Genomic DNA, 72,089 nt, shown 5'->3' with positions numbered 1-72,089 from the left:
TACAGAAAGCAGATATAGATAGGTCTTTTTGGAAGTAATGAAGAACGAAGGGAGATCTCCGAGACGTAAAGAAAGTTTTGTTTGCAAAATACTGCAGTAAAACAAATCCTGTACTTTCCTTGTGTTATCCCACTATGTGTTTGTGTACCCTTATGTATTTATGTTCTTCCTGTCTTTATAGTTTATCTGATAAGACTTACATTGTAGAATTTTTCTAATACTCAGCTACATGAACTATGATGAGGAATACTGTTATCCTCAAATATAATTTGCATTAATAATATGTTATTTACTTTGTAAAGTGTTAGACATTATTAATTCTGTTTTGGTTTAATGCTCATGTGTGAAGTTGATGTTTCGAAAGTTATTCTGATCTTTTATGTATGTACTTATGTCATAATTACTGTAACACGGATGTATAGGTTTATTTCTATTCTTTTGTAAAGCCTGTATGACTACAAATGTTATGAGTACTGTTATGTTCTTTAATGATGTATTTTGTACCTTTGTAATTGTATTCTTATATTGTAAATTTATAATTGTATAGACACCAGTGCTTCAAATTAAGTATCATTTCGCTGCACACGTTTCTGTTGGTCATAGTATATGGACAATATGTGAGAAGTAGGGACTGATAGTGTTTGCACATGCGTTAATAATTCAGCAAGGGACTGGATGACAGCATTGCTGGTACTAAGGACATTTCAAAAAAAAAGTTTTTGTGAGTGCACAAGTGGTGATTTATGGACTTGCTATATTGTCCACAAGACTCTTCTATGGTGATTGTGCACCTGCACAGTTGCTACGGATGCCTGCTAGCCATATCTACAAGGACTACAGTGGGTCTACACCTTTGATGAATCACCAGTACCATCATTTCTACAAGGGCTGCAGTGGGTCTGCTCTGTGATGACCTACCTACCAATATTCTTCAAAACTTCGACTGACGCTGCTGTGGGTTTGCTCTGTTGTGGCCCATTACCTGTCTACATGTCAAGAGTCAGCACTGTCTCTCTGTTGGAAGGACAACACTACTTCTTCAAGACTGCATGGAAGTCCACTACTTCCGTGCGCATTCTCTTTTACTGCTCAGACTTTGAGAAAAACACTGCAATTTTACTGTGATGAACGATCAGGACTGTCTTTATTGACTGTGAGAAAATTTTAGCTTTTGACCAACATTGTATCGATAAGTGTGCGAATTTGATTTCTTTGTTATTGTAATTATAAAACATTTTTTTTTTAAATCTGTATTGGCCACTGACCAAAACAATTTATAAATTTTTTTGTGGGGAGCATGGGGGCGATGTAAGTAGGCTGTTTAGGTTTTTATATTGGTAGCGCCACGTAGCGCTCTGTATGAAAATCACTGGCTGTGCTGTGTGCAGTCTGTGGCTGGGTGGCATTGTTGTAATATTCGCTATTGTAGTGTTGGGCTGTCGGCTGTTAACAGCGCGTAGCGTTGCGCAGTTGGAGGCGAGCCGCCAGCAGTGGTGGATGTGAGGAGAGAAATGGCGGAGTTTTGAAATTTGTAAGACTGGATGTCATGAACTGCTATATATATTATGACTTTTGAACACTATTAAAGTAAATACATTGTTTGTTCTCTATCAAAATCGTTCATTTTCTAACTATGCCTGTCAGTAGTTAGTGCCTTCAGTAGTTTGAATCTGTTATTTAGCTGGCAGTAGTGGCGCTCGCTGTATTGCAGTAGTTCGAGTAACGAAGATTTTTGCTGAGGTAAGTGATTTGCGAAAGGTATAGGTTAATGTTAATCAGGGCCATTCTTTTGTAGGTATTTTTGAAAGTCAGATTGCGTTACGCTAAAAATATTGTGTGTCAGTTTAAGCACAGTCATTTATTTTTTTTTCTAAGAGGACGTTTCAAGTTGACCGGCGATGCCTGGTGAAACGTTGTTGTGATGCCTCGTCTAAGAAGGAGAAATGCGTACCATTACGTTTCCGACTTTGATAAAGGTCGGATTATAGCCTATCGCGATTGCGGTTTATCGTATCGCGATATTGCTGCTCGCATTGATCAACATTCAATGACTGTTAGTAGAGTATGGAATCGGTGGGATCAGGAGGGTAATACGGAACGCCGTGCTGGATCTCAACGGCCTCGTAACACTAGCAGTCGAGATGATAGGCATCTTATCCACATGGCTGTAGGGGATCGAGGAACCATGTCTCGATCCCTGAGTCAACAGATGGGGACGGTTGTAAAACAACAACCATCTGCGCGAACAGTTCGACGACATTTGCAGCAGCATGGGAATTATATTAGGAAATGCTACACTTAAATTAGTAAAGGAGTTTTGCTATTTGGGGAGCAAAATAACTGATGATGGTCGAAGTAGAGAGGATATAAAATGTAGATTGCCAAGGAAAGCCTTTCTGAAGAAGAGAAATCTGTTAACATCGAGTATAGATTTAAGTGTCAGGAAGTCGTTTCTGAAATTATTTGTAGAGAGTGTAGCCATATATGGAAGTAAAATATGGATGATAAATATTTTAGACAAGAAGAGAATAGAAGCTTTCGAAATGTGGTGCTACAGAAGAATGCTGAAGATTAGATGGGTAGATCACATAACTAATGAGGACGTATTGAATAGGATTGGGGAGAAGTTCGTGGTACAACTTGACTAGAAGAAGCGATCGGTTGGTAGGACATGTTCTGAGGCATCAAGGGGTCACCAATTTAGTATTGGAGGGCAGCGTGGAGGATAAAAATCGTAGAGGGAGATCAAGAGATGAATACACTGAGCAGACTCAGAAGGGTGTAGGTTGCAGTAGTTACTTCGAGATGAAGAAGCTTGCGCAGGATAGAGTAGCATGGAGAACTGCATCAAACCAGTCTCTGGACTGAAGACCACAACAACAACAACTCGCTTCTGCAAAATGAACCAGGTTATAGTCAAAGACTTATTGATACGATCGAATAGTTGTATCGATTGCGAGCGGCTATTACTGTCGAAATATTGTCTGCGTAGCCTTGTCCGCTTAATGATTACACAGTGCTTCACTTAAAAAAAGAACAAGTCAAGGATTTTCTGTAACAAGACAGTTACAATCAGACATTGTCGTTATAAATACAGATCTTATCTTTTATGACTTGGACAACTTCTGTTGGTACAAGGAGCCATTACGAAGTACTACATATAAAAAACGAAGAACACAGCAGGGACACATTATCCGAACGCACTTTAAGCACCATTACCCAAAACGAGGACTTGTGCAGCTCGGTTAATTATAAGCAGTATATCACTTGATAGAACCTCACCTACTTCATTACAAATCGAAATTAAAAAATATCCTGACCTTATCAATTGCTGAAATCCGGATTAAGGCAACAATTAAATTGCGTGTACTTTTGTACACAATTTGCGCTTTACTCCACCCTTCTGTTCTCCGAAAAGAATGGTCACATGTGTCATGGTGAACGGACATTCGGTTTCCTAAATTACTTCTTGTACTGTCAGATTAGCACTTAACCTAATGAGGAGATAAAGGTGATTAATACTCTATAATGTTCATGTAATCGAAGACAAATTAATACGGTTGGCTGGAAGACGAATTAAAAAAAAACATTATGGCCCCGAATATCCTTATAAGATAAACTCTCTGCAGAACAAGTTCGTTGAAAATGTGACGGTAGCTCTCATTTTCAAAAATACTTAATTGTGAACTGAAAAACACCTCGTGTCATTATTCATTTTGAGCAGAACGTTACTTTCTGCGAGTATCTAGACAATGTAATTCATGTTGCTATAAATTTCTGTGTTCTACAAGTTTCCATGCAGCCGTCGCCGTGCGTCTGACGGGATAATATTTCTTGAATTTCGTTGTCTTTTTGTCTCTTCCTTCTTATAAGAAAAAAAGCACACTGAAAAAATGTGACTGTAAATTCAGAATGCCAGCTGTGGATGACGAACACAACTGTGATTGAAATTAACGGTTTACCTACATATGTCCGTACTACGCAACAACTGGCTTTTGAATTCGATACGAATTTATTGAATCGTTAACTAGTTTTTGAGACACTGCAGGTTTATCATCAGGAGGAGGTGTATACGCCCGCACCTGGCAAAAAGTGCAGTTCCCGAATGAATTTTTCGTGGATACCATGAGGCAGTGCAATGTGACTATCATGTAACATAATCATATGTTTTTCTGCCGCAACACGCCCCGCCGTTTAAGTACATTTGGTCCAGATACAATGTTCCTGTAATTGCAGTGGCTCGTAAACTGTTAACTGTATAATAAATACGTACCATATTCAAAAAGGAACTAGCAACATATTATATTCGTACCTGAATAAACCATCAAATGTGACTTTGGTACAAGCATTAAAAATATGATTTAAACAGCAACCAGCCACAAGCAAGCCTTAAAACTTTTATTGAGAGTCACCACAACCACTTTCACGTACGTAAAAGGTTGTTATACGAGTTTTTAAAATTTTTATTTTAAGAAGCAAACACTTTCATATTTTCACAGCTGTGCATTTTCAGTCAAGTAACATGCTAGGAATTCAAAGGTCTGCACAAATCAAGCGGTCTCATAATTGCCAAAACCCGCTGTTAGGTCAGAATTATGGTAACGACCAATGATTGTCCAAATTTGACGTAGTTTAAAAGCGAAAGAGTCAAGCAGTGGAACGGCTGAAATTTTATGACAATCACTGGTATCTTCTTCTTCCACTCTTCTTTATCTTTTAATGTTGTCATGCCCAAAGATGGGTACAATATTTTGAGTTTTATACTGAAGAAATAAAGGCCAAATGTAGTCTAAGACGAGAAATCTCACTGGACATGACCTTTCAGTTGCTTACCAAACAATCTTCACGAGTTACTCTCGTCGTCTATGGTCCCTGGGGCCCAAATCATTGTATATGTCAAAGGTGGGTTTTCGTGTACTAGTTTGGAAAGATGTAACGGTGAAATACAATTAAAAATGGCTCGTCACCATTCATTTTTCTCGGACACAGCAAGAATAATATATTGGCTCACACACGTCCTTCAATACATGTCAAACGAAAACAACGATCTAAAAATGCTGATAAATCAAAGACCTTGGACTACAGGAGTTGTCTTAGGAATGTAGGGATAATTTCACCGTTACTAAGATGATGAACCAGAGTGCACATATATTAGTCATATTTTATGTAAACATACGTAGTCATTCAGCCAGTTAATTTCTCAAGAAACAGTTTCTGGTGTCATAGGAAATATTAAAGTCAATACTATTAAGCAAATAATACAGTAATTTGTTAAGAAATTAATAATATAGTGCATAGTTATTGTAAGATTCACGTACAACGACTGAATTTAGCATAAAACACTGGCCTATATTCATGTCATAACGATTTAAGTGATTATAAAACATCACGTTCCGGTCCATGTGAATCAATGTTTCTTTGTAAAACTCCACCGTGTTACCCACCTCTGTACAATGCATTGTCTGGAAGTAATTTTAATGTTAGTATCCACTGATAAACCAGAACATTATGAAAAGTGATAAGTTTGCTTTAATTTACATCTATGGTCACAAACTTTTTGTTAATAGATTACCGGTTTCGGTCTTTAATGACCATGATCAGATCTGCAGCAAAAATGGGAAAACATAAATACACTCGCAAACTGTCTACAGCTTAAGAACAATACATAGACCATAATGAAAAGTAGTACCGACAAAATTAACATTTGTGTGCTTTAAATATGAAGAGGCATACCTGTTTCATAAAAACAAAGTCCTAATGTATTGCAGCCATAGTGGCATCGTCAAATGTTAAATATGGAATCAGCACCAGCATCGTCAAATACATATCAATAACATCACATGTACGAGTCACGTTGTCAGTAGTTCTACTGTTTAAAACAAGCTGCCGTACAGTAGCCACAAGATGTTTGTGTTGTAAGTTCACCAGATGTCGCTAATGTCGGTATACACTAGTTTTCAACAGTTCATAGAAACAACGAAAATAAAGGGGGATATAAGAGTTGAAGTCTGTAACAGGGTGTCCCAGCTATCTTGTCCACCCAAAATATCTCTGGAACAATAACAGCTATTGGAAAACGACTTTCACCGGTATCAATGTATGGCTGGGCCTCATGAATGTACATATTTGGAAACATTCTAAAACGAAAGCGTATGTGTTTTTTAACAAAAACTTACGTTTTTTTTAAATGGACCTCCTATATTTTTTCTTCAGCAATCCATAGCATGACAAAGCACATACACAATGGCGTTGATTGCATCGCAATATTCCCATTACATCCCGAGATATTGAGACGCGAAGTTGACGCTTGAAACACCCGACATGCGCTGCTAGCGCACGTCCTGAGGCTCAGGCGTGAACCCCATGCTGCTCGTAATCGCGATGTGATTGACATGCGTAATCACACTTCCATACTTATCAAGAGGTCCGAAACGAATAATACGGTCTGCTGCCATTCTGCTGCGATTACGGGCAGCATGGGGTTCACGCCTGAGCCTCAGGACGTTCGCTAGCAGCGCATGTCGGGTGTTTCAAGCGTCAACTTCGCGTCTCAATATCTCGGGATGTAATGGGAATATGCAACGCCTTTGTGTATGTGCTTTGTCATGCTATGGATTGCTGAAGAAAAAATATAGGAGGTCCATTTAAAAAAACGTAAGTTTGTGTTAAAAAACACATATGCTTTCGCTTTAGAATGTTTCCAAATATGTACATTCATGGGCCCCAGCCGTACATTGATACCGGTGAAAGTCGTTTTCCAATAGCTGTTATTGTTCCAGAGATATTTTGGGTGGACAAGATAGCTGGGACACCCTGTGTTGTAAGTTCACCAGGTGTCGCTAATGTCGGTATACACTAGTTTTCAACAGTTCATAGAAACAACGAAAATAAACGGGGATATAAGAGTTGAAGTCTGTAATAAGCTTATAACGTAGAAAAGGCATTGCAGTAATAAAAAACAATAAGAAGAAGAACACGACAAAAGTAAGATTGTTAAAAAGAGGAAGAGCTAAGAAACAGTGGTCGACATGTGCTCTAGTGGCAATATTCTAGATAATGACATAAATATTAAACACCTTTGATAGTGCACCGGGTAATATTCCTCCAGCCACTTCCCGCCTGTGGTGTTTGCGCTAACAGAGGGTGCTGATTATGTGCAGCACTATGTTCTCTTTCATTTGTGGCTCCTTTAGCGATTTGTTTTATGGTTGTTTAGTAACACTACCCACCGCGACACAGGACGCCGCCTCGTGGCGCTGCAGGCGCGTGACACGGTGACGAAAGCGGAGCAGACACGAACGGGGGATCACTCTGGCGAACATATGGGGTGCAAATGGGGAAATCCACTCAGATAAGCGACTTTTACAAAGGACAGATAATTATTACGTAGAGCCAGTAAACAAGTCTCTAGAAAATGACGAAGCTGGTCGAATTGTCACGTGCTGCTGTCGTGAACATCTAAGGAAAATGGTATAAGGACAGTAAAACTAACACTAGCAGCTAAACGTGAAAGTTTAATATGAAACCTTCCAAACTCGCGTTTTTATTTGTCTGGTTGGTACCTGTGAAATTAGTAAAACTTGTCTTGAAATTGAAATACACTTGCAGGGCAACAGAACTGTGTTAAAAATTAAATTTTGAATGGAAATATCATGGAAGTCACGCTACACGATGCGAAATCCATGCTAGTCACCACATAGAACAATTCGCCTGCGAGAGGGCAATCTATTAAATTTATATATTCTACTTGATTTCGAAATAAATGACCCACATTAAAATGTAGGATATTATTAATCTTTATCTTTAGTTCAGGAAACAAAAACTGCCAGTATAATTACAGGGCAAAAGAAGATAAAATGAAACACATCTCACTTTTTGATAAACTGTTTGAAAACTTACAAGATAGCACACTACTGAAATCTTTTGCTGATATGAAACCTCTGAACTGGTATGGTGCTTTCATAAATACATTCGAACAGTCACTATACCTTACAGTGGACGTGAATTATGCTGATAATGAAATTTGTTGGCCTACTTATGTGAACGGAATGATGTTCTGCAATCTGTTAGTATTAAGATTATGGTGAAACTGTCAAAGACCAAATTTCATTTACCGTACTTGCGATGTGGAATGCTAGACAGTATCGTATCACTTTTCATAAAAATGCTTCTTCAACTCACTATGGGCGGTGTGCATTCATAAAAGTAGCAAATAAAAATGGAGAGATAAACTTAACAACTGATAAATGACAACAAAGACTCCAAGTTAAACCTTGCTTCATTAACAAGAATACACCCTTTCATATAAAGTTTTCGAAGCTAGACAAGTTAGCAAAAATCTTTCTTAATAATTTTCCTTGTACAGTTACTTTCCTTGACATTTTATTCAATTATGAGACAAATCCACGTATTGCATTATAAGATTTCTATACCTAACATCAATCGTACGCAGTGTTCTAACAATAAGAAACTACACAATTGAGAATATACAAAAAAAACTAGATTACTTTATAAAACTTCCCTTCTGATAGTCTTGCATTCATATCATCTAAGTTCCACAGAATGTTTCCTCAGAATAAATCAATTCAAAATCCTTTTCAAGTAATAATGCCTCCACTACACGACAGACCAGGATATACACTTCGCCGGCCGCGGTGGTCTTGCGGTTCTAGGCGCTCAGTCCGGAACCGCGAGACTGCTACGGTCGCAGGTTCGAATCCTGCCTCGGGCATGGATATGTGTCATGTCCTTAGGTTAGTTAGATTTAAGTAGTTCTAAGTTCTAGGGGAGTGATGACCACAGATGTTAAGTCCCATAGTTCTCAGAGCCATTTTTTTTTTTTTTTATCTACACTTCTCCAACCGAGTATTTCGCCAGACTGTCAAACACACATTGACTGCTACTCTGACAAAGTAAAACTAACCTCTCTGAATATTTACCTATAGTTTCAGGAACAGACTCAACAAACAACATGGTTATATCCAAACTACAGATATTGAGCACATTTATCAGATTCGCAACTTCAAATTTATGGCCAAAAATACCTGAAAATTGTCATGGCAAAACAGGACAGTCCCCTTTCAAATGACTTGACGTCCACGATTCTACACAGAACATGGAGTTCGGAGGATACTCTGTTCTGCAAAGCAGCATAGATGGTGATCTGTGGCACCGCTACCGGAAGAGCACAATGCCGGTGCACGCACGAGTGTTTCGGATCACACCTGTCGTTGGACATGGAGCTCCGAAGAAGACCACCCCTACACATGTTAACCCAAAGACATCGTCAGTAACGACTGCAGTGGGCACGGGAACATCGGGAATCAACCTTCGATCAGGAAAAATTGTCGGCTCTTCGGGTGAATTACTTTTTTCTTACATTAGGCCGATGGTCGTCTCCATAAACGCCGTCATCGGAGTAAACGGCGACTTGAAACCTGCAGCGTGCCACGGACACAGGTTGGCGGGAGCAGTATTATGCTACGGGAGACATTCTTGGAACCCTTTTGTAGTAATCGAAGACACGCTGACAGCTGCGAACCACATACTCTCTTTCATACTTGAAGTCATCCCCGAAAGCGATGTCATTCCTTCAGCAATATAACTGTCAATGTCTCGGAGCCAGATTATTCTGTAGTTGTTTGAGGACCATTATAGTGAACTAATTTTGATGTCTCGGCGACCAGATTCGCTTGATATGAATCTTATGGCACCCATCTGGGTCTCTATCGGCCGTCATCACCAGCTACGCAAATAATCTGCCCGTTATTTAGGCGAATTACATGACCTGTGCGTAGACATCTAGTTCCACGTACCACCACAAAACTGTCGGGTCCATGACACTCAAAATCGGCGATGAACTGCGTTCCAAAGGCGGACAAACAAGCTAGTGAGCAGGTGGTCATAAAACACACACCAAAAAGAGTTTTGCATCACCTCGGTTCCGAGGGTTCCGGAATCTTTACAAAAACTTGGAGTAGAGAGTTCAACACAAACATCGTTTCCGCCCTTTTCATTGCTCATGGAAACCACACTTTGCATGTTGTACCACCTCATAGTTAGACCTTCAGCGCTGGTGGTCTAGTTTGCTGTACACACCAGTACCTCTAATACCCAGAAGCACGTCCTCGTGCATTGATGCATGCCTGTATTCGTCGTGGCATACTATCCATACGTTCATCAAAGAACTGTTGGTCCACATTGTCCCACCCCTCAACGGCTATTCGGAGTAAATCACTCAGAGTGGTTAGTGCGTCACGTCGTCCATAAACAGGCCTTTTTAGTCAATCCCAGGCATGTGCGATAGGGTGCATGTCTGGAGAACATGCTAGCCACTCTAGTCGAGCGATGTCGTTATCCTGAAGGAAGTCATTCACAAGATATGCACGATGGGGACGCGAATTTTCATCCATGAAGAGAAATGCCTAGCCAATATGCTGCCGATATGGTTGCACTGTCGACAGGAGCATAGCAGTCACGTATCGTACAGCCGTTATGGCGCCTTTCATGACCACCAGTGGGGTACGTCGGCTCTACATAATGCCATCCCAAAACACCAGAGAACCTCCACCTTGCTGCACTCTAAAGCGTTCAGCCCCACAGGGTTGCCTCCAAACGCGTCTCCGACGATTGTCTGGTTGAAGGCATATGCGACACTCATCGGTGAAGAGAACGTGATGCCAATCCTGAGCGGTCCATTCGGCATGTTGTTGGGCTTATCTGTATCGCGCTGCAAGGTGTCGTGGTTGCAAAGATGGACCTCGCCACGGACGTCGGGAATGAAGTTGCGCAGTCTACTGCCCACAGTTTTAGTCGTAACACTACGTGTTGTGGCTGCACGAAAAGCATTCATTATTCAACGTGGTGGCGTTTCTGTGGTCATCCACTGCAGTAGTAGCGTTTAGACGGCCTGAGAGAGGCATGTCTCCGATAGTTCCAGTCTCTCTGCATCACCTCCACGTTTCCACGTTATAAAAGTGTATAACATCCTTGTTTTCCTTTCACATTGTTTTAAAACTTCTACCTATTTAACCAATTTTGATTTTAGGACTGCAATCATACATAAATTTATAAATTCGCGGTCTTTCGTGGGAGTCACTGACATAATAAAGAGTACATATACGCTGGTGTTGAATGTTGGTACTGGTGAAGAAACTGAATGTAATATTCTTACCTTTGCAGAGATTTGTCATCTAATATGAAAGATGACGTATAGAAAGTGTGTTGTATCTTCAGTTCGATGGTTGGTTTCTTGCAGGAGTATTCAAAATGATCTTGGACACTTTCAAGTGACTGGAAAAAGTATTTGTAATGAAGTAAGGTTTTATATGAATCTATGCATCGATAAGCCTACAGTAACTCAAGACCTTTTCTTAGTTTCAGTGATTTCCAGCAATATGAGTGCCAGACCAATTGAGAAAGCGTCTTTCGTGATAGAGTTCTGTGAGAGCAAGCCCACAACTCTAGTATGTCGAAAATACAGGACCACATTTAGCAAGGTTCCATCTACCCGGCAGTCCATTTGCGAATGGGAAGAAAAGTTTTTGTTAAGGTGTACGTTTTTTTTTATTTTTATTTTTTTTTGGTCATCAGTCTACTGACTGGTTTGATGCGGACCGCCACGAATTCCTTTCCTGTGCTAACCTCTTCCTCTCAGAGTAGCACTTGCAACCTACGTCCTCAATTATTTGCTTGACGTATTCCAATCTCTGTCTTCCTCTACCGTTTTTGCCCTCTACAGCTCCCTCTAGTACCATGGAAGTCATTCCCCCATGTCTTAGCAGATGTCCTATCATCCTGTCCCTTCTCCTTATCAGTGTTTTCCACATATTCCTTTCCTCTCCGATTCTGCGTAGAACCTCCTCATTCCTTACCTTATCAGTCCAATTAATTTTCAACATTCGTCTATAGCACCACATCTCAAATGCTTCGATTCTCTTCTTTTCCGGTATTCCCACAGTCCATGTTTCACTACCATACAATGCTGTACTCCAGACGCACATCCTCAGAAATTTCTTCCTCAAATTAAGGCCGGTATTTGATATTAGTAGACTTCTCTTGGCCAGAAATTCCTTTTTTGCCATAGCGAGTCTGCTTTTGATGTCCTCCTTGCTCCGTCCGTCATTGGTTATTTTACTGCCTAGGTAGCAGAATTCCTTAACTTCATTGACTTCGTGACCATCAATCCTGATGTTAAGTTTCTCGCTGTTCTCATTACTACTACTTCTCATTACCTTCGTCTTTCTCCGATTTACTCTCAAACCAGACTGTGTACTCAGTAAACTGTTCATTCCGTTCAGAAGATCATTTAATTCTTCTTCACTTTCACTCAGGATAGCAATGTCATCAGCGAATCGCATCATTGATATCCTTTCACCTTGTATTTTAATTCCACTCCTGAACCATTCTTTTATTTCCATCATTGCTTCCTCGATGTACAGATTGAAGAGTAGGGGCGAAAGGCTACAGCCTTGTCTTACACCCTTCTTAATACGAGCACTTCGTTCTTCATCGTCCACTCTTATTATTCCCTCTTGGTTGTTGTACATATTGTATATGACCCGTCTCTCCCTATAGCTTACCCCTACCTTTTTCAGTATCTCGAACAGCTTGCACCATTTTATATTGTCGACCGCTTTTTCCAGGTCGACAAATCCTATGAACGTGTCTTGATTTTTCTTTTCCTTGCTTCCATTATTAGCCGTAACGTCAGAATTACCTCTCTCGTGCCTTTACTTTTCCTAAAGCCAAACTGATCGTCACCTAGCGCATTCTCAATTTTCTTTTCCATTCTTTTGTATATTATTCTTGTAAGCAGCTTCGATGCATGAGCTGTCAAGCTGATTGTGCGATAATTCTCGCACTTGTCAGCTCTTGCCGTCTTCGGAATTGTGTGGATGATGCTTTTCCGCAAGTCAGATGGTATGTCGCCAGACTCATATATTCTACACACCAACGTGAATAGTCGTTTTGTTGCCACTTCCCGTAATGATTTTAGAAATTCTGATGAATGTTATCTATCCCTTCTGCCTTATTTGACAGTAAGTCCTCAAAAGCTCTTTTAAATTCCGATTCTAATACTGAATCCCCTATCTCTTCTAAATCGACTCCTGTTTCTTCTTCTATCACATCAGACAAATCTTCACCCTCATAGAGGCTTTCAATGTATTCTTTCCACCTGTCTGCTCTCTCCTCTGCATTTAACAGTGGAATCCCCGTTGCACTCTTAATGTGACCACCGTTGCTTTTAATGTCACCAAAGGTTGTTTTGACTTTCCTGTATGCTGAGTCTGTCCTTCCGACAATCATATCTTTTTCGATGTCTTCACATTTGTCTTGCAGCCATTTCGTCTTAGCTTCCCTGCACTTCCTATTTATTTCATTCCTCAGCGACTTGTATTTCTGCATTCCTGATTTTCCCGGAACATGTTTGTACTTCCTCCTTTCATCAATCAACTCAAGTATTTCTTCTGTTACCCATGGTTTCTTCGCAGCTACCTTCTTTGTACCTATGTTTTCCTTCCCAATTTTTGTGATGGCCCTTTTTAGAGACGTCCATTCCTCTTCAACTGTGTTGCCTACTGCGCTATTCCTTATTGCTGTATCTATAGATGTAGAGAACTTCAAACGTATCTCGTAATTCCTTAGAACTTCCGTATCCCACTTCTTTGCGTATTGATTCTTCCTGACTAATGTCTTGAACTTCAGCCTACTCTTCATCACTACTATATTGTGATCTGAGTCTATATGTGCTCCTGGGTACGCCTTACAATCCAGTATCTGATTTCGGAATCTCTGTCTGACCATGATGTAATCTAATTGAAATCTTCCCGTATCTCCCGGCCTTTTCCAAGTATACCTCCTGCTCTTGTGATTCTTGAACAGGGTATTCGCTATTACTAGCTGAAACTTGTTACAGAACTCGATTAGTCTTTCTCCTCTTTCATTCCTTGTCCCAATCCCATATTCCCCTGTAACCTTTTCTTCTAGTTCTTCCCCTACAACTGCATTCCAGCCACCCATGACTATTAGATTTTCGTCCCCCTTTACATATTGCATTACCTTTACAATATCCTCATATACTTTCTCTATCTGTTCATCTTCAGCTTGCGACGTTCGCATGTATACCTGAACTATCGTTGTCGGTGTTGGTCTGCTGTCGATTCTGATAGAACAACCCGGTCACTGAACTGTTCACGGTAACACACCCTCTGCCCTACTTTCCTATTCATAACGAATCCTACACCTGTTATACCATTTTCTGCTGCTGTTGATATTACCCGATACTCATCTGACCAGAAATCCTTGTCTTCCTTCCACTTCACTTCACTGACCCCTACTATATCTAGATTGAGCCTTTGCATTTCCCTTTTCAGATTTTCTAGTTTCCCTACCACGTTCAAGCTTCTGACATTCCACGCCTCGACTCGTAGAACATTATCCTTTCGTTGATTATTCAATATTTTCCTCATGGTAACCTCCCCCTTGGCAGTCGCCTCCCGGAGATGCGAATGGGGGACTATTCCGGAATGTTTTGCCAATGAAGAGAACATCATGACACTTCTTCACTACAGGCCACATGTCCTGTGGATACACGTTACGTGTCTTTAATGGAGTGGTTTCCATTGCCTTCTGCATCATCATGTCGTTGATCATTGCTGATTCTTCCGCCTTTAGGGGCAATTTCCCACCCCTAGGACAAGAGAGTGCCCTGAACCTCTATCAGCTCCTCCGTCGTCTTTGACAAGGCTGTTGGCAGAATGAGGCTGACTTCTTATGCCGGAAGTCTTCGGCCGCCAATGCTGATTATTTATCAAAAATTTAGGCAGTGGCGGGGATCGAACCCGGCACCGAAGACGTTTTGATTATGAATCAAAGACGCTACCCCTAGACCACAGGTATGAAACAAGAAAGAAAAATACTTATTGAGTTGCTCTTTCTATTTGTATTTTCATGTAATACCTTCCGTCAATATAAACATTTTTACAATCACTTGAAGTGCCTAATCGTTTTGAATACCCCTGTATCCTGAGGAGGTCTCTTCATCTCAGAATATGTACTGCGACCTACATCCGTTTCAACTTGCTTGCTGTATCCAGTCCTATATCAATCTCTTGGTCTCATTCTAAAATTTTTACTGCTCACACTTTGCTCCTGTACCTAAATGACATTTCCATGATGCCTATCAACCGACCCCATATTTTAGCCAAATTATGCCATAAATTTCTGTCCTCCTCATTTAGATTCATTATCTCCTCACTAGTTACGTGTACTATATTATAGAAAGTGACCTAGCGTTGTCAACACTAAGCAGGTTCATATGGAAATTGTTAGCAATGGTTAAGTACAGATGAAGGGGCTTGCACAGTTTAGGTTAGCGTGGAGAAACGTCTGACACCAATTTTCGGACCGAACAGCACGATAACGACAATAACGCGAGGTAGACACGAAAAGTGTATGAGACAATAAGTTGAATGTATGTGGCTACTTTTTTAATTTATTTATTTATTATGGGATGTGGAACCATGCAGCAAAAATGTACGAGGACATACTGAAAAGTAATGCCTCCGAACTTTTTATGTGAAAACTCTTAAAGCTTTTTAAATACCACAAACATTAACAACATTTTAAACTTCTGTTTTTCATATCTACCTATTTTCAGCCCTCTCCCACTATTCGGCTCCGAATTGAAGCCTGTAACATGGGCGGTGTGCATCGTAACTGAATCGGTGCTTGGGACAAAGCGTACTATAATCGAGTTTCGAGCTTCCTCTACTTCAATATAACGATGCCGCGCGGGATTAGCCGAGCGGTCCCGGGCGCTGCAGTCATAGACTGTGCGGCTGGTCCCGGCGGAGGTTCGAGTCCTCCCTCGGGCATGGGTGTGTGTGTTTGTCCTCAGGATAATTTAGTTTAAGTAGTATGTAAGCTTAGGGATTGCTGACCTCAGCAGTTAAGTCCCATAAGATTTCACACACATGTGAATATAACAATGCCAGACCGCTGACGAGTACTACCACGTCTGCAACAATCCGACGCTATTGATTCACTGTCTTCGATCATCCTCCTCAACAAACTTTAATCTGTATCTTAAAAACACTTTCCAGAACTTCACTTTGCTGGTAATGAATCGGTGCAAGCAGTGGTGAGGTTGTGGCTCCGTCAACACAGTCAAGCGTTCTACAGTGGTGGTATCAACAAACTGGTCTCTCCATGGCAGAAAAAAGGTCGTCGCCAAGATGACTATGTTAGGATGTAAATATGTAAATATGAAGAATAAAGAATCAGAGTGTTACTAAAATCTGTTTCATTTCAAAAACCTTAAGAGTTTCCACATAATAATTTTGGAGGCAATAGTTTTCAGCACATTTTCGTAATTGGCAATGGACCGAGTCAGTATGTAGTATTCAAAATATTAATTAGAAAATTTATAAATAAAAATTAAAGAATTAATGAAACACGAAAAAATTGTGAGAGACTATAAGAATTAATGACAGTTTACAGGGAAAAGTTCTCAACTACTCTGAGTAATTCCTACATAGAACGGAAGAATCTTTCAGCATGAGTGTGAATAGTTGGTGTTTATAACAGTTTCTTTTCAGTTCTTCTGGAAGCCTACTGAAAACCAAGCCTGCTGAATAGTACATACCTATATGTGCAACAGTTAAGGGAGTTTTTTGCAAAGTGTGTATTGTTTGACGTCTGGCGTTCATTGAACGCATGTTGCAGTTTCTTCTGAATGAGTCACTACTGTCAACATCAAATCCCATAATAAAATGTATATACAGGGCTGGCAGGTGATTCTGAGATACCTGAACAACGGTATACATGAAGTTTACTAACTGGCACTGCTGACCAGTCTGCGCGTCCCTCTCTGAGCTATAAATTTTCTTGACGAGTGCACACGGATGACACGAAATATAACCCCTACGAGACAAAGGACATTTAAGTGTTAGAGAGATGATAAAGGAATCTGCAGATCCTAACTGAAGGGTGAGTTCTACATGTTATACTGATTGATTGTTGTTAGTTTCGGTAAAGCGTCTGGCTTTTGTTAGTACTTAAGGCTCCCAGCCACTGCTCCACCAGATCAATTCCCGTAAGTCGAGAAAGTTATACGGAACGTTGTCATGATTTTCTACCTACAGTCTATAACACAAATGCAAGTCGTGTATAATTCCGCGTTAAGTATAACACTTCATTGCAACTAGCGTTAACCTCTGGGAGGAATTTTGCATAGTTTGACAGTTTTGACCTAGTGCACAGAGAGTATCGAAGTATGATTTTGTACAAACTGCAATTAGTAGAAAAACTGTAAACCTTTTTTTTCGGAAGTTGAGAAAGTAATTAAATTAACGTACAAGAATGAATTTACTGTCTCCAGTATAATTAGACATAATAATTTAGAATATTAAGTTCAAAGATTTTAACTATAATTTTTCGAAAGGAAATTTTCGTTACTTCTTTCTTTGTAAAGTGCAATGAACACACACAAGTACCAGACGAACTGAATAGTAGATAGCAGTAGTTATCATTCGCCTTATTGGCAAACACAGAAAGACAAACGGCTCTATTAATAATAATTATCATCTCAAACATTAACCGATTCAGTATCAAATGTTATCAAAAGCATCACAAGACCAACTTTGAACATGAACAGAGTTCTGATTCAACTAACATCCAAACATCACAAATACAATTAAATGATACTGTACATACACTTTTTATATTAAGTCTACTGTGAAAATGATTCATATTTCATTAGCAAAACTACTATTTAGATTAACTTTCTCATACTAGAAAAGATTAAAGTGGGGACCCATAAACAGTCACTTCCTTTATAAGCAAACTATGCACACATTTAATAAACAATTTGCATCACATTAATGCTTATTTCAAACACCACTTGAGACTATTAATCTTATAATGCTTTATGCCAATTTACACTAACAATATTCTTAATTAACTTCAGAAATAAATTCAAGGCAAAGTTAAGTTTCAAGTAGGTTCAAAGTTGTGTGCCTCTTTGACTACTTGTGAAGCAAGTGATTTTAAGTAACAACATTTATGCCCTTTAGCACTAAAACGGTAGCACATTCAAAGTAGAAACAAATCAAAGCAAAATAAATATTATTTTTTGTAAGTTTCAGATTACGTGCCTCTCTCTTTAGCTGTGAAATAAGTAATTTATCTAGCAACATTTATGTGCTTTAACACTGAAGCTTAGGCACATTCAAATAGAAACAAGTTAGTGGTTCTTCATAAAGAGGATACTCGATCTTCAGCACGTTTAGGATAGCACCCTGCTTGGTTTCATGAACAGGACTGTTTCAAAGTTCAGACACGAAATTTTGTCATTGAAATTATTATTGAAAGCCACTCACACACAAGCAGACTGTTTCATACTGGTATACATATCTGATTTCCAAAGTTGGTGAAGCAGTGGCGCAATAGTGGTGGCAAGCACGTGGCAGCTATCTGGTCTCACCTTTGGCGGTTTAATGCTCTATTCAAATCTTCTTGGCGACGTATTAATCATTTTAGAGCCATTCCAAAATGTGAGAGCACCATTTTACGGCCGAAATCACATCCGAGGCCATTCCACCATAAATCGGTTTCTGAATGCCTCACTTGGCACCCGCGGTGTTGACTGTGAAACTGCTGACCACTGACTGCGTAATGTGATCTCTCTCTTGCCGTCCAGATTGACCGCCAATTCCACCTTTTCCCTCGCGCCACACCTACACCTTTTCTTTCCTTATAATACAGCTTCCCTAAGCGTGAACCAGTTTTCTACATACAATTTCTCTTTTAAAAACAGGCATATTTTATAGTTTCATTATTTAAACACACTTAAAGTTTTTTTTTTCAAAATATCCCTCACAAACTTCCATTTCCCTCTGGTATTTCAAAGCAATTAATCAGTAAAGAACAGACATTTTATAGTTACATACATAAAATTACACCGTATGAATTATTTATAATCATAGATCTTGGTGTTACAAGTCGAGCACGAATGCATTTAGAAATCGTGCAGGAATGTCTAAGCGAGTCCCATATTTGATACGGGGTTATTTCTACTCTGATCTTCCCTCGATGGAGAAACATCCTTCAACATTACATACGAGGGACTTTCAATAAGTAATGAAGACATTTTTTATCTGCCACCAACTTACACCACAAAGACCACAAAAATAAGATAAGAGAGATTAGGGCTCGTACAGAGGCATATAGGCAGTCATTTTTCCCACGTTCTGTTTGGGAGTGGAACAGGGAGAGAAGATGCTAGTTGTGGTACCAGGTACTCTCCGCCACGCACAGTATGGTGGACTGCGGAGTATGTATGTAGATGTAGATGTAAAGTAGTTTGGTTTTGCTCAGGACTCCAGTATACTACATTATTCCCCATTCTCTTGGTTGCAAAGCTCTATTTTTCAACATAATCTCCGTTCAGTGCGACGACCTTACGCTAAATTACGTGTAGACTGTATGCCTGCATTCTACCTAACGTCTTGCTTCATCAAGAACCTCGCCATAATCGACGTACTGCTTCCCGCAGTGTGTATCCTTCTTTGGGCCAAATGGATGGCAGTCAGAGGGCGCAAAATAAGGATTGCAGGATGAATGAGAAAGAGCAGTCCAATGAAGTTTTTAGAGTTCCTCCCGGAGGTGCAGACTTACATGAGATCTTGCTTTGTCACGGAGAATGAAAAGCGTAGTCTAAATTTCTGTGGTGACGAATACGCTGAAGTCATTTCTTCAGTTTCGTGAGGTTAGGATACTACTCTTTTGAGTTGGTCGCTGCACCTTGAGGGAGGACATCAAAGAGAAATAGGCCTCCCAGAAGAAAGTAGCCACGATTTTACCGGTTAAGGGTGCAGCTTTGAACTTTTTCTTTGGAGGCAGTGTGGCGCCACTCCACTGATTGCTGTTTTGTTCCTAGTTGGAAGTGATGAACCCATGTTACATCGTTTGTGACGATGTTCACTAAAAATTGTTACGATCAGCATCGTAACAAGCAAGTAGTTCCGCACAGATGCTCGTTCTTCGTTGATCTTTGTCGTCTTCCGTTAAGCGATGAAGAGCCCAACGGACACACACTTCTGAGTATCCCAACTGGTGGGCGAGTACTACCAACAGAGGCGTCCAGTCGAGCAGCTAGGTTTTCCATCATTATTCGTTCATCACCTCGAATGAGAGTGTCTGCTCCCTCCAACACTGCGGGAGTCACAGCCCTGTTTGGTTTGCTGACGCGAGGGATATCGAACAGGTTTGAGCGACCTTGTTGCGATGATGACAGGCGCCTCACTCAACAACTACCGATCTCCGTAGACACTCTGTAAGTGCCTATGAATATCTGCGACACTCGCGTTTTCCGCCAAAAGAAATTCAATGACAGCTCTTTGCTTGGTACGCAGTCATTTTGAAGGCTATGTATAGCGCCGCGACGAATCAGAACTTCACGAAATTGTAGCGACTGAAGCGCGAACATTTCCACGACGTCCCACAAGAAATTCCACTTATTTCTACTGAAGTTGGCTGAGAAAAAATGGTTTTTCTGTACTTATTGAACGCCTCTTGTACATATGTCAATGACACAAGGAAATTACAAGCGTGTTTCCCTATAACTATTTTTGTTTATTTTGGCTCCTGTCAGAGGGGCTTAACTACAGCAGAAGATCCGAACAGGTTCACACTTGTGGAATTTGAATGTACAGATATAGTGTTCAGCTTCTGCCCTAAGGAACTTCGTCTTCACATTCCAGAAATAACGTCAGCATACCGCGGGAATGTAACGACAATTAAGTCAAAGCGTCTGATGCAATCCTCTTATTTCGCCTTTCACTCACATTCAGAAATTTGAAATTTATGCAATTCGCTGCCTAGTTCTAGTCAACTTGTGAACGGCATTATTTAATAATTTGGTCTGCTCATTATAGGAGAGTAATTGGACATTTGTAGGTGTAAATATATCAATACAAAATGAACGCTTTCAAATTGGAGAGCAATTTTTTCCAAATTAAGTGCCGTATACTCAGAGCCTATGTCTTTATAGGACAGCACATTATTAGTAATAAAATTTTATGCTCAGAGGCAGACAATAACACGAGAAAGAATAGAAGCAAAAAGATAATTTATGACGCAGTAAATTTTAAGTGATTTATAACTGCTATAGGACACTCGCTGTCCAATTTGCACAGCGTGAAATATTATATGCACATCGTTGCCTAATGAGTTCAGAATTTTAAGGGCGATGGTAAATATAGTAATAAATAATGAAATAATGAATTTATTGTTAATTTACGGATTTTCGTTACTTGCGTTAAACTGAAAATGTGAATCCGATTTTGTCCACAAAAAATGTTTTAGGAAGTTATGGCTGCTAGCGATATTATTTTGTTGCGAAAAACATAATGACATTTGATAAAGAGGGTCAAATGATCTAGTTGTTCAGCAAAAGCTGTCTTCATCGCCAATTATAATACACATTACCTGTTTCCATTGTTACAAATTAATCTTCAGATCTTAAAAATGATTAAAATAAGTAATATTGTAAAGCAATGAATACGTATGCTGAGTCACTACAACTGTTGCGTTGGCGTAGCGGGTTTATAAACCGCTTAAGACCTGTAACTACTGTAACTGAGTTATTTTATGATCTACACATGATTTTACAACTATCGAAATCAATAAAATCAATTATAAATTGCGTTTAACGCAAATAAAGCTTGTATTTGAAAACGGTATGGTTGAACAGGCATCTTTCATTAACTGAAAACATTGCAGTTGTGTTTATTCCTTCTTGTTATTTCTTTACTACAGCCAAGGGTTAGCGCTTCACAAATCAAGCAAATCTAACCCGCCGAAAGTCTGTTCTCTAGTTACTAGGCATGCTTCAACGGTGGGCAGCAAGTTTTATTTGCAAACGATGTTTTTCGTGTGCTCCTTGGGTCTTTTTCGTCCTATTGAGATCTATTAAAATACTGAGGGCACACAGATCATTACAATCATATTTCTTTATGATAAGCTGTCAGTAAACCTTACAGATTCACAATTAAACTTAGTTTTCATTTTCAAAAGTTACTTATTTTTTACCATTGGCATTCTATTAGTTTGACTCTCTGACGACAAAGCCGTTTCTAAAAATGCCACGAATTCTAAAATGCACAGCAACAGCAACCAACTGCTTTGATACATTTCTGACTCGCTACTGAATACGCCGAAGTGGGATGTAACAGCTGTGCGTATTTTGCAACACTTACATATTCGTCTGCATCTAGATACATATTCCGCAAGCCAACATACGGAGCGTGGCGAGTGTGCATTGTACCACTAAAGTTATTCTCTTTACTCGTTCATGGAGTGGAGAAAATCAACTCTATAAGCTTCCGTACTAGTCCTAATTTCTCGTGTCTTGTCTTCCCTGTCCTTACGCGAAATGTTTTAGCAGCAGTAGAGAAGAACTGCGATCAGCAGGAAACCGATTCTCTAAAATTTATCAATATTGTTTAGCGAAAAGAAATTCGCTTCAGGCACTCGCATTTGAGTTCACGAAATAACTCCGTGAATCTCGCGTGCTGATCGACTCTACGGTTGACAAATCTAGCAGCATGCCTCTGAATTGCTTCGATGTCTTCCTTTAGTCTGACCTGGTGAGGATCCCAAACACTCGAGAAGTACTCAAGAACCCGTAGCACTAACGTTATGTACGCGGTCTCCTAATAGAAGAGTTACACCACCCTCGAATCCTCCAAATAAATTGAAAACGACTATTCGCCTTGCCTACTACCGATCATACTAAGGGATACCCAAAAAACGGAATTATTTTTAGAAGCTACACTCCTGGAAATTTAAATAAGAACACCGTGAATTCATTGTCCCAGGAAGGGGAAACTTTATTGACACATTCCTGGGGTCAGATACATCACATGATCACACTGACAGAACCACAGGCACATAGACACAGGCAACAGAGCATGCACAATGTCGGCACTAGTACAGTGTATATCCACCTTTCGCAGCAATTCAGGCTGCTATTCTCCCATGGAGACGATCGTAGAGATGCTGGATGTAGTCCTGTGGAACGGCTTGCCATGCCATTTCCACCTGGCGCCTCAGTTGGACCAGCGTTCGTGCTGGACGTGCAGACCGCGTGAGACGACGCTTTATCCAGTCCCAAACATGCTCAATGGGGGACAGATCCGGAGATCTTGCTGGCCAGAGTAGTTGACTTACACCTTCTAGAGCGCGCTGGGTGGCACGGGATACATGCGGACGTGCATTGTCCTGTTGGAACAGCAAGTTCCCTTGCCGGTCTAGGAATGGTAGAACGATGGGTTCGATGACGGTTTGGATGTACCGTGCACTTTTCAGTGTCCCCTCGACGATCACCAGAGGTGTACGACCAGTGTAGGAGATCGCTCCCCACACCATGATGCCGGGTGTTGGCCCTGTGTGCCTCGGTCGTATGCAGTCCTGAGTGTGGCGCTCACCTGCACGGTGCCAAACACGCATACGACCATCATTGGCACCAAGGCAGAAGCGACTCTCATCGCTGAAGACGACACGTCTCCATTCGTCCCTCCATTCACGGCTGTCGCGACACCACTGGAGGCGGGCTGCACGATGTTGCGGCGTGAGCCGAAGACGGCCTAACGGTGTGCGGGACCGTAGCCCAGCTTCATGGAGACGGTTGCGAATGGTCCTCGCCGATACCCCAGGAGTAACAGTGTCCCTAATTTGCTGGGAAGTGGCGGTGCGGTCCCCTACGGCACTGCGTAGGATCCTACGGTCTTGGCGTGCATCCGTGCGTCGCTGCGGTCCGGTCCCAGGTCGACGGGCACGTGCACCTTCCGCCGACCACTGGCGACAACATCGATGTACTGTGGAGACCTCACGCCCCACGTGTTGAGCAATTCGGCGGTACGTCCACCAGGCTTCCCGCATGCCCACTATACGCCCTCGCTCAAAGTCCGTTAACTGCACATACGGTTCACGTCCACGCTGTCGCGGCATGCTACCAGTGTTAAAGACTGCGATGGAGCTCCGTATGCCACGGCAAACTGGCTGACACTGGCGGCGGCGGTGCACAAATGCTGCGCAGCTAGCGCCATTCTACGGCCAGCACCGCGGTTCCTGGTGTGTCCGCTGTGCCGTGCGTGTGATCATTGCTTGTACAGCCCTCTCGCAGTGTCCGGAGCAAGTATGGTGGGTCTGACACACCGGTGTCAATGTGTTCTTTTTTCCATTTCCAGGAGTGTATATATTTTCAAATTGTTTACAAAACAGCTTTATCCCGTTGAAAATACCCTCCATTACAACTAATACATTTGTTCCATCGGTGCTTCCACTGTTCGAAACACTGTAGTCATCGTTAGAAATGGCTGACAGCCCCACGCTCGTTTTTTTCCTCTGGATTCCTTCAATGTTGTCATATCTGTGTCCTTTCATACCCTTTTCATGCATGGAAATAAGAAAACGTTGCATGGAGCCGTGTCAGGCAAATAATGTACGGTACGTTGAGCAGGGAAACCATGTCATTTTTAGCGAAAAAGTAACAGGGATGTCTGTGAGTGCAGAGGCGTTGTTGTGGTGGAAGAACCAGTCTCCTGTCTGGCCACAATTCGCTGAACCCTGAACCGAGCTCCACGATAACCTACTAAACTCTGACAGTTGATCAATTAGCTATCGACCGTCTGTGACCATAAGCTCACACATTTTATCAATGTTTTCGTCTCTTCGGTTAGTTGATGGACGTCCAGATCGAGATCTGTCATCAGTCGACGTGTCGCCATTTTAAATCGAGCAAACTACTTGCAACCTTGAAGTTTTCCCATAGCGTCGTCTTGGATAAGATATTTTCAACATTAAAATAGTTTCAGCAGCATTTTTACTGAGCAGAAAACAAAATTTCACAGCTGCACGTTGTTCACTTAAGCTTGCCATCACAAAAAACGAAACAACGCTAGCAATCACTGTGCACGAATAAAAAAAAAAAAAACAGGCTGACAACACAGGATGCACCGCACCGACAATGAGTTGCGCTATACACGCCCAACGGCAGAAATGCGCACTACACAAGCTCCGCCCACGGCACTCTTATTCCGTTCTTCTTCTTTTTTTTACTGCACCCCCTCATACGTGCTCGTTCCATTTCATATCGCTTAGCGACGTTATGCTGAGATATTTAATCACGATGACTGTGTCAAACAACACACCATTAATACTGATTTTAAATATTACAGGATCATTTTTTCTACTCATCTTTAGTTTCAATTCACGTCTTTCTAAATTTGGAGAAAACTGCTATTCAAAACACGAAATATAATTTCTGTCTAAGTCATTCCGTGTCCTCCTACAGTTACTCTACGACGACCCTTTTCCGTGCACTACAGCGTCATCAGTCGCAGATTACTGCTCACCCTACTTCACATCTTTTTATCTGTTTTGAGAACACGAGCGGTCTTAAACACTTCTGAGGGGGTACCCTTGTATCTGATGTACATTCACCGACCAGGACAATGTAGTGGTTTCTATTACTGTAGGTGTCTTCGAGCCACGCAGTATCAGAGAACCTGTTCCGTACACCCATGCTTTCGTTAACAGTCTGCACTAAGCTACCATGTCAATCACTTACCGGAAATGCAGGAATATGGAATCTGCCTGTTGCCCTGCTTCCGCGGCTCGCAGGCTACCAACCGAGAAAAGGGCAGGTAGAGCACATGAGCGATACTGAATCGTCGAAAGGTGTCTTTCTGCCTCGAGGTTATGGTCCAAATGAGAATGTTGTTGTGGTCTTCAGTCCTGAGACTGGTCTGATGCATCTCTCCATGCTACTCTATCTTGTGCAAGCTTCTTCATCTTCCAGTATCTACTGCAACCTACATCCTTCTGAATCTGCTTAGGTTTTCATCTCTTGGTCACCCTCTACGATTTTTACTCTCCACGCTGCCCTCTAATACTACATTGGTGATCCCTTGATGCCTCAGAACATGTACTACCAACCGATCCCTTCTTCTGGTCAAGTTGTGCCACAAACTCCTCTTCTCCCCAGTTCTATTCAATACCTCCTCATTAGTTATGTGATCTACCCATCTAATCTTAAGCATTCTTGTGAAGCACCACATTTCGAAAGCTTCTGTTCTCTTCTTGTCCATGTTTCATTTCCATACATGGCTACACTCCACACAAATACTTTCAGAAATAACTTCCTGACACTTAAATCTATACTTGATGTTAACAAATTTCTCTTCTGCAGAAGCGCTTTCCTTGTCATTGCCAGTCTACATTTTATATCCTCTCTACTTCGACCATCATCAGTTATTTTGCTCCCCAAATACAAAACTCCTTTACTACTGTAAGTGTCTCATTTCCTAATCTAATTCCCTCAGCATCACCCGACTTTATTCGACTACATTCCATTATCCTCGTATTGCTTTTGTTGATGTTCATCTTATATCCTCCTTTCAAGACACTATCCATTCCGTTCTACTGCTCTTCCAAGTCCTTTTCTGTCTCTGACAGAATATGCTCAACAATTCTGGAGCAAAACGGTGTTCAGGATAATGGTCGCCGATTTTGCACGTCTGTTCTTTTACCTTTCTGATATAAAGGAGTCCTTGCGCTTAACTGTTCTGCGGCTGAAAGCTGAATTATTAATTTCTGTTACTCTTACATTACTTCCTCTTAAACACCCGCAAAGCCGCACTCTGATGTCGCGCGACAGCAACCGTCGCTGGAAAGCTTTGCATGCAGTTACGTTCAGAAAGTGCCAGTGGATAGACGCACGGCTATTGCAAAAACTGGTTGAAATGGCTCTAAGCACGATGGGACTTAACATCTGAGGTCATCAGTCCCCTAGAACTTATAACTGCTTAAACCTAACCAACCTAAGGACATCACACACATCCATGCCCGAGGCAGGATTTGAAACTGCGACCACAGCAGTCGCGCGGTTCCGGACTGAAGCGCCTAGAACCGCTCTGCAACCGCAGCCGGCACGGCTACTGCAGCGCGATCTGTGTCGCCACAGCTGTCGCACTAGAATAGCACCCAAATCAAGTGCCTGATTTTCAAAATGAGAATCGGGACACCCCTGCATAAAAGATGGAGTACCTGGCAAACTTGCTCTCACGTTCTTGTGAGACCAGCACCTAGTGGTTCATTCGGCAGATTAAAACTGTGTGCCAGACTAGGATTCGAACCTGGAACCTGAAATGTGCGTTCTTATAGGACAACAATCCAAGGAGTTCCACCTAATAATATCCAAACAGCAGACTCTGTACACAATTTATTAAATTACCAATACTAAACTCCTTTAAATAACAACAAATTCATATAACTTACAAAACTTAACAAATGGTTAAAGAGTGAGCTTTAAAAAACAATAACGGCAGCTTGTCATCATAAAATCAGCAACCTTTTACAATAGTGCTTTTAGAGTTTATCCAAAAGACAGAATCCAATAATAAGTTAACTTGGCATTACAATTTAAAATGATTTATATAAAAAAACTTTACGATAATGGCGTTTGGCACCGTAAAATGAAAGAAGCGCATTACACAACCAATAAATATAATAACAAAATAATTTGATACAACCAACTCAATCACAGAAGAGCGAGCTCTCAACACTTCAGAGCCTTCCCACTAGAAACGGTCCCCGAAATAAACCGCTGAGAGCTCCCCGACATGCCTCCCAGAACTCCCATGTTATGTTCTGTAACACACGACAGATAATATCAACACAAGATAAAATTCAAAATACAGTATAACATACCGACAGCACATGATAACCACAGCGCCGTTAACACGGGCGCTCTTAAGTACCTGGGGGACTGATGACCGTAGCTGTTTAGTCCCACTTAAACATCCCAAAAACCACCATCTTAAGTACCCGATGCCAACACACAAATCTCAAACAATTCACGCTTCCTAAAACGACACAATAAAAGCCAAGCGCACATGAATAGTCAAACCACAGTCCAATAAGTGCTTAACGACACCAAACGCGACTATTCCACCAAGTTAATAATAACACAATAAAAAAAAATACATAAAATACGACTAAATGCTTTTACACAACCAAATTGACTAGATCGTGTTGTTCAGGTCCCAGAAGACCAAATATACCAAGCAGGTGTAATTCACTATGTATATACTGTAAAAAACTGACCTTCTTAGGCAGACTTTACTTAACACCTCGACTGCCAAATGTACCATACATGAACGCAACTCCGGGCAGGACTCCAGTTGAGCAAATAAATTAGTACCAACAAATATCGTAACCTGCCACACACACAAAACAAAAACTTCCAAAAACGCCGTCCCGCTGCTGGAGCTTCCATGGACAAATCTGAAGAGCCAACAGAGCCCACACCCTAACCTGGCAGACGACTCCAAAATTCAGCAACTAGTTGTCTCCGGGCCAGAATATCACAGGATCCCACCGGACCTGCACGCCGACTCCAATTAATCACCACCGAATGGCCAGCACCGCGGCGAGTAGCCTCCGCCCCAGACCACTCTGGTCATATTGCGAGGCATATCAACCTTAGCGCTAGTCACCAGCAGGTCAGCCAGAGCGAGCTTCACATTACGTGCAGGCCCCGGAAAACCAACTACCCTCTCGCTTTCCGCCGGCCGCCGCAAACACACGCCAACGACGTCATAGCAAATCGCCACCGGAGCGCCATCCGCACCAGGACAGCGAACTTTAATCGATTACAGTGCGCGCTCTGAATAAGATCACAGGTTAGCGGCGCGCGCCATATCAGAACCTTTGCCTTAGAGGGACAATGCTCTGTCGAGTAAGCTATCCAAGTACAACACAAGAGCCGCTCGGAGTTGCCGCTCGGTTTGAGGCGAAATGTCACGTACTGCGTGGCCCCTGCCGCCGGAGATTCGAGACCTCCCTCGAGCATGGTTGTTATTGTTGTTCTTAGCATAAGTTGGTTTAAGTAGTGTACAATTCTAGGGACCAATGACCTTAGCAGTTTAGTCCCTAAGGAATACACACACATTCGAACATTCGCAACACAAGACCGACCGTCACAACTGTAATTCCAGCATTACCTCTTCTCCTGCCTTGCGTACTTCACAGAAGTTCTCTTGTGTATTTTTCGGGGAATGAAACTGTACTCTGTAGCAGACTGTGCGCTGATTTGCAACTTCCTGACAGATTTTAACTGTACAGCATTTGCCAGCGGTAGGCAATGGTGTCAGGTTCGAGCCGCCGTCCGGCACACTATTTTGATCGTTAGGAAGTTCCGAATCGGCGCACACTCCGCTGCAGAATGAAAATTCATTCAGAGCGGTCAGTCTTCGAAATATGTAGCCACTGCCGAACGCAGTTTTCACTTTTCTTACGCAACATATATCAGATTAACTCGATGTCGGCACAGCACATTATTGAAAATGTGCTGATGAAGAAACACCTAGCACGTTTCTTCTAGAGATATGCACTGTGTGTACTCCGTGACGTCCGACAACCAGTTGGTGACGCAGACTCGGCTCAAGGCCGAGCGTTAGCTTCTCATTGCGGGACAATTAAACAGTAGGCAGCGCGCCACCGCGTTACTGTGAAAGTCAACTCGATGAACCAGTTAGCATTGGACGCCGGCGGTCATGTGGAATCTGTTCGCGACAGGACCGCTACTGTTACGCTGGCTCTTCCACGTATGCCTCGTCACCTCCTGTGGCTGCTGTCTGCTAACTGACGTACCAATACTCTTCCCCCTGGAGAAGTAAACGTCAAATACACGACTTGCAACTACTGGCCCTTCGCACGGCTACGTGACAGCGTAAGGAAGATGGGCACGATGACACATTTGTACTGGTTCTATGGAGGCTTTGCCAACGTATCTGTAAATAGAATGAGGTTTTCACTCTGCAGCGGAATGTGCGCTGATACGAAACTTCCTGGCAGATTAAAACTGTGTGCCGGGCCGAGACTCGAACTCGGGACCTATGCCTTTCGCGGGCAAGTGCTCTACCAATTGAGCTACCCAAGCACGACTCACGCCCCGTCCTCACAGCAAAGGTCCAGAGTTCGAGTCTCGGCCAGGCACACAGTTTTAATCTGCCAGGAAGATTCGCATCTGTAAATGTTTACTTAGGCAGTCTCACATTTTTAATTATCACCCATAAAAAATCAAGCTGCTAACATTAAACCTGCGGCGCCAGTCCTTTTCTACAGGGTGTCGGACACACCCCTTACGAACTTGTGGGACTTGTGGAGGTGTGTGGTTAGACAGTATTTTGAATTGGATGTCACGTCACAACCATTTGAAAACATGTTGGAAACGCGACTGCTTTTGCAAATAATTACTTAGGCGCGACTCTGTACATCATCTGTTTTACAGTTCCACTCGCTAATAGCCAAAGAAATTGCTGCCGCACTCGTTGACAGGTTCTCCTCAATGTGATGCAGTACGGCCTCTTCCACTTACAACGTGCAGCCTCTCGTTGGAGCAGCAGCTGACGGTGAAGGTACCCCTTTCTCGAAGCTGTCGATAATGGTGGCGAAAATGGTACTTGGTGGAGTCTGACGTTGTGGAGAACGATCTCGGTAAAGTTGACGAGCAGCTCTCCCATTACCGTGAGCTTTGCCAATTCAGAAGGATCATGTTGGCGTATTCTGCAAACGCATACCCAACCATATTGCTGTAACCCTCACAGACACGGCAATGATGTTCGAACCAGTTCAGAGAGGTCGGACAGCCGTCAAATAACATCAGCCGATGCGATGTAACCAAGCTCCACCATGACTAACCTGTTACATACCTACGTAGCAAACAAGTTTTCAAGCGGCTGTAGAACGGAACCGGTACGTTTGTGGACATGGGTCCCTATCCACAATATTATATACAAGTCCTAGAAGTTTGTAACGGGAATTTTTACCTTGTAGATGTCACCGTTCAATGTGATACTTTTTTTTCCAAACGTAGATGGCTTGGCGGAGACCTGTCGAAAACGACCTCGTCGGTCGCGACAGGATTGGGGTGACGTAAAATTTGTGCGGCAAGCCTGCAGAGTCACCAGAAATATTTATCGGTATTTAACAAGCAATTTAATTAGGTTGGGAAGTAAAACACTGCGTACGGTGGCGAACAAGGGCAGTTGGTGAACCATTAACAAATTTTATTTACATCACAAATCTCGCGAACAGTACCTTAACAATTTAGAAATGGGAACAATTTAAAAAGATACTTCATAAGAACTAATAAATCAAACTTTGTGTAGATGTTGTTCAATAATGTCTGTCAAATTTTAACACTGGCAACCGTCATGGTGGCAATGCAATTAACAGGCGCGAGGAAAAATCTTGAAATAACTCCAGAAAATAAGATATAAAGAAGTCCATGAATTATAGCAGCACTGTGTGAAAGATGGCTGGTAGCTGCAGTGCCCGGACCAAGAACCGCCCGCAGGATCTCCGCACGCACGTCCCCATGCAGTCCCACAGCAAGTGCCAGTCTTGTGCTGCGTTATAGCTACTCGGCCCAAAGATCCGACCACCGCCAACTTAAACTGTTCCGCCTAGAAACACGTACCATCTCACGCTATCAGCGCTGTCCGTTCCTCAAGAAAGAGGCAGCGCCCTCTTTGCGGCTTGCTGTTTCACGTAGAGGAGCCAATTCGTCAGTGAAACCATGGAGATATACCGGTAGATGGTGCTGGAGAGTTACACTGTACGGTGATCTGAATCCGGCGCCGCCATGTTAGATGCCCTAAAACATTAACAGACTACTGTTTACGATTGCTTGCTGTTCTTAATTTCTGTCGCGTGCACGCAACACTTGGTGTAAATAGTAAATGCTAGTGTTTTCGTAAATAACACAGCGTCAGGAAGGCATCTGCAGGCGTCTTTCCGCTCTTAAATGCGTTTTTGAGCGAATAATACGGCACATTTTGCCTCGTTAATGTTACTTTGTTTTTGTGTTACTTTTCGAATAACCAAGTAGAGAAGGATGTGATGTGGAAAGGATGTTTTGTATACTACCTGGAAGGCGGCTCGTGGGTCTGCTCCTGTAAACTGAAGGGTAGGCCGAATGTAGGAAGCGAGCAGGAGCAGGAAAAGGTGAAATGCTTCGGTACTGCGTTTAAATGTAATCACCTTTACTATAGGAAGGATTACATTAGGCTTACGTAACTTTGGCTGAGATGAGCACGTAGGTGCGAAGCCGTACAGGCATCAACGTTAACAAAAGTTGCACAGGCAAAATCTGCAGTGGCTCGCCCACTATGAAATAGAAACAATGTTGCTTGGTCGTCTCCTCGGAATCAAGTGCGTAGAATGCGGAGCGGCGCTCGTAGAGATGCACAGCGCCGGCTGGAGGGCGCTGTCGTGGGTGTCAGTGTCGGAGTGCCAACCTAGCAGAGCGCACCTACGTTGTGGCATTGTAGCTATCGATACCACAGGATGCATTAGTGATGTAGCACTTTCCTTAATAAGGACTGATGAAACTGAAGTTCGCTCTATGTTCCCTTCTGGAAATGCTGACAACATATTTTTCTACGTTTGATCGTTTTCGAGTCCTATCTTCTCACAGCGTTCGGACGAGCGCGTTTCGAATTAGGTTGACAGAAAGTCTAATGTCAAATGATAGAAATAAAAACACTACAGTAAAAATAATGTGTGCAACCAAACTTCATGTATATAAAAGAAAATATCGTTTGAACCAGTGCACTTCATCGGAATTCGATTCATCCACTATTCAGACTATATCCATAATACCAAAGGTTGAAAATACCGCTACAGTTGTAAAGTTCTTTTATTTAGATCACAAAAGCTTTTGGGTTCATATACGCCCATCTCCAGGTGTGGTACTGAAAACAGCAAGAGACGGGAGATAATGTCTTTTACACGCAGCTATACATATAAAAAACAAAAACAAAAATCCATAAAACATTTTAGAAGCCACCGGTCGGGCTACGTGCTGTAAAACCAAAGTCAATTCCGAAGTGACGCCAGGCAGCAATAACGACGACTGCCTGGGTCAAGAAATATGCAACGAATACGAGGACGCTTACACCTGGTGCAGTGACCCCGAGCGTCGCGGTGGGCGAGTACAGGACGCGGTGTGCTACCGGCGAGCGTAAAGCACGGAGTAGTATGTGCGGAGAAAGCAAACTGGTAACTGGTAAACCAGAGTGGCAAAAGTAGTGTCATGTGTTGACGGGAAGAAGCAGGCGGGGCCGCTAGCTCGGCCGTTCACAATGTGAATCAGCGATTTACATTTAAAATGGGAGATGAAAAAAAACTATTGATAGAAAGTCACGTGAAAACGTTAGAACTGCATTATATGTGGTAAAGGAACGTATTGAACTGGGTGGTACAGAACTGTAGTAAAACTGAGTGAAAGCTGGCGACATAAAATTCATGTACAAACCGTAAAACACAATGAAACTTTTCCCTTTACATCAGCGGCATGGGCTGCTGTGGTCTCGCGGTTCTAGGCGCGCAGTCCTGAACCGTGCGACTGCTATGGTCGCAGGTTCGAATACTGCCTCGGGCATGGATGTGTGTGACGTCCTTAGGTTAGTTAGGTTTAAGTAGTTCTAAGTTCTAGGGGGCTGATGACCACAGCAGTTGAGTTCCGTAGTGCTCAGAGCCATTTGAACCAGTGGCATGCCATTTTTAATTTAGTGGGGATACATAAAATTATGACGACGTCGAACAACACGCTACAAACATCAGTTAAAAAAACATACACATGTGCCACTCCTATTTACAAGAATCTCGTTACCGACCAGCCAGATGCTTGTGAATAGGAGATAATATAAAGTACAAGGTTTCGTAATATAGGCTTTAAGCGTGGCGTAGTTGGTAGAGGCGTAGCACCCAATAAGAGAGGTAAAATTAATAGAGAGTTCATACCCCACTACATGAGTTTTTTTTTTAACTTTTTCCTCTTCGCATTTCCTACGAGGTTGTAGGACTTTCTTAAGAGATTGGTAAAAATAATTTCTGTAATATTTAATGTTATATAAATACTGTATAAGTGCGATCTCTGTCAACAGTGAGTTTGTTCGATTTAGTGAACTGTTATAACCTGATGTCCAAACTGACTGGATGTATATCTTTCCTATTTTGTCTTATTCTACGTGCATGGCTGTCTGCTCCCGGTAGCTGAGCTGTCGACGGCACGGAAGCTAAGCGTGTTCGATCAGAGGGTTAGCTGCCCTCTGTAATAAAAAAAAACTGAGTTAATGGATCAACGACGAAGTGAAACGGGTGTCTTGCGACGGCCGCCCCGAGCGGATGCAACGGACGAAGAACGAACAAAATGAAATTTCAAAAAATAAATAAAAAAAGTAAAAGTGGTCACGCGACAGAATGTCAATCCTAAGGGCCCGAGTTCGATTCCTGGCTGGGTCGAAGATTTTTCTCCGCTCAGGGACTGGGTGTTGTGTTGCCCTAACCATCATCATTTCATCCCCAACGACGCGCAAGTCGCCGAAGTAGCGTCAAATCAAAAGACTTGCACCCGGCGAACGGACTACCCGACGGGAGGCCCTAGTCACACGACATTTACAGTGCATGGATATTGAAGTTTTGATTGATGTGTGGCACAGACAAAACAACCTGACTAGCATGTGGACAAGAAGGCAGGAAGTGTGCTTGTATTAAAGGTAGCGTAGAAATTATACGCTCATCCATCTTCGTGAACAAGCAGCATGGTTTTGCGAGTCAAATAAAGCTAACGACTGCCACTAGAGAGCTCTGAGAGCGCAAAATCACTTTCAGCAACTTGTCCCATTTCCCGACGTCGCTGTATTCCGAGATGTAGGAAACCCCTCTGCGTGCACGTCTACGTTAGCTACCTCGTCCTGTGTGACGACGACCTACATGGAGGACCACTACGGTTCAAATGGCTCTGAGCACTATGGGACTTAACATCGGAGGTCATCAGTCCCCTAGAACATAGACCTACTTCAACCTAACTTACCTAAGGACATCACACACATCCACGCCCGAGCCAGAATTCGAACCTGCGACCGTAGCAGTCGTGCGGTTCCAGACTGAGGTGTCTAGCACCGCTCGGTCACAGCGGCCGACGGAGCACCAGTACTGCCGAGCCGTGACTGATAAGGAGCGTACGAAATAATAACACAATTTGATATAAAAAATAAAAAAGAAGCCTGTGTGACGGTGTAATTTGCAAAAGGAACAGTATAACTTCCCTCTACGGATCTTCTTGACTGGGTCCCGTAACGTTAGAATTTTGGAAGTACAGTACTGTAACCGTTTGCCTCTTTCGAGCATACTGTGTTAGTACCACGAAATGGCAATTAAAAAAAAAAAGGAAAACCTCTCAACATCAGCTTTGCCCGACAACGGTACGACCTTCAGCACTGGTGAGTCCATGCGTTTTCACTTCTTCCTTTGCTCATTACTGTAACCGTTTGCCTCTTTTGAGCATACTGTGTCAGTACCACGAAATGGCAATTTAAAAAAAAAAAAAAGAAAACCTCTCAACATCAGCTTTGCCCGACAATGGTACGACCTTCAGCACTGGTGAGTCCATGGGTTTTCACTGCTTCCTTTGCTCATTACAGTTGGTATCGAGGTCATAGTGAGACACCGAAGCGCTGTCTATTTGATGGCATAGAAATCTAGATTGGCTTGGCACTGCTTCAGCATTCCAGCTACTATCTTGGATTTTTTTAATGTGAGTGAGTATTCGTGGAATCCGTTGGGTGGGGACGTTCATAATGTCATGCGAATTATTGAAAGCAGTTACATGACTGATTTCCACTTTTTGTATCATGACTCCGATTGTGATGCGTCCGTCTTCGAGCAACAATGCCATCAGTTCTTTTGTGATTAATGAGTGTTCACAGAGAGGTGGTCTGACACTTCATTCTTTGTCATTCAGACCTGTTTGACCCCAGCTGCGCCACGTAACCGCTGTTTGCATATGACTGTGAACTGTTACCGTAGATTTCCACCAACTCGGAATTGGTTGTTGCAGCGTTTTTCTCCTTCAAATTTGATCAGTGGCCTGCCCAGTTTCTTTTTGGCTTCTCTAGCAGCGTGCTATGGTACAGCGGCGTTGGAATTTCAATGCTTACCAGAAATGCAGACATTTAAACAGAACATGTAAAGTTTGTGTTCAGTATCGATATCGATCGTATTTGCTTCATGTAACTTCATGTTTTCTTTTGTATAATGTAATATTTGTGTTGTTGCGTTCTTCAGTTCAGTACATATGGAAACAATTATTCTTGATTTCTGTACAATTATTTAACTAGAATTAATTCGTGAATGTAATTTTTGAAGCTATGTTCTTTTGTAATACTAATATGTTAAAGTAGTGTAAGTAGAGCATCGGGTACGTAGGTTTACACACACGTAAGTCTGTAGGGTGGTCCCACCGCAACGTAAAGCTATAGACGGGAGTGAAAAAGCTGGTTTTGCGCTAAGTACTGCAAGAGGTCTTTGTGGCACATATAGTCGGTGGCTGGCATTCAGTTAACATCTTGAGTGTTAAAGGAGGAAAAGACAGCAGCAAGGTTGGATTAATTACGCCTCGGGTTTGGATGTATATAGGCTGTTAGATCATAGAATTTATTATTTTGCAGTGAATCACTATATTCCGGCGTTAAGAAGACAATGTGCAGAGCAATTTTACATCTAGAGCCATAATCATATTTGACGAATTAATACTAGGACCACAGAAGATCACAGCAGCGACTGTCTTCAGTATAAGTAAAGTTCACTATTGCAATTATTTCGGTCGGCCAGTTGGTTAATGTGCAAGTAATTAGAGAATACTGCTTTATTATTCTGTATTTTACATGGGTAGGTTTCCTTTTACTACTGATGAAATAATTCCGAGTGTCTGAATTCTAATGAACTACAGAATCGTTAGAGTTTTAAAATTTTTTATTAACTTTCATGGAACAATAATTTTCTCAAATGTTCAATGGGTGTTTTGTGCTCCACTTTATCAGTGAAGTGACTAAGTGAAGTATTTGAAAAGAACGTATGGAAAAACTACAATATCTTTCCTTCTTTTCAAAATCTTTGCTGAAAACTAAAAGTAACAGAACAGAGCTGTGATTGTGAGAAGCTATAACAGCTCATTACAGCCTATAGGCCAACACAATAATCAGTTACTCTGCAGATCTGTGATAGTGGTTTTATTCGTATGTTTGTGTTTGTATGTGTATCTTTATTGTGTCTGGTTTGGTATGGTAGTTGTAAATCTAGACAATGAATAAAATATTTATGTGCTCCCTCTACCAAATGTTGGGCTAGTAATTCAGAAACTCTCTCAGTGAAATTGTTTATGATGTGCAATAATCATCCTAGGAACATTTGTGTTTTTGTTCATGTATCTGGCTAGAACCTGTTGCAACCATAACAGATTCGAGGTCCCCACGTTTCACTTGTGCTGTACATAATGCAAAGGCGTATATGCTCCATCTGAAAACAAATAGCCACCATGTTAGTTAGAACGACAGTTTGACAATTATTTGTGTGTTACTCTCTTTCAGTATTAAAGTGTTAAAGTCACCTCATGACCAAATTAACTGTGTCCATCACTGTGTAATGAACACTGTATTCCTTTAATACAGACTGTGCGCATTAGTGGGTGATAGTTTGTTGACAAAATGTTTTTAAGTGTTTATCTGTGCTGTTCTTGACTAGCTACTTTACAATTACTTGCTATACTGCGCTATTATTTCGTGTGCCGGCCGTAGTGGCCAAGCGGTTCTAGGCGCTACAGTCTGGAACCGCGTGACCGCTACGGTCGCAGGTTCGGATCCTGCCTCGGGCATGGATGTGTGTGATGTCCTTAGGTTAGTTAGGTTTAAGTAGTTCTAAGTTCTAGGGGACTGATGACCTCAAAATTTAAGTCCCATAGTGCTCATAGCCATTTGAAACATTTTTTTATTATTATTTCGTGCGCAGTTTACAAAACAAATTTGAATCCCAAGCAAAGTCTCACACAGCACATAGTCTTCTAATTAACAGTATTTCTACTTGGAATTAACCTGTCTCTTAGGATTGCGATCGTCTTCAAGTTTTGGAACCACAATAACATTAGATCGATTCCCGCTAGTGAAACTACTGCCCTCGTCTTTTAGGCAACGAAACAAACCAGGGTTTATTCCCGTTAGTACACACTCAGGGTCAAATTTAATTCCTGTAGTTTGCGTAACATTATAGGTAATTTACTCACGTGGTAATAACCAGGAGAGTTACAAAAAGAAATAACCAAATAACTTCTTATATTTCTTTGAAGTTTCACATAAAACGTTTTCTCCATCCCTTGTTTTCTTTCACAATAAGCATTTCGCTTTGCAATGAAGTATGTGATATTCTGGAGCTTAATGAAAGATTAAAACTGTGTGGGTTCGACTACTGGTCAGTCAAAAATGTTTAACGTTGCAGGAAGTTGCAGAACAGTAGATGCTTCGCTGTAGAATTAAACTTTCATCGCGGAAATTTAGGCTGTAACTAAGCCAATTCTCCGTGGTATACTGTCTCCCAGGAATGGTAACATAGGAAGGTACAAGGAGCGGGAGGGAGGGGTTGAGGTGGAAGGAGGGGGGGGGGGGGGGGGTTCTGTGGTTTCAAAAGTGAGAGTGTGGCACCTGCAGAGTTGGGGCTCTGAAGGCATGTCTTGAGTCTGTGCTCGCCAGCTAAGAAGTCCCGTGTCACCGCAGCAACCGAAGTGAGTGAAGCGGTCGCAGCACCTTACCGGCCAGTACAACACACTTTAGTAGTTAACTGTGAGTGCAACAAGCAATCAGGCACTGAGAACAAATAACCAAAATAAAATTGGAAGCTGACATTAATTATATATTTTCAGAGCTTCACAAAGTTTTGGAGATAGATGAGTTTTTGTCTAAGATGATAAGATTGGGAGATCTAGTATGAGTTCCATCAAAAGGCCACGCAGACTTCAAACAAATAACTGGGGAAAATGAATTATGTGTGAATTACCTGTGATGGCTTAGACTTACCTACATTACAATTTTCAACAAAGACCTTTGAAATGGTCACCGAACGTACAAAGCAGGCTTCGGCTGAATTTTCGTTTTTGCCTTTATCCCGTATCTAGAGGGAATCGGCATGTTCATTATCGGATTTAGCACTGTTAATGTTAGAATGTGGACGGATTACATCACTGTCACCGCACTTTTACTCTCCAGGAACAGAATTTGTGTATCATACAGTCTTCCTTTCGTGCTTTAATTAGCTTTTGATGTAGCTATGAATTTTAGATATTCATTGTAATGAAATTTTATGGAAGAGGCTTTCTTTTACTTGCCAGAACTGATTTTTATTATTTAAGTATGAGGTCTTATTTGTTCTATTTCCTTGCAAGTTACAGTTCTCAGTTCCGTATAAAGAGTACAGAAAAAGCTCGACGTTGGTCGACGGTGTGTATGATGGCTCTAGACAGCGCAACTTAATAAATAATCTTACACACAAGTAAAACTGCTTTGGAAAGAAGATTGTCAGACTACATATGTAAATGCAAGTTAACTTTAATTAATTGAATACTTAACGATAGAGCGTTAACGGCGCCCGATTTTTGCGTCAGCAAACGTACCGTCTCCAACTCAGTTAAAACAGCCGAAACATGCTTTTATAATCTTCTGAAAAGGAATGGAAGAATTCTCTTAACTGAAATAAAAGTGGTTAGATATTATGTAATGATTACTATACATAAAAGCTACAGATTACAGTGTAGTTAAGTCTAATCTAGCCGGCATTCAGTGAGGAAAGAAAAACAGTTATCCAATAATTTGCGATCGGTGATATCTATCACAAAAATTGTTCAAATGGCTCTGAGCACTTAACTGCTGAGGTCATCAGTCCCCTAGAACTTAGAACCAATTAAACTTAACTAACCTAAGGACATCACACATATCCATACCCTAGGCAAGATTCGAACCTGCGACCGTAGCAGTCGCACGGTTCCAGACTGTAGCGCCCAGAACCACCTAGCCACTCCGGCCGGCGATATCTATCACAGATGCATTTTACACCAATGTATGATTTCCATAATGTAGCTGTAATTCTTGCTTTCCTTCGATAAAAACTGACCTTACATTGTGCATGTTTCATACAAAACACATATTTACAACTAACATTTTACATAGGAGTATTGTTCTGAAATTTTATTATTGTTTAACGTGAGGGGGATTACGCACAAAGTAACGCTGTAACTCCAACTGTGTGCATCTAGTGCTAAACATAGCAAAGTTTTTCACAAATGTTTTCGAATAGTGTAACTGAAGAGGGACGTGAATATCAGCCCGGTATTAATCTAGTCGCATTTGGGAAACCGCCTAAAAACCACATGCAGCTTGGCGGGCACACCGGCCCTCGTCGTGAACCCGCCAGGCGGATACGATCCGATACCGAAGTGCCTGGCCGAACCCGGGGAGCAGCGTGCAAACACAAGAGGTTATGCTTTATTTTTCTCTTCTTTGCTAAAACAGAACACTTCCCCTAGACGATTTCGTTTCATGAGGCAGTTCCCTTTTTTATTTTTTTGTTTAAATTAAATTTCTTATCCGTTGCAAATTAAATCTCTAGGCAAAAATCATTTCTTGTAACTAAAGAAAAGGTGATAACACAGCAAAGTCCATTTTCAGTTTCTTTTTCTTCTGTCTTCCTTTATGTCTCTCTTTATCCTGAAGCTGAAATATACGCTTCTTTACAATGTATACGTGGCGATATTTTGCCTAAATCCAATCACTTAGACATCTACAGAAATCAGCTTTCCTGTTTCACCTTAAGGAAAAAAATTCATTGTAATAAAATTCTTCCGTTTCATTGTGTCACTTCGTCTCTGTTGATTTCGACCGCTTGCAAGAACCATTGGAGATAGGTTAAGTTTAAAGTTTCGGTTAAGTGACAGCCAACATCCGTTAAGTAAACCTATATGTCTACCGGTGTCGATCATAGACTGTCGCTGCAGGTGAAAACAAATATGGTGAAGGCATATTTCATATTCCTTTTGGGGTCATGTAACAACAAAATTATCGTAGTGAAAGTCCGCCATCAATAGTGGAGTGCATCACTTACAATTGTAAGTGGTATCGCAGTGATTAATACCATAGTCACGAAAAGCATGGACGATTCATTAATAGCATCTAAAGCACTTTCAGCTTAGGAGGCGCCCTTCTCTGCCTCAGTCTGCCACTACCTCAGGAAACAGAGATTTCCCTTGAAAAATGCTGCAAATGGCTCTGAACACTATGCGACTTAACTTCTGAGGTCATCACTCGCCTAGAACTTAGAACTAATTAAACCTAACTAACCTAAGGACATCACACACATCCATGCCCGACGCAGGATTCTAACCTGCGACCGTAGTGGTCTCTCGGCTCCAGACTGTAGCGCCTAGAACCCGCACGGCCACCACAGGCCGCCTTTTCCCTTCACTTAGGTGTAGCTGAGTCCGGAATTTTCTTCTTCGACAGCCCTTTTTAACGAGCTCTGATTTATTAGATATGAAGCATGGTGGTAGTTTCCCCATGTATGTAATGTGTGCCTCATAGCCCCCAATTCTAGCTACGGGCGGAATCAGTTTTTAAACTTCCGTTTGGATAGATCGGATTCCATTTTGGACGGGGAACGGATAGAAATCTACCCAGAGCTCGTTACGAGTTGCACGAACGTTTGCATAGGTCTGCAGTTTGAGTTTTATTATATTTCTGGGATCTTCAGTGTGGATATTAAGACACGCACATTTGTCAAGGAACTTCCGATTGGACTAACGGTAAACTTAGAAGCCTGTGGCTGATGTTAGCTCAGAGGAACTATTACACTCATGAATAACTCGCACGTGCCGGCCATTGTGGCCGAGCAGCTCTAGGCGCTTCAGTCTGGAACCGCGCGACCGCTACGGTGGCAGGTTCGAATCTTGTCTCGGGCATGGATGTGTGTGATGTCCTTAGGTTTGTTAGGTTTAAGTAGTCCTAAGTTCTAGGGGACTGATGACCTCAGATGTAGGGTCCCTTAGTGCCCAGAGTTATTTGAACCATTTGAAGGGGGTCGTAATGTGTAATAGGCAGACATCTATCCAGACCATCACACAGGAGTCCCAAACTGCATCAGGATCCACTTCAAGTAATATGACAGCCAGGTGGAAGCTGAGAAAACTTGGATTCCATGGTCGAGCGGCTGCTCATAAGCCACACATCACGCCGTTAAATTCCAAACGACGCCTCGCTTGGTATAAAGAGCGTAAACATTGGACGACCGAATAGTGGAAAAACGTTGTGTGGAAACAGGAATCACAGTACAGAATTTGGCTATACGATGGAAGCGAGTGGATATGGCGAATGCCGGGTGAACGTCATCTGCCAGTCTGTGTAGTGCCACAGTAAGGTGGTGGTGGTGTTATGTAGTGGTTGTGTTTTCGTGGAGGGGGCTTGCACCCGTCGTTGTTTTGCATGGCATATCACAGCAAAGGCCTACATTGATGTTTTAATCAATTCGAGGATGACGATTCCATTTTTCAATACGATCGAGCACCTGTTCATAATGCACGGCCTGTGGCGGAAGTGTTACACGACAACAACATCCCTGTAATGGACTGGCCTCCATAGCGTCCTGACATGAATCCTACAGAACACCTTTGGAATGTTTAGGAATGCCGACGGACGTCGATACCTCGTGCTTATTTATTCCTAATTTTACTCAATGCAAAGAATGGTGTTAAGTTGTACATATTGTTTTCATTGTAATGGATAGTTCTTACTGCATAACAAACCAAAAAATAATGTGAACAATTAAGGATATGTGCAAAGAGTGAAAGGAAGCGAAGAAATGAAGAAAAAGTTATTACAATTAGCAAAGTCTTCACAAGTTGCACAAAAAATGACGAAATAGAAGTTCACAAAACAAAATGAGACGAAGGGTCGCAAGCAGGCTAAAACATAAAGACAGGAACTTGAAACAAAAACTGGACACGCTACGAATAGTCAAAGATTAATAGTTAAGAACATTAGTTTAGAAGAACACACATTAAACAATCCTGGAATGCCAAAACGCTTTACAGAAGAATTGGTTGCAAAAATTTCCTTAGTAAAAGACACACCGGAGTACGTTGAGGATTCAAACACAAAGTTCAACGATTAAAAACATCAGTGATTAGAATGCACCGAAGATAAAATTAGTTCATCCGTGCTAACCAGACATGGATATGGTTTCCCTACATGTCATAACCGAAATAGCTATACGGGTGAATAGGCAGTTCTTAACATCGTGAAGGTAGGACAAGAATAAAATGTAGTCAAACTAAATCTAGTCTGGAGCACGGGAGAGAAATCTATCTACAAATAATTAGTATCCTCTTACTTAACGTATACTCTCTGGTTTGGAAACAACAGCTGACGGGAAACTATGGTACCACTTTCTATGCATGTTGTAGAAACTTGTCATTGAATAAAATAAAGTCGTATTGTGTATTTCCGACGGTCACGTCTCCCTTCTTTTTCCAAAATGACCTGCGATTACTCAGGTTAAACAATCTCTATGACAAAGAAATCAAACTACACTCCTGGAAATTGAAATAAGAACACTGTGAATTCATTGTCCCAGGAAGGGGAAACTTTATTGACACATTCCTGGGGTCAGATACATCACATGATCACACTGACAGAACCACAGGCACATAGACACAGGCAACAGAGCATGCACAATGTCGGCACTAGTACAGTGTATATCTACCTTTCGCAGCAATGCTGGCTGCTATTCTCCCGTGGAGACGATCGTAGAGATGCTGGATGTAGTCCTGTGGAACGGCTTGCCATGCCATTTCCACCTGGCGCCTCAGTTGGACCAGCGTTCGTGCTGGACGTGCAGACCGCGTGAGACGACGCTTCATCCAGTCCCAAACATGCTCAATGGGGGACGGATCCGGAGATCTTGCTGGCCAGGGTAGTTGACTTACACCATCTAGAGCACGTTGGGTGGCACGGGATACATGCGGACGTGCATTGTCCTGTTGGAACAGCAAGTTCCCTTGCCAGTCTAGGAATGGTAGAACGATGGGTTCGATGACGGTTTGGATGTACCGTGCACTATTCAGTGTCCCCTCGACGATCACCAGAGGTGTACGGCCAGTGTAGGAGATCGCTCCCCACACCATGATGCCGGGTGTTGGCCGTGTGTGCCTCGGTCGTATGCAGTCCTGATTGTGGCGCTCACCTGCACGGTGCCAAACACGCATACGACCATCATTGGCACCAAGGCAGAAGCGACTCTCATCGCTGAAGACGACACGTCTCCATTCGTCTCTCCATTCACGCCTGTCGCGACACCACTGGAGGCGGGCTGCACGATGTTGGGACGTGAGCGGAAGACGGTCTAACGGTGTGCGGGACCGTAGCCCAGCTTCATGGAGACGGTTGCGAATGGTCCTCGCCGATACCCCAGGAGCAACAGTGTCCCTAATTTGCTGGGAAGTGGCGGTGCGGTCCCCTACGGCACTGCGTAGGATCCTACTGTCTTGGCGTGCATCCGTGCGTCGCTGCGGTCAGGTCCCAGGTCGACGGGCACGTGCACCTTCCGCCGACCACTGGCGACAACATCGATGTACTGTGGAGACCTCACGCCCCACGTGTTGAGCAATTCGGCGGTACCTCCACCCGGCCTCCCGCATGCCCACTATACGCCCTCGCTCAAAGTCCGTCAACTGCACATACGGTTCACGTCCACGCTGTCGCGGCATGCTACCAGTGTTAAAGACTGCGATGGAGCTCCGTATGCCACGGCAAACTGGCTGACACTGACGGCGGCGGTGCACAAATGCTGCGCAACTAGCGCCATTCGACGGCCAACACCGCGGTTCCTGGTGTGTCCGCTGTGCCGTGCGTGTGATCATTGCTTGTACAGCCCTCTCGCAGTGTCCGGAGCAAGTATGGTGGGTCTGACACACCGGTGTCAATGTGTTCTTTTTTCCATTTCCAGGAGTGTATATCATGTACTCCAATAACATGTAAATATCCGTTCAAAAATACGGGAAACATAAAATAAACAAAAAAAAACAACGCAAAAGCACCTTCTTCGTATCCATGTCACATTCACCTTGCGTGACGTATTTATTGAGAAGATTATGACAGTAGAGTAGCTCCATCAATTTGGCTTACGTGAACACCTTTCTAAATACCATTTAACATACTAAATATACGAGGCCCCATTTGGCCTGCAAGAACCTAACATTGTTCTGGAAACTGACCAGGAAGAAGATGGATTTAAAAAGGGAACAGCTGATGCTTACGTAACCATTACAGATACACTTCATCTCGTCCGGTACCTGTTTTGAGTTTGTGAATATAACGCCTTCTCGTGGCTAGCCGGCCACATAGGGTCTTACGCGCTCAACTACAAGAATTTCACCTCGTAAAACATGTTCATTAGTTGTGACTATGATTTCCAAAGACAAAAGCAACGAAAACATAAGGAAAAGTTCCAAAAATCTATGCTCGTAGTCCTGCCAGAGTAACTCAGTAAATAAAAATCCACTGATTAGAACGTAAGGAATATGTCCAAACAGAAAAGAATTCCACTTATAGCATATATTGGAAAGTCCAGCTCAACTCCGTTGATGTCACCACTTATCCGACAACAAACTTCGAGAAAAAGCTGTCGAATGAGAAGGTGGCAGTTTATCAAAAGAAGATTGAATATTTACAGACGGCACTAGAGGAGAAACGAACGTTAATTTGTCAATTTCACGAAGGAGTTGTTTACTGGTTCCTCTTTTGTTTCTGAGCACTTTGTAACAACAGATTTTTTATTTATGGTTTTAATCACCACAGACCATAGAACTACATCAGTTGTGATTATCTAATGGCGAGCATGCTGCGCTGTGAACGACACGTACCTTTCACTTCAAGTAATTTAAGTGATACCATCATTCCTAGCATAAAAGTGTGAAGTCCAACTGGACTTCCTCCATCACAATGAAAATAAATCGTCGTCTCGATGAAACCATCATACTACCAGCTGGCTGTTTCAGCGAAAACATAATTCTACCAGCTGACTGTTACAGCTAAGAACTATTAAAGTCACAATCCCTACTGCCATCCTAACCTGAAACATGCATTTCTGTGCAATTCACAGAACACGGACAACTGCTTCGCCTCTGATTTCCGTAATCTTAATGCAGAATTATTTTGATAACCAACCCTCGATTCAGAAATTTAAAGAAACTAATAAAATTTACTTTGAACTTTACACTAGATAATAGATCTTACCAGTCATCTTGTGCTTGAATCTAGATTTTTGTCACTGATTGATTTCAAATACATAATTGTGAATAAGTAACATGGTGTTTGCTCAGAGAAGAACAATATTCCCAGAAAGATTCTACTTATATCTATTATGAAGTCTTGGTTATATCATGTGCACATCTGCAGAATAAAGCAAAGCAGTAGAGAGCTATTAAGTACCAGTTACATAAGCTATCTTCATGTCATAGTTTTCCACCTTTTTGTGTTATTCTGTTGCTTGTCATAGCTCTCTACCACGCGACGAAGCAAAGCTACTCGCACACTTAAAAATTACGTCCTGCAGGTTGGTGCTATCGCGTTAGAGGTTGTTCTGTTACTTAGAATCTGCACGACTTCAGTGACATGACAACAGTTTTCATTGAAATAGACATCGCAATTAATGCCGCTCCCAATACGAAGACAGCCTGTCGGATAAATGCTCATTTCTCCGTAATTACAACGATGTTTGTTCCCTCAGATTATCTACAATGTCGCGGGTAACTGTAAACTTTTCTTTCTTTTTTGCATATAAATTATTCTCGGAGTAAGAGCAAAGCGAGAATAGCACTTACACGGATTGATCTAGCCTCTTGCTGACACGCGTCGTAACTGAAAGGTGAACGCAGGAATGCGAATGTTGCCATTGCACACGCAGAAATGCCATTTTCTCCCGTAACGGTTTTCTCGTTACTGTGTAAACAGTGGTTATGCATTTCCTTTCATGCGAATTTTTTATATACATCTCTAATACGAAAGCTACAGTTTCATGCACCATTTACTTATCACATGTCGAGGGCAATGTACCGAGTTCTGATTGCTCTGACGTCCGCTGAGTGCACTCCTTGGAGGGTTTCTGGGACGAAAGAGGAAAACAGACGGAAGATTAATGTTAAAAGTCCAGTCAATACCAAGGTTATTACAGACTGATCACTATCTCCGATTTAGGCAGTATGGGGAAGGAAATCGGCCGTTTCCTTTCAAAGAATCCATCCCGGCATTTACCTTTAGTGATTTGTAGGAATCACGAGAAAAACCTAAATCAGCATGACCGAATGCGAGCCCAGGGTGTTAACCATTGTGCTGCCTCGTTAGATGTCATGAAAGGTCGTTCGCAGTCTTTGTACAACTTGATTGTGCTAAGCTGTTCATTCCAAACATTTGCGGAAACATTCAAGATATCATAATTCTATATTCATTTGCATGAACTGTAAAAACTCCTCATTAAACGTCGCATAATCTTTTTTTGAAGCGTTAATTGCAGTGATACTGATATCAACGTCCATTTTTCAGATTTTGTAAGTAATTTCTGCTACTATGTTAGTTTTAAAAGAGACAAAATCAGGGCGTTTCACTCTTCAAAACTAATTCACTGGTTTCTGAACAACTGTAATATTTACAACTTTGGATTCATCAGTATTTGTAAGTGATTACTCTCTTATGTGGATGTTCGTGATTCCATACCCTAATAATTTTGTTTAGCAGCAACTGCTGACGGTACAAATTGGTCAAATGGCTCTGAGCACTATGGGACTTAACTTCTGAGGTCATCAGTCCCCTAGAACTTAGAACTACTTAAACCCAACTAACCTAAGGACATCACACACATCCATCCCCGAGACAGGATTGGAACCCGTGACCGTAGCGGTCGCGCGGTTCCAGACTGTAGCGCCTAGAACCGCACGGCAACCCCGGCCGGCTGACGGTACAAATGTTTAATGTAAGTTTTCCAATAGCCTGATCCACTGAGGCAGGCAGCATCAAACTGGTACACGTTCTGATTTGTCAGTCAGCGTCCAGAGACGCTAGACTGAGGTTGTGTTTGCCGTCTCTTTCGCTCATCATGGGTTGCTCACAACGCATGAACAGTAAGCTGTGTTTCATGCTGCAAAAAAAGTGCCAGGGAAAACCATTAAATGGTGAAATTGGTGTACGTTGAAAGTTCTGTAAATCTGAAGACAGTTTACAAGCGATATGAGCGATTTAAAAGCGGAAATGAGTCTATAGAAGACAAGCAACGTTCGGGACGTCTGTTAACGTCAAAAACAGAAGAAAACGTGCAAAAATCGACTAAAGTTGTACGTTTAAACAGACGAATAACTGTTAGAGAGCCTACCGAAGAATTTTACTTGTCGTAGGAGTCCATGCAAGGCATGTCAACGGATAATTTGCAAATGCGGCGAGTGCGTGCTAAATTTATTCTCAGACTATCAAGCGATGATCAAAAGGAAAATCGTGTGTCAGTTTGCACGCAGCTGAAGGATCGTCGTCATTCACATCCGGATTGCATGTCCAAAATTGTAACTAAATTTGAAACCTGGGTCTATGGGTATGAACCAGAGACAAAAATTCATAGTTCCCAATTAAAAATCCGCGAATATCCTCGCCCTGAAACGGCCCATCAGTCAAAACGGAATATCAAAGTCTAGTTCAATGTTTCGTCCCTTACTGAAGGCCTAGTGCGTTCAGAGTGGAACAGCGGTAAATGTGGAATTTTACAAAGGCGTACTGCAGCGTTTTCAGAACGATATACGAAGAAAGAGACCAGAAAAATGGACCAATGGCTCCCTCCTTCATTATGGCAACGCTCTGTGCTACGCGTCACTTTCAGCCAGCGAGGTTTTCTTCGGAAAACGTGTTACTGTCTTTCCACATTCAACTTACTCCTCAAAATTAGCACCATGCGACTTCTGGCTCTTACCAAACGTTAAAACCGTCGCAAATGAAAACGTTTTGAAAGCATTCCTCACACGGAGAGGGCCACGAGAGAGAACAGCTGAACGCCTTTCCAAAAGAAGCCTTCCAGAAATGCTTTCAGCCATGGATTCATTGTTGAGATAAGTGCGTTGCTTGCCAAGGACAGTGTTTTGAAAGCTGTTGAGTCAAATTTCATGCAATCTTATTACTTTGTTTATAATAAAATTATTCACCTTACTTTTTGATCACATCTCGTACGTGTCGTGTGAGGAGGAAACAGCTGCCCCAAGGAGATATCGATATAAAATGGGCGCAGAGGAGACGTAGCATTCAGTCTATCAGTGATGTTAACGTCGCGTATCGGTTAGTTTCAGAAATTAAATATGTTTCACAAACGGAGAGAAGCTAGATATGCAACTTCTTTATGGAGCATGCAGAAAGAAAGTGAAGAGAACTGTTTTGTAAAGTCAATACTTACAGTTCTTACTATATTCTATGCTTGATTTTTTTCTCACTAAGTATTACATACTTATTACTTGTAAAAGGAAGAAATCTTATTCTTTACTACTTACCTCCATATGCTACTATATCATTTATTATTGTTACACGAAACCAACTACTCGACGGTAGATGTCAATATTGCTTCTATACCATTTCTTTCCCTTTGTTTTGCAACCATTCTCAATTTAGATTGCCAGTATACTTCTCCTGTATATTAGTTCCCTGTCAGCTGAAAATTGAAATTATATTTTTTCTTATTATTTTCTTTTTTGTATATTATTTTAATCTTTATATTTTCAGTATTGATACTTAACAAACCTTGGAATTATATTATTGGAGTAAAATAACTAGGTCTGGAGCCTCGGATTTAACTTTCTCATGAAACAACGTATTTATTTCTTTTACTTTCACTGCATGAGTGTCCGTGTACCCCAGAGAAAGCAAGGCGAGACGTAAACAATAAAAATAAAAAAAAACCTTCGCCACGGGCGCTCGAGGCCTACACTTAACCTAAGCAAGCAAAATCTCTTCCTCTTCGCGTGTTGGCTTCTGACTATCTTTCTGTCCTTCCATTACAGTGACTTGGACACTTGCCACGGAGTTTCTTCTAAGCAGCTAATAACACTGAAAGTCATTAATTTTAATGGTTCCTTTGTTTATTCAAACAAAACAATAAATCGGGAAAATATCTCTCACACTTCATGGCTAGTTATGCTGTACTATGATTCTATAGTTCCGTAATGGAAGTGAACAGTGCAGGCCTTTAACATAATACGCGAATGAGTCGTCTCTTGGGACTCATTGCGTCCTACACACTACCGAGCCCTACACTCCACACACCGAGCTAAGTGGCGCAACGGTTAGTACACTCGCACTCGGGAGGACGACGGTTGACACCCGCCTCCCGCCATCCAGATATAAGTTTCGTCTGCTCTCCCTAAATCACCCCAGGCAAATGCCGCGATGGTTCCTTTGAAAGCTCACGTCCGATTTCCTTCTTCATTCTGCACACAATTTGAGTTTGTGCTCTGTCTCTAATGACGGTGATGTGGACGGACATTAATTACAATCTTCCTTCCTTCCTTCCTACACTCCACTCAGGAATCGTTCTTCACCATAGGAGGGCTCTGGACCAGACCATAATTTCACCAGTAATATCCACACACAACATCTGATTCGTTAACGTACATCTATTCTTATAACGAAATCCCTTAAGGTTCCACTACAATCTGCGCCGTACAATAATTACTAATGTGCCGAACAAGATTCCACCGACTGCTCAATACCAGCTCGCATTCGAATGTCAACAACGAAACTTATAATTCGGAACCTCGGTTAACCTGCGTAAAATCAACACCACACAGTCTCTACCCCCAAGATTACCACTTTGAACTTCCAAGTTCAAGCGCGGTCAGATAAATACCTATGACCTACTCCAAACAGTTCCCCGACCAGAACTGTACTTCGTATTTAAACCACATAAAACCATTGAGGAAACGATAAGAACGAATAAAAAATTGGTGTTCTTAATATTAATTTAACAATTAGTAGATTGTAATCGTAGGGCATCGCAGCTTGTAACAGCGGCCAGCTGCGGTGTTAAATACGACCTTTGCCGCTCAGCATGCTTCTTGTCTACAAGACTCACCACAACAGAATGAGCGTCCTTTTACCCCCTCGCTTGCTCTACAACAATATGCACATCGAACTTGCGAACATGAGAGTATATTTTACAATTGCCACATTTTTTCTCCATACGTAAGTCTGCAAATTAATTCCATAATGAGTTGAAGGACCTAGTTTCCCCATTACCCCTGTGTTAATGCTGTGTAACGCGTGCCTATATTTCTAATTACACAGCGTGTGTGGATACAAGTGGTGGCAAATCAGAATTCTGTTATAGTTTTGCTGTTAATAGTTACGTTCACCTCACGCAATTGACACTCTAAGGAGCAGCTGTAATTCGTGTACTAGTAGATCGAGCTGTTTCTCACTTCGGCATAACTTGTCTCATACCGCAGGACGCCATTCGCACCTTATACACGTCGATGCCATCACGCATGGAACAAATTTCCAGGGCCCATGACGGACTATGTGGCTACTAGGTAACAGGACACATGAACCGAGGTGAGTGAAATGCTAATCATTTCTGCAGAACATACTAACGTACACGTTCTTTGACTATGAATGTCCTTTCTCTAGTCGTCCAAAGTGTTCTGTTTATTTTCTGAACATGAGTGTACAGTGCACTGGCGGTGAACCCAAAAAGGAACATTATAATTCATAATTTAATTATTTGTCTGAGTAGTTTTAATAAAAAGTTGGAAGGTCAGTTTACCTTTTTGACACCAAGTCCTGGCTTCATATTACCTTCTCATACAATGTGGATCTCATTTTTTGACTTTCTGTCACAGAACCTAGTGACTCCTTAGCTTCCACCAAAGGGACGACCAAAAGGGACAGTGGTCCCCATGGTCGCTCCATAGTCTACTGAAAGCGATGGTATCAGCATGGTGGCCTGCGGCGCGGGCAGAGTCGCCTGGCAGACATTCTCAGCTGGCTGGCTACCTGCGCGCTGACAAGGACGAGGCCATCTGTACTTCAGTTGTTACGGTCGGAGCTGCTTGTAATGGCAAACTAGGTGACCCCTACGACCAGTGACGAACGTTGGAACCCATTTCAACGTAGGGCATTATAAGCGGTCCAGAATAGACAACTTGTACAGCGGTAGGGACGTGGAAGTGTGTTTGGGCTCACTGGGTAAGACACAGGATACAGAAAATGGTACGGAGCTTGTTTACAGCATCGTGCGTGGACTCCGCCTGTTTTAGCGGTTGGCTCTGCATGTAGAAAGTGAGCGTTTCAGGGCTTTCTCGGAGCTCTCCACCATCAGTTCGTTCGTTTGGGCCTTGAAGGATCTGCCTAATCGCTTTGCCTTAAACTTCGATGTAATGGTTAGATTTGTTACAACATTACTTTTGTGAGAAGTATGGAACTTGTTTAATATGAAATGTGGATTATTGTCAGATATAATGGTTTGTGGCACTTTCTCTCAGATAGATACTGTCGCTTAAGACAGGACTGCAGCTGCTGATGTTGTTGTCTGGGCAGCCTTTCGGAAGTCGTTGCATCCATGACAGGTAACTACATAGACTGTTTGAAGGGGCGTACGAAGTATTTGTGTAAGCGTTCCTGTGGCTGATCAAGAGTAGGTCATTGAAATTGTTAGGTCCGACTCGTTTCATGCACATGTTTGCCAGGACTGTAAATTTTGTGTCAGTGTGAAAACTGGACAAGTGACGCCTCGCCTTCATTATCGGCATCCCGCAAGTGTAAATGTAATATCATTCGGCCGTGAGGCATGTATATAATCGGAATCATAAAGAGACACACAAATTTCAAAGGCCCTCAGGAATTCCCCCCCCCCCCTATTAATTTTGACTTAGTTGTCTATCGAAAAATTAGCCCATAGAGTTGTTTCTGCAGCTATGATGAAGTCCGCTGGTCAGTAGAGACGCTCATAGCTTCGCCTAGCATCGGGTCCTGATCCGTGATCAGAATGAACGAAGCTATTTCTTAGCTGAGCTCAGGTACACTTTTCACCATCACCTTTCATTTTTGTTGTGTAATTTTAATTTACTACCTACTATATTCTAGACTTGTTGCAGGTTTCTTCGGATGGACAATGCAATGCAAGGCTTACGTGACTGCTTTAAGGCAAGCCACCCTTTCTCCGACATTCCTCGGCGTAGTCTGGGAACGTGGTAAAAACTGTGCCGAGAGCAAGGCCATGCACTCACCTCTTGCTCATCCATCTGACTGGATGTAAAAAGCGCATTGTACATAAAGACTATACAACAACAAACGAAGGCACCGTTGTTTCGTAGGTTTCATAACATATTCAAGGAGACAACGAGGTGAACAGATCGATTCCTATTTTTCAACTTTTAGAGCACAGGAATAAAAGGATGGTATGTATTCGATCTGTGCCAAGCGCTGTAGGTTCTTATACTGAGCTTGTGGGGCAGAACTACCCTTGTACTCGTGTTAGATTTGAACTTAGGAGCGAAGAGTGTCCATAAATTCTTAAGAGTACGAGGGCATGGAGATCTCTTCTGAACAGCACGTTCTATGGCATCCTAGATGTGCTCAATTAGGTTCATGTCAGGTGAGTTTGGTGGCCAGCGGAAGAGTATAAGATCAGAAGAGTGTTCCTGGAGCCACTCTGTAGCAATTCTGGACGCGGTGAGTGTCGCATTGTCCCGCTGGGACGGCCTAAGTCAGTCGGAATGCACAATTGGTATGAACGGATGCAGATTATCAGACAGGATGCATACGTTCGTGTCACGTGTCAGAGTTGTATCTTGATGTTGATAAATCCATGGTCCCATATCACGCCAACTGCACACGCCCCACACCATTACAGAGCCTCCACCAGCTTGAACAGTCCCCTGCTGATCTGCAGGGTCGATGAATTCATGAGGTTGTCTCCATACCCGTACACGTCCATCCGCTCGATACAATTTGAAACATGACTCGTCATAACAGTCCAATATCGGTGTAGGTGAGCCCAGGCGAGGCGTAAAGCTTTGTGTCGTGCAGTCATCAATGGCACACGAGTGGGCCTTCAGCTCCGATAGCCCATATCGATTATGTTTCTTTGAAAAGTTCGCACGCTGACACTTTTTGATGACCCAGCATTGAAATCCGTAGCAATTTGCGGAAGGGTTGTACTCGTGTCACGGTGAACGATTCTCTTCTGTCGTCGTTGGTCCTATCCTTGCAGGATCTTTTTGCGGCTGCAGCGATGTCAGTGATCTGATGTTTTACCAGATTCCTGATATTCACGGTACAGTCATGACACTGTCGTACGGGAAAATTCCTACTTCATCGCTACCTCGTAGATGCCGTGTCCCTTCGCTCCTGCGCCGTCTGTAACACCACGTTCAGACTTCACTCAAATTTTGACAACCTTCCATTGTAGTAGCAGTAAACGATCTAGCAACTGCGCCAGACACTTGTTGACTTACATAGGCGTTGCCGACCGCATCGCCGTATTCTGCCATTTTACTATCTCTGTATTTGAGTACGCGTGAGTATACCAGTTTCTTTAGCGCTTCAGTGTAATACATGATTGATCGACTTAGTGCCGATATTAATTTCATCAAGGTAGGTTAGGTCGAGGTTGTAATCTGCCAACTTTGTGCCAGACGTACAGCCCACAATGGGATACAGCTCTTTCTTCAAATCTCTCGATAAAAGAGCTCCCAAACACAGTTCGGTTTTAACGCACTACTGTGTTGTACGATTCTCGTCTGTATCAATATTTTAAATTTACATTTCAAACCACCTTCCTTCTCCATCTTTTTCAGCTCTGTTATGCAAAGAGAACTTAACTCTATTGAGAAAATTTCAGATGTTGTTGAGGGATGGTTTTTGAGTGTTTTGTACACGTGACCTATGGTCTTCAGTACCTCGTTATAGAATAATTTCATTTCGTTAATTTCTTACCCCTATTTATTTTGTGCTGAACTGAAGACCGTAGGTCACACGTACAAAAACGCTCGAAAACCATCCCTCAACAACATTTGAAATTGTTGTGATGTCCTTAGGTTAGTTAGGTTTAAGTAGTTCTAAGTTCTAGGGGATTGATGACCTCAGAAGTTAAGTCCCATAGTGCTCAGAGCCATTTGACCCATTTTAGCCAATACCTGCTGATATCGTGTCACATCTGTTTTTGCCCGGCGTAGTGCATCAAATCGATGTGCCATGGGCTCAACAAGAAGTTGCAAGTCCCCTGCAGAAACACTGAGCCATGCTGCCTCTATAGCAGTCCGTAACCGCAAAAATGTTGTCGGTGCACGGTTCCGTGCACGAACTGGCCTTCCGGTTATGTTCCTAAAATGTTTAATGGCACTCATGTTGGCCAGTCTGTGTGGCCAAATCATTCGCTCGAATTGTCCAAAATGTTCTTCAAAACCAGACTCGAACAACAGTATCCCGGTGACATGGCTCATTGTCATCCATAAAACTTCGATCGTTGTTTGGGAACAAGGTGTGGTATCGATAGCTACGATGCCTCAATGCAGGTGCGCTCTGCTAGGTTGGCACTACGACACCGACACGGACGACAGCGCCCCCTAGCCGGCGCTGTGCGGCTCTACGAGCGCCGCTCCGGATTCTGCCCATTTGATTCCGAGTAGACGACCAAGCAACATTGTTTCTTAGTGGGCAAGCCTCTACAGATTTTTGCCTGTGTAACTTTCATGAGCTTGGATACATCCGGCTTCGCACCTACGTGCTCATCTTCAGTGCAAAGTTACGTATTTCATCGAATAATATTCTCTATTAAATGTTCTGTTAAACGCAGTACTGAAGCGTTTCACCTTTCCCTGCTCCTACTCACTTCCTACATTCGGCCTACCCTTCAGTTTACAGGAGCAGACTCACGCGCCGCCTTCCAGCAGGGATACAAAACAAAACGTCCATGAATGACCGCAAAGAGTCTCCAAGTAGCTCAAAAACCAGATGACACAGTACATTTCATGTAAACACATACCACTCCTTTACGGAGGCACAACTAGCTTGCACATGGCCTCATTGACGAATTGGATTCATGGAAAATGGAAATTTGTGGTAAGGTTTGGTGGGACCAAACTGCTTAGGTCATCGGTCCCTAAGCATACACACTACTTAACACTTTCGCTGCGGCTGACGCTGTTAAGCGTCAAAACAAGCCACGAGGCAGCGCGACTGACGCTTATAAGCGTCCGCGCTCGCTGTCGGATTACTCAGTCTAGTTGCAGCGTCTAAGCTAGCATCAAAGCGTGTGAACTTCTGTCTTGTGTGGTCGGTTATCGAACGTATATTGTTCGTAATGGCGGCTAATGAACCGACACCTGGTCCTTCCAAAGTGAAAAGGAGCAGGAAAAGTGCTAAATCGACGGAGGAACAGTCACTTAGTGCACCAGACGACAGTGACTTTCTGTGTAGTGAGAACGAGGCACAGCGCAGAGATTGTCATTTAGAGGCTGCAGAAGAATTGCAGAATGATGATAGCGTGGAAGCACAGCTTTAGAATCTGTTTCGTAACAGTTCCGAATCTGACGATATGGATCACGACGATTGTGTGGAAATGGACGACGAAAAGGAGCCCGACCTGTCACGTGGAAATAATCCAGGTGAGTTCTGGGATAAAAAACCACATAATATGCAGCATCGCCCATTTACGAAGGAAGAAGTTTTGCAAATGCATAAGGCTGGCAATTCTCCTATGGATATCTTCAGATTATTGGTAACAGACTAAGTGTTGCAACTTGTAGTTGACGAAAGGAAAAATAACGCAGTCAACATATTGCTGAGCTAAAATACAAAAGAGGGATCTAGGATATGTAAATGAAAACCTCTAAGTATAGGCGAATTGCTAGTTTTCTTGGGTGTTTCGTTACATGTGGGTAACGTTAAATATCCGCGATTACAAGACTACTAGAAGAAAGAACCACTGTTTGAGAATAGAGGAATAGCGATGAGTGTAAGCAGAGACCGGTATTTGATCATATTACGCTCTCTGCATTTTTCAAAAAGTCTACTTCCAGGAAACCCGAAACCAGACGACCGTTTATATAAGATACGACCCGTATTGGATTATTTTAACACGAGAATGTCTTCACTGTACTGATTGGGAAGAGATTTATCAACAGATGAATCAATGATTCTTTGGAGGGGAAGATTGTCATTTAGACAATATATAAAAAGCAAACGTAATAAATATGGCATTAAGACATACATGGAATCCATATTTTCCCCGAATGCAGTGGATCTGTTGCTTGTTTGACTGGTATTTTTTGTTACATTATCAGCAAATCACGAACATTTGAATGACGCCTGTGACCCCTACAGTTGTCAGACAGCAAACAGACTTTAAAACATGACCACAATACAGTCGAAGCTTATTTGAAGTACTGCATCGAAGGTGTCATCATTAGGTCAGTATAGAACATGATCCTACAGATCTTACAAGGTCTTGACGTCAGCCTGAAGCTCAGGTGTCCTAGGAGCATCGGCTACGAGCGGTACCTGCCGTTTCGGGATGTTACCGGCCCGCACTCGCACGTTGCCGGGCCGCACTGGAGATTTGCGCGCCTGCACAGATGCCGCAGGGAGAGTGTTAAACTAACTTATACTAACTTACGCTAAGGATGACACACACATGCTCGAGGGAGGACTCGAAGCTCCGACGGGGTGAGACAGGCGGACCGTGGCAAGACGCCCTAAGACCTCGCGGCGCAGCCGCGAGGCCTTGGATTCATGCCTTCGTGGTGTATGTATCATATCTTATCAGATGTTACCAGCGGAAATCGGGACTCATCTGACAAGGACATGGTTTTCCAGTCGTCTACTGGTCAACCGATATGTTCACTAATCCAGGAGAGGAATTGCAGACGATATCGTGCTATTAGCAAAGGCACTCCCATCGGTCTTCTGCTGCCATAGCACATTAACGCCAAATTCGGCCGCACTATCCCGACGGATACGTTCTACGCACGTCCCACATTGATTTCTGCGGTTATTTCGCGCAGTGTTGCTTGTCTGTTAGCACTGACAACTCTACGCAAACGCCACCGCTCTCCTTCGTCAAGTGACGGCCGTCGGCCACTGCCTTGTCCGTGGTGAGAGGTAATGCCTGAAATCTGATATTCTCGACACACTGTTGACACTGTGGATCTCGAAATATTAAATTCCCTAACGATTTCCGAAATGGAATGTCCCATGTGTCTAGTTCCAGCTAATAATGACGTCGAAATTCTTTTCACATGAATCAACTGAGTATGAATGACGGCTCTGACAATGCACAGCCCTTTTATAGTTTATATAAGTGATAGTACCACCATCTGTATTTGTTGAAATCGCTATACCGTGACTTTTGTCACCTCAGTGGATATTTCATGCTTTTTGACCCGCCAGGGTAGCCGAGAGCGCTAACACGCTGCTTGCTGGACTCGGGTCGGCGCGCCGGCCCCGGATCGAATCCGCCCGGCGGATTAACGACGAAGGCCGATGTGCCGGCCAACCTGGATGTGGTTTTTAGGCGGTTTTCCACATTTCGCTAGGTGAATACCGAGCTGGTCCCCATTTTCCGCCTCAGTTACACGTCTCGCAGACATCTGAACACATTCGCACTATTCCATGGATTACACTCGACGCAGACAGTTGGGGTCCACTAATTCCGTCCCGGGGGGTATGGGGTGGCGGCAGGAATGGCATCCGGCCACCCCTTAAACATTAACATGCCAAATCCGATTAACGATGGCTGTCACTGCGGGACAAGGCTCAAGCGATAGATAGATAGTGGATATTACAGACTTTTTCACAAATGTAAAGGTAATATGCCACTTACTTAAAAAGCTTGCCCGGGGGGGGGGGGGGGGGGGGGGAGCGGTTTTAGGCGCTACTGTCTGGAACCGCGCGACCGCTACGGTCGCAGGTTCGTATCCTGCCTCGGGCATGGATGTGTGTGATGTCCTTAGGTTAGTTAGGTTTAAGTAGTTCTAAGTTCTAGGGGACTGATAAGCTCAGAGGCTAAGTCCCATAGTGCTCAGACCCATTTGAACCATTTTTACTTTAAAAAAAATAGCCTGCACAATCTCAGAAATTTTGTCAATGGAGTTAGGGTTGACCCTGTGTTTGTTTAGAGCTGTTTCTCAGAACTTTAAATTCATAACAGTTTTATCAAATGTCTTTATGACTGTTCGATGATCACTTTCTGCATGATATCTTAGATAGATCACCATATAACACACGCCAACAGTAAGCTGTTCTGTTGACAGCTTTTTGTTATTAACTGAAATACACTCTTTGGTTAGTCAACCTTTATGGTCCGACTGTCGTCCAAACAGGAAACAGTGACTTTTCTGTTGCTTTCCTGGAAGCGAACTATTCACTAGCCATTGGACTGGTGAGTGTTTCGGCGACGACCTACGGAGTTACTGCGATCCAATAACTCATTATCGGCTATACCTCCGCATACGTCTAAAATACATGCACGTAAACTCACTCATTAAAGTTAGTATCAACTACAATAAATAAAACAGCATTTGGTCATATAAATTAACGAAAAATTCATTTCCTTTTTTCACGAGTATCTAACGTGACGTTATACTTGACTATTAAATGTAAAGAGCCAATACCATTTACGTCTAAAGAAATTACCACCAAATTAAAAAAAGAAAGAGAACTTGTAGCAGTTCGCGACCTTGTTTCTTCCTCTGAGATGGATGAGCAACCGGTGAGAGCATGGCCTTGGTCTCAGTTTTCAGATTACGCCAAGGAATGTCGGAGAAAGAGCGGTTTGCCTTAAAGCAGTGAAGCAAGGCCTACATTACACTGCCCATTCGCAGATGTCCGCCAGGCAGAATTGTGGAACAAAGAAGGCAATAAAGAAGTAAATTGAAACTGTGCAACATAAAAGACCATCGAGACAGAAAAAGTTCCTGAAATGAGTTTAAAAAAAGCGATTTTTATTCACTTCATGAACATCTTACGCAAGGTGGTATACTGTGTGCCAATTGTTGCTGTGTTTTAGACGTCCAGTCTATGCACAAATCCAGAGATTCCGTCGTCGCCTTGTTCTTCTTCCTCCCATCTCCATTCTAAGGCACAGAGCGACCAGTGTTCAACTGTCATTAAGACAGTACTTTCCAGCATAATTATAGGTATGTAAAACTTTCCTGTAAGTTCTGATACTGTCGTTGCAGAAGATGCCGGCCGGTTTGGCCGAGCGGTTCTAGGCGTTTCAGTCTGGAACCGCGCGACTGCTACGGTCGCAGGTTCGAATCCTGCTTCAGGCATGGATATGTGTGATGTCCTTAGGTTAGTTAGGTTTAAGTAGTTCTAAGTTCTAGGGGACTGATAAACTCAGATGAAGTCCCGTAGTGCTCACAGCCATTTGAACCATTTTTGTTGTATAGGATACCTTTAACTGCTTTGTAACAGCTTTCCTGTCTCTTTTGAAAACTTGGGGTTCACTACCAGATGGATTTACTTTATGTAAACGCAATAGCATTAGTTTAATTTTTTGAAGCTTGTAAAAATTGTTGAAAAATCATTGTTGCCTACAGCTGTATTAGTCAGTTTCTCACACAACTTCTTTCTGTCTAAAGACACCAACCTCAGCATTATTGTGCCATCGTAATCACATGTGTGACAACATACAACCACTTAAAAACAACATGTCAACAGTCAACATCTCCGTTAACTATAAAGCAAGGACACAAACAGAGTACATTTGTGCCGAAACACATGACAACACTTGTCATACAGACATACAGTACGCTGCATGTGCCCCTGATTTGTAGTTAAATGGAGATATGGTGATGTGGCATGTTGTTCGATAATGGTTGTCACTCATCTGATTACGATTTCACGATACACTTGAAGACAATCTGTTTATGACTGAAGGTGGTTGTGTAATAAATTGATTAACCACGTTGTGTGCAAACAATGATTTTTCATCAAATACAAACGCTTCGGAAGTTATTTCCCATGATTTCTTATTAGTGTGGCTGTATGATCATTTGCAACTAGAATGACCTTAATGAAAAGTAGACAAAAATCATCGAAAGCTGTCATGGAGGTAAATTGTTCAGCGGTCTTCTGGACAATGATTTCTTTTTAGACTCACTTTGGGTAAACCGCTTCCCATTTTTTTTACAACTGTCACCTAGTGAGATGGGGTGGTTGTGGTTGTAGTGTGCTTACCCGCCAGACGAAAAATTTAAATCCACGTGGTCTGTGATCGGGGTGAAGCTCCCTATGCAATCATTCGCGTTTGCGTTTAAAAGATAGTGAAACCCCGTAATAAGTTAGAATTTAACGGGGATAGACCAACCCGCAAAGGTTAACAGTCATTCATGAAATACACAGATCAACCACCACACGACAAAACATAATGGAAATTACACGTTTATAAGAGTTGCAGTTAGTTACCTTAACGAGCATTCAAGTGGAAAAATCTTCAGCAAGATAGCAATGAATGAAAAGGTAGAGCACAGTTATGTTCAATTTCTGTTTCGGTACAAATATTACGATCACGTAATGAATATAGCCAGTGGTCAAGCGAAGATAATATAAGAAAGTGCTAATGAAAAGTGAACTCAGAAGAACAAACGCCGTTCACAGATGCAAAGTGCATCCTGCTAATCAGACAACTAAGTGCGGTCATTAGTTATCGAAGCGACTAACTCCGCATGTTATCAAATACCGCACCCTCTGAATAATTCTATAAAAAAGCATTGTTGGCCGAATCTCACCAAATAACTTCCGGTGCTTGTGACCGCGTGCGCGCCGGCTGTCGGCAGCAGTTATCAGCGTACTGGACTCGTCTTCACCTGTACGGCCGACGATGCCACCAACAAGACCGTCGTTCGTGGAGACGGTAAGCACAGTGCATCTAGACAGAATTCTAACTTCTTTCTCAAGTTTTGGAAAAGCTCCAAATCATCGACCAATGATGGTAATGGCGCAAGGCGGCGTCCTGTCCCAAGCAAGTTCCTCCGAGATTGCCGTCACCATCCTAATGAAATCTCAAGACTTCGACAGAGTGCTAGAAAGAGTGAGACGTTTTGTTTATTTTGTGGTCAGCAGCAGCGGGGGCAGGGGCAGATGTTAACCGTCGTTCTAGGCACGTTTCAGAGCAGCCATTGAGAAGGTGAGTCTTGCAGTCCCATGAGGAACTTCCAACCGCCGTCTTCTTCAAGTGAAGGAGCGCTTTCAAGCCGCAAGGTGCGTTACCTCTCATCGCGGTAACATGGCCAGCCTTGATTGAGAGGCAACATGAGGATGGAGGCTGGATCGGTCTTGCAGACCACTTAAAACTACACGTATATGGCTGTGGCGAAGGTCGAATGCTTATGTCCCTCCACCGTCTCCCTCTGCTATCTTCCTGTGCCGAATAAAAGGATAAATATAGCTTCTCCCAAACCGAACTGAACAGCAAATTCAGTTCCCAGCTTGAGTGCAGGCAACATGCGGAATTACATATGCATTTTTCAAGTAGTAATACGAATTAGGGAAAGAACACCTCAGTCACCCATTATATTAATAGAAATCAGGAGTACTAGTAGAGCATAAAAACACGGATAAAGTGTGTAGGTCGGCGCTAGATGAATAATTAAGCCACCTTGCAACCTCATAACAAAAATATGGCTCGAGGTTGCAGACGCAGAAACATCATTTTTGCCTAGTGCAGTGAGAAAAGGCAGCAAAGACAGTGATTCAAAGTGTTAAAGTGTGAATATGAAATCGCAGGCTCCTAACAATATGACTTATTGAAAGAGTACTCTGCTCTTCATATTACTGCATTGGGTTACTAAACATTATAGATTTCAGGGCGACGATGACGAGCATAGTTTGCGAAATTAAACTGATTTTCAACAATTTGAAGAGTTCGAGAGTATCCGAGCGGGTAACGTCGTAATTTCTCCACAATATTTCGGCAGACGCACACGCTGCCATCTTCAGGTGGCAATGCTCGCCTGGTGCCGTGTCGTCCATTACATCAGTGGTAAGTTTTGTTAAGGTACCGACTGACGCACCAGCCCAGAGCTGGTCTTCGCTGGTGAGGTAGCTGGGTAGAACTTCAGAAAAAGGAAGCATGAACAACAAACTTAATGTGTGATGTAGCAGTGCTGATAAAAATATCGACTGAAACAACAACTTTAGAGTTACATCACAATTTAATTATTACTTGTAACGGTAAATTTGTTTCGATCCACATTAATACCAGTCGCGGTAAAGCCTAACTTAAAAACGCATTATTGAAGAGAACTGTTTTGGTGATATACCTTAAACGTTTAATTCGACGTGAGAGAAACAAAAAATAAGGACTGGTCAGTAGAGTTCTGTTAGTGAACGAAAGCTTCAAAATATGCAATACGTGAAAACAAATACGGAGCAATAACCTTGTTTAACAACTAAGACGTAATACTGTGTGTACTTCATGTAATAACTGGTATCACACAGCGAATACACAGGATATAACTGTTATAAGTGCACATATTTTTGTATGTGATACCTTAATGTATACGCACATTAGTGTGTTGGTTGTTTTTTCTCTGCATTGAACGGTCTTCCCACAAACACGTCACGAAGTTTACGATCTGATGTTATCTGGCGGTCGTAACTACATCACTAAGTGGTTCACGGTATAGACTTCCCGTTTTGCTTCCAAGCATTAACATATCAAGAAATGACCTACTGCCCAGGGGTAAATGAGCATTAATAGCTTGCTCTTGCCGCATGTACTTGGATGTACTACCCAATACAAAAATATAATACTCTAAATAGCAATAATTATTAGTTACAAATGAAGTAAATACTGATGTAATGTTGTTCAATACACCGTCTTCAGTCACCAACACAAATATCTGCACTTCACCCGTTACACCCTCTCTACCTTAGAACTGCAGAATTTACCTCAGGCAACTTCTAACACGAGACCGTGAGCTCCACATGCATCGGTGTTAAGATGGTACAAAGGCGTAATGTGCAGTGAAGGGCGTCAGCAGTGCATTGGTCAAAGGGTCTGCTGGCAATGGCGAGCGTGTAATGAATGACCAGGAATGACAAGCGTCAACATGGAAAGCCGGCAGGTTTTCCTGTTTGAAGGCGGCCAAGTTATGGATGGCCACATACAATAGTGGAAATCACTACAAAGGCAGGGTTCCCACGAAAGTAATACACTGTGTCTGAAGCACCCATGAACTGAATTTATTATGAAAGTAATAGATACATAGCCCGCCCGGTAGACCGTGCGGTCTAACGCACCGCTTTCCGGGCGGGAAGGAGCACCTGGCCCCAGCACGAATCCGCCCGGCGGTCAACCGGCCAGTCTGTGGATGGTTATTAGGCGGTTTTCCATGTGTCTCGGCAAATGCGGGCAGGTTCCCCTTATTCCGCCTCATTTACACTATGTCGGCGATTGCTGCGCAAACAAGTTCTCCACGTACGCGTACACCACCGTTACTCTACCACGCTAACATTGGGGTTACACTTATATGCTGAGAGACGTTCCCTGGGGGGGGGGGGGGGGGGGGGGGTCCACCGGAGGCCGAACCGCACAATAACCCTGGGTTCGGTGGGGGGCGGCGGAGGGGTGAAGTGGACTGCGGTAGTCGTCATTAGGTTGTGGACCACTGGGGCTGCGGCGGGGACGGAGCCTCTGTCTTTTCTAGGTCCCCGGTTAACATACAATCCAAGACAATAGATACATATAAGTAATAAACAAACATGAAGGAATTACGTAGTTTCTTTCACAACACTTTCATAACCGCCCCCGGTAGATGAGTGGTCAGCGCGACAGAATGTCAATCCTAAGGGCCTGGGTTCGATTCCCGACTGGGTCGGAGATTTTCTCCGCTCATGGACTAGATGTTGTGTTATCCTAATCATCATCATTTCATACCCATCGACGCGCAAGTCGCCGAAGTGGCGTCAAATAGAAAGACTTGCATCCGGTGAACGGTCTACCCGACGGGAGGCCCTAGTCACACGACAGAAATATTGGTGGTCCGATGAACCCTCTGTCAGGCACTTAAATGTCATTTGCAGAGTTTCCATGTAGAACAATATAAGGCGTTTGCATTTCTTGGGTGGAAATTGATATAAAGCCACTCACCGTTCTGTTCCATTACTGGGTTTTTGGTACTTGGTCCAACCTCAAAAATTCTCTCCGACATTGAATTTGTTAGGGTTTGTAGTTCCTGCAGTAAAATTGTCTCCTACTCTTCTTGTGTCGCTTTTTTCAGCAAATATGCGGCCTCAAATTGCCTTCCATCACTATAAACACACCTTACAAGTGTTCTCCAAAGGTTTCCCAAGGGATTCAAATACAGGCTACGTGCAAGCCAGAGCAAGACATAGATTTTTTTTTAATATTCAAATCACTTTTTGTTATGGCAGAAATTTGCACAAAGGCATTAACTTTTTGAAATATTAGACTGTCTTTCCCGAGGTCCTCATAGAACGTAATCTGTTCGGTCTCTTACCTCTCAGTGTACACCTTAGTGTCCATTCTAGCATTCACCTAAGCAGTGCCTCCTTTACATTTAGTGCAGAACGCTGCCCAAATCATAGCTGTTCCACTATCAAAATTTTTTCTCATTCTTACCTACTGCTCTCTTCTCAAAGCACGTCAGTCATATTGAAAACCATCCGAACCATCTAAATTAAACTTCTTCTCATCACTAGAGATCATTTTATCCCATTCTCAAGTCCACGACATGGTTTTCAGCAATCCCCAGCCTAGCCTGTTTATGTTTGGGTGTTAGAGCGGTCGTTTCTTGAAAGCAAGATGTTTTCATTTGACAAAATTTCTGGCAGTTACTGGCAACTGTATATCAGCAATAAGGCCAGAAGTATAAAGGTTTGAGGCTCTTGCTTTAGGCAATAGTAACCTTTTCGATGCCTCAGAAAAGTTGCTACTTTGCTCATATTTTCCGTTCCGCTTATATGGTGTGTCAATCTAATGAAATTATAAATAACTTCTAGGCGATTTGACAATTAGAGGGTCCCATTTCCTACTCTGCCCAATTTTTGCAGCTTCGTCAAATGATAACTATTTTCGCGAGTCATTGTCACAATCATGGTTTACGTACACAATACTGATGGTGAGTAATGGTGTCTGTTTCTTACCTACACCAGAGCCATGTACACACACTCACATCGCAGTGAACCGACCGCCTTTACATCGAATTCCACCCTCTGCCACCCGAACCGTTGATGTCTTGTTATACACTATTGTACTGACGTCAAACGCGATACCCTTTGACCGTAATTGTTATTATACGAGATCTCATACTCTTGCATATACACTGTACATACCTATTCCAACAGATAACATTAATTTTCCTGCAACGTCCATGCCTTTGTACTGATTTCCACTACTGTATAAAGTCATAGGTTTCTTTGCGGCGTTTCGATTCTTGGTTTAGAGAATTTCCAATGGGTGAATCGGCTCTAATTCTGCCATAAAGGTACTTCACCAAGGATTAGCTGCTGCGAACCCGTAGTGGCAGTTATTGGAAGTTACTGGTAAGCTCTCGGCTGCTGGATCACATCTTAAGGGACTTCACTGTGTTCTTGGCAAGTGAACATACCTCTACAGAGGGTCGATCTTAATAGGGCGCAGGGAGCTCGGCTTTTCGATGATTTCCGTGACTGTGTTCGTATTGGTCGTTAAGTAATCAAGTGCCAGCCCCTATGGTACAAGATTGTTCCTGTGATTTAAATTTATCTGTAAATATTGCACGTCCTGGGCGAAGTCTTGCCGTAAACGGCTTTTGTGAAGTTATTCTGCTGAGTGTGATCTCGGTCGTTTACCATTCCCTGTCTGGCGCATGTTCCTTAAGAAGTTTATAATTAAACACGCCTCGTCGGGCCTACATAATCACCACCACATACACATCATGCAGTAAAATAAATTTTTGTCAAGTTCATTAACAAAAATTTAGAGCATGTAGAGCATAAAATGCGACACATCCATTTGTCAGTTTGTAACAGATGAATTCCATCACTGAATCCATGGCAGGTTATAGCAAAAATTATAGTTCGTTTTAATTAAAGTTCTGTCATTTTGATCGACATTTTTCACTTTTTATATAACGACCAACTGTTGTCAAATCGCTCATGCTGGAAAATGATGCTCATGCCTGTCCAGCTGTTTTATTGTTCACGTCGGTTTTGGCGTACGGAAAAAAAACCTTGGCCAACAGAAGAAATACTTAAGTTGATCGATGAAAGAAGAAAGTACAGAAGAGTTCCGGGAAACTCAGGAATAGAGAAGTACAAGTCCCTGAGGAATGAAATAAACAGGAGGTGCAAGGAAGCTAAGACGAAACGACTACATGAAGAATGTAAAGAAATCTAAAAAGAAAAGTTTGTCGGAATAACTGACTCAACATTTAGGAAAGTCAAAATAACCTTAGGTGAAATGAAAATCATGGGTGGTAACATTAAGAGTGCAGCGCAATTCCACTGTTAAATTCAAGGCAGAGAGCGGATAAGTGGAAAGAGTACACTGAAGACATCTATAATGGAGAAGATCTGTCTGATGTGATGAAAGAAGAAAACAGGAGTCGAATTAGAAGAAACTGGCGATCCAGTGTTAGGTTCAGAGTTTAAGAGAGCTTTGGAGGATTTTAGATCAAATCAGACACAAGAGATACATAAAATTCTACTAGAATTTCTAAAATCATTGGGGGCAGTGACAACAAAACGACTGTTCACGTTGGTGTGTAGAACGTATGAGCAAGGGCGACGTACCATCTGACTTTAGGAAAATTATCATCCAGATTTCCTAAAACTGCAAAAGCTGACAAGCGCGAGAACTATCGCACAATCAGCTTAACAGCTCATGCATCCGATCTGCTGACAAGAATAATATAGAGAAGAATGGAAAAGAAAATTAAGGATGTGTTAGATGAGGATCAGTTTGGCTTTAGGAAAGGTAAAAGCACCAGAGAGGCAATTCTGGCATTGCGGCTGATAATGGAAGCAAGATGAAAGGAAAATCAAAAGACGTTCAGATGATATATCGACCTGCAAAAAGCATTCGACAACATAAAATGATGCAAGATGTTCAAAATTTTGAGAAAATTTGGGCTAAGCTATAGGAAGAGACAGGCAAAATACCATATATACAAGAGTCAAAAGGGAATAACAAGAGCGGAAGACCAAAAACGTGTGCTTGGATTAAAAGTAGATGAAGTTAAGGAATTCTACTACCTATCAGCAAAATAACCAATGACGGGCGGAGGAACGAGGACATCGAATGCTGACTAACACTGGCAAAAGTGCGTTCATGGCCAAGATAAGTCCACTGGTATTAAACATAGGCCTTAATTTGAGGAATAAATTTCTGAGAATGTGCGTTTGGAGCACAGTATTGTACGGTAGTGAAACGTGGACTGTGGGAATACCGGACCAGAAGAGAATCAAAGCATTTGAGATGTGGTGCTACAGAAGAATTTTGAAAATTGTGTAGACTGATTGGGTAAGGAATGAGGAGGTTCTGCACAAAATTAGGGAGGAAAGCGTGGAAAACACTAACAAGACGAAGGGACATCTATTAAGGCATCAGGGAATGACTTCCATAGTAATGGTGAGAGAGTTGTACCGGGGAAAAACTGTAGAGGAAGGCAGAGATTGAATTACATCCATCAAATAACTGAAAACTTATGTTGTGCTACTCTTAGATGGAGAGGTTGGCTCAGGAGAGGAATTCATGACGTGCCACATAAAACCAGTCAGAAGACTGATTCAACAAAAAAAATCTCGCTCTGGTTCGCCCTAACTGTGGGCACAAACAAATACTGCAAATGAGACCAAAAACGCATCTCAATTTTCAAAGCAGACACCTGATTTACCAATGTTTGGATAGAGCAAATAATTCGTAGACTTGACTGTGTTGTGGGAGAACGAACAAATCCATAAACCAAAGTGCCTGAAGAAATTTGGGAATAGCTACATCAACAAGGAAGCTATAATTCACGGCACATGATATGACAGGTTGCTTAATTTATGCACCTACGTCAATGTAACGTGCCACTGCGGTAAACACAACATGGTCGGCCCCAGCTGAGAACAATGGGGCGAGTATCTGCCGAGGTCATCAAACCAATGCCACTGAGAGAAATGTGATGCAGTTTGAGTAACTGAATTACGTACCTGCAACTGTGTAACCATCTGATTATTTCATTAAGTAATAAATACTCAATTGAATTGTGTATAATGTGATGTATGATCGACATACATTATGAAACAACCGCGCCGGAGGTGTGAGTAAACAGCGAAAGCGATCTTTCAGTTCAAAGCTGTTTCTCGGCACGGAAGGCCTTAGAAAGTTCCGCATCATTGCTCAAGACTGCATAATCCTTAACAGTTTCATAGTTCACAAACTTCTTTTTCCCTTTGGAGCTCAAGTTTTAAGTTCCGTCTACAAAAGTTTGTGAAATTTGTGAAATTGAAAGCGGCATTAGTAAAGCAGATGAATTAAGTAATAAGGAAACAGGAATCTATAAAAAGCTTATACAAAATGAAAGAAATGAAACTGATCGCAAAGGGCACAGAAATAATTCTCGAAACGCCTAAAATACGTCTGCACCCACAAAAACTCTGCTGCTGTGCAACGGCCTCTGAAATACTTTCAGATGGTTACAGAGGCACAAGCACAAATCAGAACTTCCATTTTGCACTAAGAGGTTAGTAAATTAGAAAGAAGGGTCATCGTGTAAAGGGTCGTCGAAACTGAAGTATTAGAGCATTAACTTACTCGTCCCATTTGTTGGAAGGAAATGTATTCGCCTAGAGCATGTGTATAGTGGAATAACCATCACGCCATGTATTCGATAAGGGAAGAATTTGAAATGGCCAACAATAAAATACGAACATACCACTCGCAGTGATTTGACGCTGTTGACACATTCTCGTAAAACTGACATTTCATCTGCATCTGTAGAGGAGACGCAGGAGATACAAAGTTATAAAGTCTTGTATCAGTATCGTAGTTGGTTAATTCCTTATCTCCAGTATAGTGTTCAGTAATGCAACGTGTGCTATCTTTTAACTCACTGACACCAGTCTAAGTACGAGCGAAAGAAACGTGGATAGAAAGTTTCCATCACGTCAGCCTAAAATTAACATGGCATGAATAAAATGCAATGACAGAACGTAATAACGTAAGCTAATGAGTGAGTAGTTCATAGATCAATTGGCTGCTAGAAAACGATTAACAACAATGTCCAAGGAGAATAGGAATTAATTGAAAAAAGTGACGAGGCAGCTGAATTTGTTATCAAAATACAGGAAACAGTGGAGAGTCACGTAGACTGGAGGGTACGTAGATATTAAACTTATTATTTTTAGTTGTTTATTTTTATTACAATCGCATATTTCTTATCACCTATTTGCCATTATCATCGTGCCCACGAAGGAACATAACACGCCTTTTCCAGATTGTGACACAGTTTTGGAACTTTTTTAACAGTTATTTGTTGTTTCTTAGTATGTAGCGGTCACCGAATTTATCAACTTCGTGTGTGTTTATGCATTTATCTCTGCAAGGGTTTTAGTTATTTTAATCAGTACATGTAAAAAAAATATTTTTGATGAGAATAAGTTTGGTTTGAATACTTTCTCCATGAATGTTATCAGTTGACTCAAAATATTTCTAGTACTTCACATGAGCCTGAAGTACCTTTTCTGGATGCAAAGACATAAAAATGTGGTCTTCAGCAATTTTCGTGATAGTATCACTAGAGCACAAATCCTCTGCCTGATAAAAAACGTCATGAGTCCAGAAGGGAAGCAGGAAACGAAACAGAACTTCACAGGATATTATTTCAATGATTAAAATCGAGTCGCATTTAGAAATAACTTGGCGGTGTGAACCCACTTACCCAGTGCTGGTTTAAGGGCGGTCGTCATGAAAAACATACATTATTCAAAAGATACACCAAATCCACAATTTTGAAGATATGGCAAACTTTGTATCATGCTTCACATGAAATTAACACTTTTACTGTTAAGTTCCTTCATATAAATATATAGCTTTTATGGAATTTAAAAATTTTATTTTCAGAAAATAATATACGTACAACTTTCCTCAGAAACCATTCAAGAGAGTTCTACAAATGTTTCTCTGTTTAATCTCTTTGCATATAGTAAGCTTCTCTCATTAGGCCTTTTGATTATATCGAATAGGAGGCTTTTAATAATATTGCAACTGTACTTCTAAAAGTGTAATATAACATACCTGCAAAGTTCCAAGCACTTTGCTTTTACTCAGAATTTCAAAATTTGTACTTGAGACAACATTTACAACAATATGGAAATTATGGGTCCGCCTTGATGCAAAACACATTTGTTATTTATTTATACCCCAAACTAGTTTCAGCGACAAAAATCGCCACCATCAGTGGGTTCTTTAATTGAAGACATGAAGGAATAGCATAGTTATAAAACATTGCGAACCATTATTACGTATGTACTGTTCGTTTTTTAAATACTTTCGTAGTATCTTATTTACTATGCGTCACAGCATGGTTTTAAGTTCGTTGTCGCTGGTTGCGGCATATTTTTTGTGTTTTTCTGTTGCCTCTCTTTTTCGGCATACATCATACCATCTGCAACTGTGTGAGTGGCTGATAGTAAATAAATACAAAAACGTGAACTTATATATGTCAGCGTTATACAGTTGTAATTGCGGTATTGTTGTGGATACAGTTTTGTTACGTGTTTTTACGTGTACTCAAGTTCGTTGGGCGGCTTATAGGTACTTTTACACACAAAAAAACATAACTTTCTCACTTCGCTCATAATCCAACACATTACGCCATCTTGCTGTTCGCGTGTGTAACGAGAAACGTATCGCGCGTTGCGAGAAGGCTATAAAAATTGTAACGGGAGTTCTGACGACTTCTGTTACCTATTTATGTCTCTGTGTATGACTGGGGGGGGAGGGGGGTGGTTCTATTGCGTGTGTGTGTTTTTTGTCCTGTTTCCTATGTCAGTTCTCTCAGAGAAGTAAAGAGTGTGTTGTTGCAAAGTGTTGTGTTTTCGTTTATTACGTTTTTCGCTTCTACT

This window comes from Schistocerca gregaria, chromosome 3 (genome assembly GCF_023897955.1).
Source record: "Schistocerca gregaria isolate iqSchGreg1 chromosome 3, iqSchGreg1.2, whole genome shotgun sequence".
In the NCBI taxonomy this organism is placed as follows: Eukaryota; Metazoa; Arthropoda; class Insecta; order Orthoptera; family Acrididae; genus Schistocerca; species Schistocerca gregaria.
Note: the sequence above shows the minus strand (reverse complement) of the source record.